This window comes from Bactrocera dorsalis, chromosome 5 (genome assembly GCF_023373825.1).
Source record: "Bactrocera dorsalis isolate Fly_Bdor chromosome 5, ASM2337382v1, whole genome shotgun sequence".
NCBI lineage: Eukaryota > Metazoa > Arthropoda > Insecta > Diptera > Tephritidae > Bactrocera > Bactrocera dorsalis.
Genome location: NC_064307.1, coordinates 47,856,643 through 47,928,731, shown reverse-complemented (window position 1 = coordinate 47,928,731; position 72,089 = coordinate 47,856,643).

Sequence of the window (72,089 nt, the reverse complement as noted above, 5' to 3'; positions counted from 1 at the left end):
AACATTATAAAGTTAGAGACCGAAGAAAATGTGCCTTTCTCTTACAATGGGCCACTTTGATGAAAAACTTCAACAAAAATTTTTGTATGAAACCATGATTGTAACTCAAAAAAGTAATGATGCAGTTCGATTCGTAGGACCCGAAATGGGGGGAAACCGTCGAATTTGGTCTTGTCTTTTTTTTTTTTGAAAAAAGCTACTCTCGCAACAAAGTTGCTAAGGAGAGTATTATAGTTTTGTTCACATAACGGTTGTTTGTAAGTCCTAAAACTAAAAGAGTCTGATATAGGGTTATATATACCAAAGTGATCAGGGTGACGAGTAGAGTTGAAATCCGGATGTCTGTCTGTCCGTCCGTCCGTCCGTGCAAGCTGTAACTTGAGTAAAAATTGAGATATCATGATGAAACTTGGTACACGTATTTCTTGGCTCCATAAGAAGGTTAAGTTCGAAGATGGGCAAAATCGGCCCATTGCCACGCCCACAAAATGGCGGAAACCGAAAACATATAAAGTGTCATAACTAAGCCATAAATAAAGATATTAAAGTGAAATTTGGCACAAAGGATCGCATTAGGGAGGAGCATATTTGGAAGTAATTTTTTTGGAAAAGTGGGCGTGGCCCCGCCCCCTACTAAGTTTTTTGTACATATCTCGGAAAATACTATAGCTATGTCAACCAAACTCTGTAGGGTCAATTCCTTCAGGCATTTTCATATACAGTTCAAAAATGGAAGAAATCGGATAATAACCACGCCCACCTCCCATACAAAGGTTATGTTGAAAATCACTAAAAGTGCGTTAACCGACTAACAAAAAACGTCAGAAACACTAAATTTTACGGAAGAAATGGCAGAAGGAAGCTGCACCCAGGCTTTTTTTTTTTTTTAATTAAAATTGGGCGTGGCGTCGTCTACTTGTGGACCAAAAACCATATCTCCGGAACTACTCCGCCAATTTTAATGAAATTCGGTATATAATATTTTCTTAACACCCTGATGACATGTACGAAATATGGGTGAAATCGGTTTACAACCACGCCTTCTTTCAATATAACACTATTTTGAATTCCATCTGATGCCTTCTCTGTATAATACATTAGGAACTAATGATGATTGCGGAATAAAACTTTACACAAATACGGTATTTGAGCTGAGGTATCCCTTGTGGAAAAATTGTCGTGATCAGACTATAACTTTTCAAGGTCCCTCATATCGAACACCAAGAACTCAGTGCCTAACCTAAACTTACCTAATTTTTTGAAAATATCGCTAAATCTCTCAGAATTTAATTCTAATTAATTTTACAGCAAAATAAAAAAAATATGTAAATGACGGATAATGAAATCACGATTATCACTTTATCATGCGACAGTATAAAATGTTCGGTGACACCCGAACTTTGCCCTTCCTTACTTGTTTTTATTTAACAATATGCAATTCATTGTTCAAATTTAAAAATAAATATTGAATAAGCACTTCAAATTAAACACAAATGAATAATTCAATTTCATTTACAACAAAAATAAACAATAATTCAACATAAAAAAATATATAAAGTAACAATAATTCAACAAAAAACACTCATAACCACTTGGAATTTGCTTTCATTAGAACAAACTTTTCAAAAGAAAAGTCTGTCAGTGAACCTCTCCTGGGCTATTTATTATCCCCGCAAATGAAAAAAGACGTTCAACAGGCGATGATGGCAGTGGGGTATTGAATTTCACAAATGCCTCCTTCAACAATGGATATTGATCCCAGGTACTATCAGTTATCGATTGGTCATTTAAATGACTGTAGTATTGGTTTGCTATCGCAGCTCTCACATCATTGCAATATCTGCTGACGGGGCCAAAGTAAAATATGGTTCAAATCTTTTCCTCAGCTTTTGATCCAACATCATCGCAACAGAGTTGAGATTTGGTATATCTTCAGATATACTTAATTTCATCAACTTATTACTCAGAGTCAAAAGACTGGGTAATAAACAACAATATTTAACATTAACCTCCTCCTGCAGGTCATCCAGAATACAAGCAAAGCTGAACCTAGACTTTTGAGAACTACTTCACAAGACTTCGGCCACTTGCACTTCTTCCACAAAGCATTGCATTTGCCAAATACCTTGAGAAAAAACAAAATATATTTTTGAATAAACCGGTTGTTCAAAACTATATTACCTCTGTATGTTGCAAATAAAGTGTCTGGTTTGATTGCAAAACTTTCGCTAAATCAGTTGTAGCGAGCAAACTTAATGTGTGACTTGCACAACGCTGGTGTTGGGGTAGCAGGCACTCATTGGAAAACGAAGGCAGATCTTCATCGCTGTCGGCGTTCTTTTCTTCGGGTTGAACTCCATGCTCCGTAAATGCCTTCACAAAGTTCGACCCAAGAATGATAGAATATAAGATTACGACACTAGTTTACCGTTAGTTTTTTTTCGGTTTAGCTCGTGACAATTCTTACAAAAACAAATACATTGTGCAACAATTTCGTGACGTAACAGTTTTGCGTTGAGAAGAACAAGCATAGAAATGCATACAAATTGTAAACAGAAAAGTAAACACTTTTGGAAATTCCCAAAATAATATTAATTCATTCGTCTTTGCAGGAAAAATTTCAGTGGAATGTTTAGAATATTGTTGCGAGAAAAGATATAAGTAGTTTTAGGCACATCCATAATAAATAGAGTTTTTTGGAGTTATTCGAGCTAAGGGTGGCTTGCACGATCACCCTAACCAACAAGAGTTTAAATACCGTCTTAGGCCGTATATACTAGGAAAAAATGAAGGCGTTAATCTAATGCAGCGAATGTGAAAATTGATGACACGCCAGACTTGGAAATCTCCCAGCCGCCTTTCACTGGTAATTTGAAAATACAATAAAAAAAAAAAAATAGTTATAATAACTGATTCTCTTATTATAGGAATAATATTCAAGGCTGTTACTTTTGATTCCGAAGGTGAAGAAATACCAGACGAAATGGCAGAGCTAGAAGGAGTAGAATACGATGGTCTAGAAAATTTGGCTGGATACATATGCCATAAGCTGCGAGACCAAGTAGACGACATTTCTGTAGATCGTGATGCAGATGCATCATATACTTGGGTCAGCCACCTGAGCGAAGGTGGATTAACTAAGCCGTCGGAAGAATTGATGGGAAAAATGGCTTCCTTACAACACATATTTCAAAATATTAATGGCGACGGCTTGTTTATTTCTAAAAAATACTTGCAAACACACATGGAGGAATCGTCAGAAATCGATTGTAGCAATAGAATCAAAAAGTTGTTCTTCCGAGCTAGAATGTTTTTTAAAATAAGAAAATTGAACAAGGAATTGGAAGAATCAATCCACAAAAAGAAACGCAAACTTAATAAAATAATAAAATAGTTTTAGTTTTATAGATTAAGTTAATTTATTTTCATATTTATATTAGAATTATTACTAATATAAATACCCGTTTATGTACAATAAAAGAAAGACTGAAATATCATAAACACAATTGATTTAATCATTCACTTTATTTGGAATTAGTTGTCGACAGGTTAAAAATATGTTACAAATATATCTTCAATATAATTTCACAATTCTTTTATCATAATTTCATACATCTGATACATCTGAACTTATAATATATGTATATATTTATATAACGGGTGATTTTTTTGAGGTTAGGATTTTCATGCATTAGTATTTGACAGATCACGTGGGATTTCAGACATGGTGTCAAAGAGAAAGATGCTCAGTATGCTTTGACATTTCATCATGAATAGACTTACTAACGAGCAACGCTTGCAAATCATTGAATTTTATTACCAAAATCAGTGTTCGGTTCGAAATGTGTTTATCGACAAATTTTGTTCAGCGATGAGGCTCATTTCTGGTTGAATGGCTACGTAAATAAGCAAAATTGCCGCATTTGGGGTGAAGAGCAACCAGAAGCCGTTCAAGAACTGCCCATGCATCCCGAAAAATGCACTGTTTGGTGTGGTTTGTACGCTGGTGGAATCATTGGACCGTATTTTTTCAAAGATGCTGTTGGACGCAACGTTACGGTGAATGGCGATCGCTATCGTTCGATGCTAACAAACTTTTTGTTGCCAAAAATGGAAGAACTGAACTTGGTTGACATGTGGTTTCAACAAGATGGCGCTACATGCCACACAGCTCGCGATTCTATGGCCATTTTGAGGGAAAACTTCGGACAACAATTCATCTCAAGAAATGGACCCGTAAGTTGGCCACCAAGATCATGCGATTTAACGCCTTTAGACTATTTTTTGTGGGGCTACGTCAAGTCTAAAGTCTACAGAAATAAGCCAGCAACTATTCCAGCTTTGGAAGACAACATTTCCGAAGAAATTCGGGCTATTCCGGCCGAAATGCTCGAAAAAGTTGCCCAAAATTGGACTTTCCGAATGGACCACCTAAGACGCAGCCGCGGTCAACATTTAAATGAAATTATCTTCAAAAAGTAAATGTCATGAACCAATCTAACGTTTCAAATAAAGAACCGATGAGATTTTGCAAATTTTATGCGTTTTTTTTTTAAAAAAAGTTATCAAGCTCTTAAAAAATCACCCTTTACAACACAAGAAACGTCTTCTCCATTTGAATCACAACTTATAGACAATTTTATTATCAATAGGCCGATATATTTCTTTAGAAATGATTTAAATCTTTTCACTCAACAATATTCAATCGCTTCACTAAAACTTTTCATTAAAATCGAAAGAATTAATAATATTTTGCGAATTTACAAAAGTGTTTACTTTTCTGTTTACAATTTGCAAGCCATTTGACAGTTTTTCACTCTTGTTCTTCTCAACACGGAACTATGACGTTTCGTAATGGCGATCGTCGTAATCTTGTATTCTATCATTCTTGGTTCGACCCATTGTCTGTGACAGTCATGACGACGTTGGACTTATTATGTCCAAAGGAGCTGTTAATTTCGGTGATGACCTTCGTTAGTTTTTCCGCCGAGTGCACACCAGGGAGCCTTTTACATGCCAAAGCAGCTGACTTTCGCTTCAGTTTTTTTGTCAACCAGTGACACGTATATCCAAAGAATCGGTTAGTGCACGACCATATGTCAGCCGTTGTATAAAAATAATTAATATTTTCCATCCCTGACTTTATTTTGTCAACCATTCTGACATACTCACCCTCCAATTTTTTCATCAGGGTTTTCTTAGTCATTGCTTTAAGACCAGGCACATATGAAGTGAATGCCTTCACAAATTTTGGCCTGTCGAGTAATGAGGCAGGTAAGCCCGCGTCGACAATCGCGTCTACCAAATTTTTGTCGAACACGTCCTGTAAAGTTCGATTTCCGGGACTACCCGTCTGTAATAACATCAATTATTTTTTATTATGTTATTAAAGAAACCAATATATAGTGAACACCCTATATAGTGAGCGCCTAGATATGTATAGTGAAAATCTTAATTTTTACATACAGTACTCTAAATTGTAAACAATCGAAAACAGGTCTTGCAATAATTAGTTCACTATATCCGGACACGACTGTATATGTAAGTGCAAATACCTTCAGAAATCGGTACACTCTTTGTGTATTTCGCGATGACGAACTCGTAAATGCTTTACGAAATTGGAGGTAACTTCTCTGGATCCCTTTATGACGCGACCACATTCAACACACTTCGCGGATAAGTTGACTTTATCCAGACCGAACGTCTGCAATGAAGACAAATATTTAGAAAAAATATCATAAAGCTATTTACTTTCTTACATAACATATTTAACTTTGTTAATGCTTCCAAATATTGCTACATTCTCCATCTACCTATCTACATACAGTGGCGGAAAAATTTATAAAAAATCAGCGTAATTTTTCAGAAAATTCAAACTTGCACATTATTATATTTAAATTGAATGGAAAAAACATTTTGAGGTAAAGTCTCAATTTGAGACTAGTTACTATTCACTAAACAGTCTCTAGCGTTAGTCTCAAAATATTGACTAAAATTTGAGACCTGATAGTTAGCAGGTCACAAATTAAAAAGAACTCTTGCTGCCATTTTGAATATACTGAATAGAGATCATCATATAAATTAATCGATTGTCGTTTTTTTATATTTTGTAAGCAACTTAAACAAGGAAAGGGTAAAAATAAATCAATTTTACATAAATTTCATAAATATTATGAAACAAAGTCAATATATATTTCTATTTTTATTGATAATTGTGTTTTTTGACGATGTTATAGAAAATTTAATATTTGTTGTCGACATACATATTTATTTTCATTCAAGTGTAAAAACATCTCTGAATAATGAAATGTAATTTTGTGACTGTCACTTACAGAATAGCAAAATCGTCTCAAGTCTCAAAAATTGTCTCTAACTTAAAATCTCTAATTTATAGACTTGATACTGTATCACAGTACAGAATCGCACGGATAATATCGCCGACAGGCGACATGTAAGAAATATAAAAATGTCATTTATTTGTGTTATTTCTTTTAGATATTGGTTTCACAATTGTAAGTAATTGAAGGTACTTGAAAAGAATTGAAAAATAGATTCAAGTACATTTTTCAATTCTTTTCAAGTACTTTCAATTCTTTTCAAATACTTTCAAGTATTTGTTAAAATTTCAAGTATTTTTCAATTACTTGTACTTGTACTTGTACTTGACAATTTTGGGAATGCCAGTACCAGTACCAGTACAATTCCTTTAAAATGTACTTGTTACAAGTCGTACTGGTACTTGATATTACCCAGGTCTGCCCTAGACCAACATCCGATAAATGGAAGCAAAAAATTTTGTTTAGCAATGAATGGCCGTACATAGTACAGTACGGTACATAATTCAAATTCTGATCAGTCCCCATCTCAACCTCCATCCCGCTCCAATCTTCGTGCAGAAGTATACCCCCGCAACACCCTAAAGTGACGTCGCCAATCAACGCCACAATGTGACAACCGGTCTGCATGTTCTACCGCTGCAAAAAACACTATATGCTTGTGGAGGCCTAGCCCTTATGCTTCACAACACTGACCATATTGCGTATTATCGATGGCTACGTTGATCACTAGACTCTTGAATGCTAGGGTATAACGATGTCGAGCTCGAAATATTTAATATATACAACAGTTACATGTTTTCATACAGGATATCACATCAACATGGGTGCCCTACTTCGTGGTGAAAATCATTTGGTATCAGGCGACTATAAGGTTTTACAAAGGCTCATGGGTTTCAAAAAACCGATTTTTTTATTGTCTTGTTAAATTCTAGTTCCCCACAGGCCATGTGGTAGTTTAGTTTCCTTTGTCGGAAATCCAGGTACCAGCGCTTATGTTTATCTTTTCCTTGTAGATTGTCTGCTTCAATTTTTTCTATTTGATTTCTACAACTCTCGTTTTTTCTTTTTACATCCCGCTTGATAGATGGGACATTTCCAACTTTCTATTCGACGAGCCGTAACCTTTTTTCCGTTGGCTTTGCATGCCGCACAAGATGGGTTTTGTCGCTTCCGAAGTGACTCTTTTCACCATATTTGGCATAACATTTGCTTCTGTCATCCTCGCTGGTATCAGCACATGAAATACTTCCTACGATTCAGCTTCTCCCTTGTTCTTCTGTATTCAAAATTGATCTTGCATACATTAATCAATTTTCCTGCGTCCAATGCCGGAATAATACCGGTTCTGTGTACCCGCGTATGTCTGTCTTTTAATCGAACTTTCTCTGAGCGGCTGAGCTCATTAATTTGTAATTGAATTACATTTACTATATCTTCTTTCGTGGTATTTCGTCGGATCTCTATCGATACCTCTTGTGTTAAGGCTCTTATCTGTGCTGGTCACCTACGAATTCCATATATCCTCTTCATATGATAGAGAATGGCAAAGATTCGATTTATTGAGTAGTAAACGATTTAGGTGATTGGAAAGAACCACAGAGCGATTACTGCAGCAATTACTTACTACTCATTCGTTTAGCATCGGTAGTCTGCCGTCGCAACCTCTTCTTATTATGAACTCTGTTGTCTTCTTCTTTTTTTAATATCCCCTTTATCGAAGTCATCATGCCATCAATAATAAACAACTGAGTTGCATTCTGAATTAAATTTGTTTCATAAACAAACTTCCATATTCTTCGATTTAGCTTAAGGGCTCTTTATTTGCTAATATTGTTTTCAACAACTTAACCCAATCTCCAACAGGTAGACGAAATATCGAATCCAAATAACTTTGCTATTCGCCGCAAAGAACTTTATGCAAATTTTTGCTCAAACAAATACACAACAACAAAAATATGCATTTATGCATGAATATTATTGTTGTAAAACAAAATAACGGTAAAATTATGTATGCGCTCATAGTAGGTATAACATAACACAATAGCAATAAACTCCAAACTAAATTTTGCAAACAAGCAACGGAGGAAGCCGAAACAAAGAGACGATAATAAAATAGAAATATAAAGACGAACATTCAATCAAAAAATTTGAATGAATTTTAAAACCAAAATCCTAAAAATATCTTGTGGGTATTACGAACGTTATTTATATCAAATCCAAGACTATAAGAATGAACGAAGTTACTATGTAGCTGAATTAGTTCAAAAGATCTAGAACGAAACTCCTAGTCTTGTTGTTATAATTTCTCATATAATCAGATTAGTGGAGGCAGCTGGGTAAGTAGAGTGGCTGTATGACCACGCACTTAGGCCTTTAGGAGGCCCTTTGCGATCCCACCGAGACTATTATTCCCGCACTCTATTGTCTTGTCTCTGAACCATACCTTTCTTCTGATGAAGTTCATCAGTAGATTTAGTTTAATTTTTGCAACCACTGAAACGTCGTCCAGAACCCTCGATTGATAGTTGCGTTTCTTTTTCTGTACAGAACTTTGAATTCGCATGGAAGATGTTTCAGTCTCCTTTTCTTTTACCTTCTTAAAGCTTCTACAACAGTCATTGTATGGGAGACTTAATCTGCTGACATGCCTGCCAATTAAACAATGACCTGTTAGCACCAATACTAAAGTTCTTATATCATTTTTTTTTGGAATTTTAATATTTGGGATACGCTGCCCCTGCATCTTTAATAATTTTTCAATTATTTCCTCGAAAATATTGTCTGTTCTGGAACAAAGGAATCGATGACCAAGCACGACTTGAAAAATAACAAATGAAAAATATATTCTAGACAAAATTTATCGATATAAGTTGGCATGTAATCGCGTTTATTGCAGTTTTATGGTAAGTTATCAGAAATACATACAAAAGAATTTTCATTGGGAGAAGTTTCCCATTATATGTCTACCCTGGACGAAATTGTATACTATTAATATTTTACCTGTTCGGTAGGTAATATTAGAAGGCTTGATAACTACCTGTTCGTTAATGTTTCTGAAAGCCCTTTACCATAACAATATATCACGCCGTAAAGGGCACCGTAAACACAACATGCTACCTGATCTTTTAACTATATAGGGATCGCTTTGCTGAACGAAGAAACACTTACAGTTTCGAGCTTTAGTAAAGTTGTTCTCGAGCAGCTAGCAGCTAAATATCTAAAAACTATGGAGTGGAGTTCTTGTCTACAATATCAGTTATACATACATCGAATGGAACTGAGGCGTCGGCGGCGTCGTGAAGATATATTACATGCGACGAAAGCTGCTATAACCAATAAGCTGATATTACACCAACACGAGAAAGATAAAGACCTTGAAGATATATTACAAGTGACAAAAGCGGATCAGCTGATATTTCACCTATCAGAGCAAGACGAAGCCGCTGAAGTAGAAGATATTAAACAGAAGTACCATTCTGGACCCGAAGATATATTGCCAGAGACAAAAGCTCCTGTAACGGATCAGCTAACATTTTACCCACTGGAGCCAAAGAAGTCTATTCAATGTGAAATCACGGAGCTAGTGGATACTTTTGACTTCAATTTCCTCGACAATATCCAAATTAATGAGTTCAATACGAATTTCAATAATGTGTTTAAGTCCGACGCTCGGTCGGCATTACAGGAGTTCAATGATTATTACATTAACTTTTGAGCAATTTCGATTATTTTATGTGAATATTTTAGAATTATACTTGTATGTACACGTACCGTGTATTAAGAAGTGTTGTTGTGTATTTATTGTTCTAATAAAAAATAAAATTATTAATTTATAGTTCTTTCTGAAACAGTCTCTCAAGTGCTCCTCTGGTTCTTCGCACTCTCGCTTATTTAGTTTTTTGTTTCAAATAATCTCTCTGAATTTGGTTTTAGTCATAAGATTTTTCTAGACGACACTGGTGATAGGAAATCTGAGAATATTCCTTTGATTTTATGTACCGATATCTCCAAAACTATATAATTTTGTTGGAGAAGAACACGCAGTGTTTGCTTATCAGAAGATTCTGAGTTACTTAATTGAATTGTGGGATGATAACCCATCTGCTTAATAAAGTATATGTTCTGGCAATTTAATCTTAATTGACACACAAACACATAGCTGGGAAGAGTCCAAGAGTCAAGAGGGGCACTTTTGCAACCCGCAGCTCTGTGACCCTCATTGCTTCACGGGCGACAAACGTCCCATTTGGCCCAGCAGTTTGCTACCTTATTGTCAAAACCCATACAGCGGAAGAAGCTAGCTCAGATTATCAGGACGCACCTGGAAGGAAAGCTACAGCATATAAGAAGAAAGTTCAAATAAAGGTTTGTAAAGATTATTTACTTCAGCCAAATCAAAATCTCACCGAAAAAGCTGCCTATTACTTTCGTGTTACAGAATTTTTCCTGTATTGGTTAGCGTTTGTTCCGGGTCGATCATGAAAGAAATTAATTGATGATCGCTTCCAGTAAAATTCTTTTGGGCTTTCCATCTTGATATTGAGCCTGCCATGCATTTTGATGATAGGGTAATGTCTGGTATGATCTCCTCGCATCCCGGTCTTCTAAACGTGATTACATTTCCCGTATTGCGTTTTCCTGTTCGTCCGTGTTTGGAATACCCCACTGTACAGCTTTGAATTTAGGTCTCCGATGATAATTATTTGACCTTCTGTAGACGTGGCTGCGTTCTCAATATTTTCGAGTTTTTTTTGTTTTGGTATTATTACATGCTTTCACTTGGCATCAAGTACCCTTATAGCACCGGTCGAGCTGCTATCTTCTTGACAGGTACCTTTTAATTTTATTTTATAATGCTCGCTTATGATGATTACCTCGTAGCCGTTCTCTCCTTGCATCTATGCACATTGGCCTGTAGAATTTTCATATGTTTTGGTAGTTTCTGTACATTTTGTGGAGCCTGGTTCGACCTTTTCGTGTTTAGCCTCTTCGCAAAGGCAGCACAGGGAGAATTTATGCACTCTTTCAATTTGTGACCTGATTGACTGCATTTTATGCAAGGATTTGTCCTTGTCTTTGAGTTAGTGTAACGATTCTTTTACAGCCCCTGCTACTTCCTCTTTTGTTGTAAGTGAGTCGAAGTTCATAATCTCTACAATAGCCTTTGATTTAAGATCGGCCACAGTCGCAGATTCTTAAAGGGTGATCTTGAGTGCCTCGCCGAAGGGCTCTGGTACTTGGTTTTTTGGATCTTAACTTCTGCTTTTTAAGATTTACCTTGCGATGGATATTCTTAATTTCCTCGATGTAGCTCTTACCATCTGCTGCTCGTTTGGCCCTCTTATTTGCTCTCAGCCTTGCAGCTTCTTTGTTGTCTCTCTTTTGCGCTTTTTTATTCTTTCTCCACCGTTTCTTTGTTTGCGTGGGCCTTGCTCTTTTGGGCAAAACTGCCATTCACCATCTTTTTCGTTTCGTGGCCGGACTGTTTCCCGAAGCTCAACGGGGCTTGTCGCGCGCCGCTTCGGGGTGATTGACTCAGGGGTCGTGATGCGTCTGTTTATATGCCCCGTTTTCATTTTCTAGGATGAGCCAGTTTCTACGGTAACTCTTGATTACGTCCAAGAGCTCGCGTAGCTGTGCCGTTCCGTCTTTAACATCAATGTTGACGTTCTTCTGTTTAACGTTGAGGATTTTTCGCCGACGTCTGTGCACATTGTTTTTAACGAAGTCCTACTCTCCTGTAGCTCTTGGTCGGTGACTGCGGCCATCTACTATCCGCCCGCTATGATACCGCTAGTAGCTTGAGCTCAGTCGTTTAGGAGATATGAAGTTATTAGAGGGCCTGGACGCGCAACCTTTTTCAAATTTTTGGCCTACAGGTCCCAAGATTAAATTTCAATTGATGAAACAAGTTTATGGCGATGATTGCCTATCCCGTAGCAGAGTGCACGAGTGTTTTCAATGTTTTCAAACTGGTCGTGAGGACATAGTTGATCAAAAATCACATTTTAATCATTAACCACTCCCTGTATTCATCTGATATGGCACTGTGCGACTTCTTCCTTTTCGGAAAAATACGTTTGCCCATGAAAGGAAAGCGTAATGCAGACGTAAAGGTCATTGAAAAGGCTTGCACAGGCACTCGTTCGACATGTTTTTGGACCGTGCAAAAAGATGTATTGAAGCAGAAAGAGACTATTTTGAATAAATTAGATTGGTTTTTCCGCAAAAACCATTTGTTGTTTTTTTTTAAGTCCTGTTTACTTTGGAAAACACCTTGTACATACATAACACCTAGTATATGTATCTATCTCTGATGCGTACAACCGCTTTACACCGGTTTTTGATCCATTGTCTCTTGGGCAAGGTAAAGTGATCCATTGAACAGTTCCCTCATAGAATTTATATTCAAATTTGTGTAAAAAATGGAATTAAGTGCTCAAAAACACTTTAAACATTGGCAGTGATGACGATGAGTGCACTCTGAGTCAAAAACATCTTTACCATACAAGGCTCGCCATCGTCGCTCCATCACATTAACAGTCGATGGAAATTTTGAGAAAGTAAAGAAAATGGTTTAGGAGAATCGTCGAATCACTATTATTTGGGCATGAAGCCATAACGCAGCCGCAAACTAAGATACAAAACTTAAATTTGGTACAGGTAATTGTAGTAACAAGGGGCACGCACCCTAAATTGTTTAATTTAGATATCTCCCAAGTTAGTTAAGCCACAATATTCACGTTGATATAAGAGGGCTTTATAGAAGCCGCTATCGAAATTGGCCGATGGGCGTGGCACCGCTCTCAATTAGAAATAATTAAACCGGTAAATTTTCTGTTGGTTTAATGCCTTTATTTGAGTTACCACGGCTTAATTTAAGGCAGCAATTCAATGGACTACGAACATCAAAGCAGTTATGTAGCAATGTGCGTATGTACTCACATATTTGCATTTATTCGGCATACTCAGACAAGATCACATGTCTTTCTCGTATTTTAAATGCAAGAATAGCAAACTAATTACTTTCATTGCACTCGCCAGCAGTTTTCGCTACAAATCAGCTTAGGTGGCCGAGGCACGTACACACCTCAACATATATGTACATCGTCTAGATATATCTGTGTGTGCAAGTGCGTGTGCCACATACCTCTGAGTGCACACTTGCATATAAAAACTGCTAGTTTCCGCAGCGCTCACATGCAAATCCTGTGCCTTTCCGCCTCTTTAACTCTTATCTCAGCTGCATATTTTCTGGTGTGCTTTGCATTTTCATTTCCGTTCGCCACTTTGATGCATTTTAAGCAGCTATCGTGTGCCCAGTTACTCAGCATTTTCCTTTTATTTGCACCTACATGCCATATATTCACGTATTATAAAGGATTTCTTTGGTAATCTTGCTGCTGACTCCTGAAAGTATGCATTACAATTGCCGCTCATTGCCAGGTAAACACATTTTTCAAAGCTTTATATCAACTTATACGAGTACAAGGTTTGTACCAAAAATATCGAGAATTTGAATTTTCGTAGGCTGTGTGTGTTTCGAGTTTCTGTTGTTTTACTGTGTTATGTTGGTACTCATATCCCTTACTTTTGCTGACAAGACCAGCTCATAGGATACCGGTCTTAAGCTATGACTGAAGAGATAAAAACTACATCGAAAGCGAAACTAAACAGCATCACAAAAAATTAATTTGTTTAGTTATTTGAGGACTGGAGAAAACGTTTGCAGAAATACAACATATCCGGTGGAGAATACTTTGTAGGGACAAAATGAATGAATAAAAACTTTTTACAAAATTTGCGATACTCTTTGAACAAACCTCGTATGTATCTACGTATAATATATTTCTGCATACACAAATTCAAACCTGCATTAGTTGCATACACTTTTGGTAAAACTACTTAAAAAACGCATACGTTGACGACCCAAATTTATTTGCTCTCACTCGAATTTAAATTTTTCCGGAGTTAGATTTGAAAGGAATCTGGTTTTAAGAGGAATTATAGTAGCTTATACTAGAGCATTTGCAAATTTGCATGCGCGTTCGAAGGGTTTAATGGTATATCTGAGTATAAATATATTATGTCTTCATCGATGTAATCGAGGTCGTTAGTGTGCGAACTTAAAACAACAACTTTTTTGCCAAAAGTTTCTTATAAAATCCACGAAGTCGATAAAATGGCTAGTATGGCCTTTCTTTTGTCGTAGACTGTCGGCTCGAAGAAATATTTGGCGAAAGTATAAGCGTTCTTGACCGTGTATTCTACATATGAAATCAATATGCCAAATGAAAATACCGAGGGAAATCAAAATCATCTCTTCTACTGACTATTTCAAATGGGAAAAAGTTCAAGTTTTTTCTTAAGAAAGAAACCCTGGAAACAATTCAAATATGTAATTTGGATATTCCTAAAATTTTAATCCATTTTTCTCAATTAACCGATTCAGAGTCTTTTATATTTCTCTTCTATATTCTTAAGGGGCCATAAATATAAAATAACTATACACATAACTATAATAAAGGGTGATCCATTTCGAGGTTTCCTATTTTTTTAAAGAACAAACAAGAAATTGTATAATAGAGAATGTTTATTATTATTCGAAAGAACATTCTTTGGCATTTATTTTTTGAAGATTATCGCTTTCAAACGCTGCCCGCGACAACGTCTCAGTTGGCTCTTCCTTTGAGTCCAATTCGCGATGACTCGTTCGACAATTCTCACAAACCACATCAATTCGCTGCTTTTTCTGGATGAAATTGCAGCCCTTGAATCTCTTCAGGTTGCTCTTCATCCCAAATGCGGAAATGTTGCTTGAGCCAGAAATGGCTCTCAGCGCTTTACAAAATTTGGCTCGAAAACAATAAATCTTCTTGGAACTTTTCGAAAGTCCATAGAGCGAAGCTGTGTCACTAGAGAAGGTCGGGTGACTTTAGTTCTTACACAAGCTGAATTTTGTAGGCTTTCAATTTAAGATCTCAACGTAAAATGGTCCAAGTCGTTCATACGTTAACCCGAGTCGCTACGAACGGCACACCGAACCGAACCTCCGTGGCCTTCGTGTACATTCTCAGCGAGGACTGCTATACTTTCTTCACTGGACTATTAATTATTGAAAGTTGCCACTATTTGGATCACCCGTTCGAAATGACACAATAATGTTAGGTTAGTAGCCACATAGACTTTCGGGTATATTGAATTTATAACAACAACGATCAACAGTGATCAAAACCGCTGACAAAGTTAAGTATCTGGTACTGAAAATCTTTTCGAGGAGGGCATTAAAAGCACCCAATAAGACAACAGACTTTTCGAATCGCCACTCTTCTGCTCTCCTCGCTTAAGATCTGCTCTCTGGCTAAAATATTTAGGTTATTTACAATTGTGCAAAACGCAAAAATTTTTGGAACTCACTTCATTTTATATATTTTTTTATTTTATTACAAAATACTTTTAAAATAAATATAAAAATGTTGTTCGTGGTGTGATTCGCAACCTTTTACCGATGAAATTTTGATTACAGTTCTAGATATATTAAGCCTAGAAGTCTCAAATCAAAGTGTGGTTTCTAACAAAAAGTTTTCTATGTTTAACTAAACATGTTTCTTACAGAAAAGAAAATTATTAAGTTAAAGGTAAGCAGACTACTCAACTCTTTTTTCGAAATCACAAATTTACACTTTACATTCTTGCATATTTTTGAAAGTGAAAAATTATTCATATCAAAGTTTCTGATACACGAGCATTCATTTATATTCAAAATCAATAACAACAATATAGTTTACGGTACATTTAAACCGGCAATGTTTTTCTAACCCACATCTCTCATCATATCGTCTTCACCAGTAATTTACCGTCTGAAAATTGAAATCAACGGAATCGCCAAAGTCCATGTTTTTATCCATACTTTCCTCAATCTCCATATCGCAAGTAGCATTTGTTCTGCCGCATAAATAATTTTGTTGCTGCAATAGTTTATCTCTAAACGACAGCTGCCTACTGAAAGCCTCGATGTCTTCCTGGTCGCATTCCCACAGTTTCTTGGAGCAATTAACGATCAGCTCTTGCGTGATGTCGATTTTCATCTTGTTAAGTGTGATAACCTTACGCCGGCGACGACAAAGCTCTGCACGGTATACGAAAATATTATAAGGTAAATATGATTTTTCGGAGTCCATTGTTGATATTTTGCTCGCAGTTAAAAAAACGTTGATGAAATAAATTTTTCTTACGCACGATTAATAACGAATGTACGTTGCGTCCTTTTGTATGGTTTGAGGCAGGTAGATTATTTTGGTACCAGCTCATGGTGGTTAAGTTCAAGGTCGAATAACGGTTCGCTACCTGGGAAAGGTAGCTTAATTCTAAGGCTTAACATGGGTCTGCTACTTGTGCAAGTTTAAAATCTAAATAAATTTGGAAATACCATATCTAATGCACTATTCTTAAGAACAAAAGAATGTGCTCGGGAAAGGATTTGTTTGAAGATTGATCCCCGAACTTTCACAATACATTGCATTTTATTGTTTAATTTCTTTCTTTCTTTCAAAGGTTCATATAATAATTATGTTCTCTTTCTTTTTGCTTTATTGTATTGAAATCTATTACCGATAATAATTTACCTCGTTAATGCTCACCTTTTTAGACTTTTACCATGAGCAGCGCTGCGAATTTCGACGAGTTCACAACAACTTGCCACTTGTCTACATATGATATCAACATTATCTCTTAAAAGATAATAATTTTCTCCAGAAGTTTCTTTTGAGCATCTCTCTTGATGTTGTATCTGATTTCATCATCTACGAGCATTTCTATAGCAGAGTGGGAGGCACCTGAGTGAAACGTATACAATTTTTGCACTGGCCATGTTAAATTGTTTGTATAAGTCGGACTGTATTTTGTCCCAGATTACACGAAGCGTGTTTTAGTGGAATTAGTCTCTTCTGTCTACCAAGAGTTGTATCTGTCTGTGGGGATACTTAATTTAAGAGCTTACAGCACTCAGGTCTTCGCTTGGGTGAAAATCGAGTGAAGCGTTTTTCTGTTTTTTATTATCACCACGGTGCCTTTTTAACTTTCTCTATTTGATTTTTTATAACAAAAAAACCCATAAATTCTAAGAAAAATATCGGGCAAAAATTTACGAGTGGCCACAGTACTAAAAACGGAAATCTAAATAAAATGTACATATATAGACTTTATTCAGGAATTGCCAAGAGTTTCTAAAATGTTTACACCGAAACTTCGAGAGTCATCAATACACCATAGCTTTACGAGAAATAACACACATAATTTAATAATTGTTTGGAAACTTTTTACTTCCTCACAAAAAACCGACCGCACTCGGCACCCGTTAAGTAACGAACCACGAATATTTGTACAGTCATCGTTAGTTACTACCTGTTATAAGATGTATGTAAAGGCTGAGTGACGACGAAGTTAAGTCAGTCATTTTACGAAATTTAAACTTGGCACTTTGAAACTAAAAAATAAATAAATTTCACCATGAAGACACCTGCAAAAGACTCTACACTCACATATAAAATGTTACGCTATAAGGAGGAACTTCGACGTCATCAACCTATCGCCAAAAGAATTCTCGATACAAAACTTGACCTCACCGTTGGGTTAATTGGAGAATGCTGCAATAATATTCAATACTGTGACTGGAACGATTTGGATGCCTTCATAAGGCAAGCGAAGTTTAGGAAATTTCTATACAACGCCAGGCAAAGCTTGTGGCCCACAGAACAGGACGGCGATGATGAGAAAGAATTAGAAACCGAGGAAAACAGAAAACTAAACAAAATAGTTTTGGAATGTCTTCAAAACGGCGTTAAGAAAATGGATTTTTTATAAATATATGTACTCCTAATATTGTATAAATTGTTATTTTAATAAATGTTTCATAAAGTCCGAACTTTATTTTTCAAACCATTTACCGTCAGAGTCAAAAACTTCAACTCTGATTTAATTTTAAAGGAGACTCCTAATGTCACTGCCAAAGCAGTGATTTTTGAGAATTGAAAATATGTACTTTGTATATTGTAGGAATACACAATTTTTGAAAAAGAAAATAAAAATTTCACTACACGCAATCTTCGACGGGGCAAAAAAGTCATAATGAGTCGTAATATTTACGGCCTTTTCTATATATGAAACAAACAAGTTCTCTCTATGGGATACTGTCAGAATATAACCTACGAATGAAAAAAAAATAAAAATTTATTTTAAAACGTTGAACCAAAATAATTGATGGTGATCGGATCATTTGTCTTCGAGTAATCTGCTGCTACAAATTCGAAAAATTATTTCGATCAAAACTCTGATGGAACTGAGCGTCCACACTTTAGACGCCTGTAACTCAAAACCTATTTGCAATTTCAGTTAAAGTCTTGGTAAAGTATAGATTATCGAAATGTTCAAAGAGACCCCACATTATGACCGATACATCCACGTTTGGTTCACCTAACAGTTGTTTGAATTTTCTAGAACTAGTCTAGGTACACATAGCGTTATGTTTATATCAGTGGCGGATTCAGAGGGGGAAATTTCAATGCCAAATCACCAGGCATGGATGGTATTCCAAAGAAGGCCTTCAAGATTCCCATTAAGCGCTACCATTTACTGAATTTTTTACGGGTCATATTATTAAAAAATACATCTTCTTCCCGTCTACTTTACACGTCTTTTTTTATAGTAGGGGGAAGCATCGAAAGTCGGAGTGCGGAACTTTAATCCGCTAAACCGAACCTACTCCCAACTCAAGACTCTCCCACGGGACCACCGATTAAGTATTACTTCGTGGGAGGGACAGGACATTTAAGTCTCCTCTATCGTGCGGACTGACGGACGCCTAATTTGTTCAAAAAGTCTCAGTTTTGTCATTATGAACGCTGACGCTTCGCTGACAGCTTTCCATTTATCAGTCGACTGACACATGAGTGTCGTTAAATTATCGACTGTAAGACTAGTCTTTCCCTTGTATTTGAAAATCTAGGGCAATAAAACAATACATGTTCAGAGTCTTCTATCTGCTCTGTACACGTCGGACAGTTCGAACTGTTGTAATTGTGGAATCTGTAAAAGTAGCTTCTAAAGCACCCATGCCCACTAAGTATTTGGGTCAGATTTAAATCCAGGTTCCTATGTCGTCTGTCTATTCACGAGTGGATGTCCGGTATAAGTCGGTGGGTCCAACGCCCTTTGGATGAGGAATTCCACCGCTCCTGCCAAATTTTAACGCTCTTGTTCCTCTTCCCGGTCTTTGCCGATACTGTTTTAGGCACCGATAGATGATATAAACGCTCGAGTTCATCACCCTGGATGTCAATGGGCGGCATGCAGGTTAATACTTCAGCAGCGTCGGTTGATGTAGTCCGGAAAGCACTTATTACTCGAATTGCAGAAAGCTTATACACTGCAATTATTTGTTTAGCATACGCTTTTATATTCATTGCCTGTATCCATACTGGTGCTGTGTATAGTATTACGGAACTCATTGCTTTCGCTATTAAGAATCGCCGGCTGGAACACACACAGCCTCTATTGGTCATCATTCTCGATAGTGCGTTGTAAATTTTGTTTGCTTTACTGGAGGAATACTCCTGGTGTTCTTTGATTTTTAATTTAGAATCTAATATTACCTCCAAATACTTCAGCTGTGGCTGCGAAGTAATTTCGTACTCCCCTATGGTGAGCTCTATTTGTTCTTCTACCTTCTTGGTGCTTATGAGTAAAACTTCAGTTTTTTTGCTCTGCCAGCTCCAGACTCACAGAAGAGAACCAGTGCCGTAGATCATTTGCGCACTCATTGCATTTTCTTGTTAGGTCGACTAATTGTTTTGCCACTGCTACCACCATAAGATCGTCCGCATATGCTATTAGTTTCACGTCTTTTGGTTCCTGCCTTCTTAGCACCCCGTCATACATTAGGTTCCATAACAGCGGGCCTAACACTAACCCTTGGGGTACTCCACTCGAGATAGAGTAGCTCTTGGCTCCTTCGTTCGTATCATAAATCAACCTTCTGTTTCTAAAATAACTCATTATAATATATATGAGATATTCTGAGGCGCGAATTTTTTCCAGGGCTTTAATTATGTGTGCCACATTTCGCAGTATCGACGACTTCTCGTAGTGCGTCAATAGTGGATCTCTTTTTTATAAATCCGTGTTGTCTCTCTGATAGTCCGCAGACTTTCTGGATTACTAACTCCAAACGGTTTCGTATTATACTTTCGTACACTTTACCCATTGTGTCGACAAATGTCGGTACGATGAAGGTTCTTCGGGTGGTTTCTTTGGTTTTGGGAGCAGAACCAAACGTTGTACTTTCCACGAGTCGGGGAATACCTCTTTCTTTAAACAAGCGTTGTATATTTTAGCGAAAACTCGGGGTTTTAAGCTTATGGCTTCCTTCAGAGCTCTGTTTGGTATGCCATCCAATCCAGCCGCTTTGGTGTTTTTGATTTTCCTTGCTATTGCCAATTGTTCGTCTTCCGTGACTAACGGGGGTGACTCTACAGCTTCGTTTCGTCGCTTGGCATATGAAATCCGGTCGTGTTTCGGGAATGGTGTTTCGACGACCTTTCCCATAAAAGAGGCATCTTTAGGTTGCTGCTGCTTGTTTTTAAATGTGGACATACATATGTACATATTTTGTATGCAGTACCCCAAGGGTCAAAGTTTGCTTCCTCACACAGCTTCTCAAAACATGATTTTTTGCTTCGTGTAATTGCCGACTTCAGGAGCTTCTTGTGGCTTTTAAATCCCTCCCTAAGGCAATTTTCGTTCGTTTCGCCCCAGTTACGCTGTAGACGCCGTCTAGCTGAGTGAAAAGCTTTCTCAGCATGGAAATTTCATCATTCCACCAATATACAGGCCGCCGCTTGTGGTGATGTGACGTTCTACGCATTGTTGCATCGCATGCTGCCACCAGTTCTTTTCGAACTGCTGATACCAAGTGGGCGGCGCTGTCACCAGATGCCTTTGATGCACTCCAGACTAGGTCAAACAGGTCTGGGTCGAACTCTTGTTGTTTCCATCTTCGCTTTCGGGAGGGGTTTCTGCTAAGGAGCTCCTGCTCTCGGGAGTACAAAATTTGTGCTATAATCGCCATATGATCACTGTATGTGTCTGTATTTGATACTGTCCACTTTATATGCCTGCTGAGTGAATCATTTGCGAACATAATGTCAATTATGAATCCTTTGTTTCCTTTTTGGTACGTGTTTCGCGTTCCACTGTTTATTATTGTTAGGTTCGTTTGACTTAGGATTCTTGGACTAGGCGCCCGCGATTGTTTGTATATCTGCTGCCCCATGCGTTAAAATCTCCCGCTATTACAATTGGAGTTTTGCATCTGGTTTCTAAAGAGAGCCATAAGAGGAAGTCTTCAAATTCTGTAATAGCTGCGCTGGGACGAGCATAGCAACTTACAAAATATATCCCTTGTATATTCGCCCATGTGAAACAGTTATGTGCTTCGCTGGAGCTGGTCTTGAAAGGTTGTCCTTTGCAAGACCATATTGCGGCCTTGCCGGTTTTGTCTGCAATTCATGTGCTTTCCGGACGCTGGGAATATTGTTCACTTAGTATGGCGACATCAACGTTCTCTTCTGTGATTGTCTGGTCTAGTAAATCCTGTGCTGCTGCGCAATGATTTAAGTTTAACTGTATTATCCTTATTTTCTTAGAGTCTTCATCACCTCCTGGTACTTGGGGCAAGTCAGGCTCAAAACTGAGTGTTCCCCTTTGCAGAGCATGCAGTTGGGAATGTTGGTGCATGCCTTTGCTAAATGTCCCGCGCTTCCACAACGTCGGGCAATGGCATCAATGGCATGTGTTCGAAGGTAAACGGCTATCTATCCGACCTTCCTCTTTTTCTCACTGCACGAAATTTAACATTTTCCCCCCACCGAATCCACAGCGACAATATTTACGAACTGAACGAAGGAGCATAGACTTAAGCTTAAAAGATTTTAGTTGTAACTTTTGAACACCTACATAGTGAGGCGCTTATGCTCTTAGCTCGAGCAAACTCAGTTGAATGGCTTAGTTTAGGGTGTGAACGATAGATTGTTGAGGAAATGTGAAAGGTTCCGAGTCAAAAAGCTTAAATGGTAGACACCTAAGCTAATTTTGAAGAGGAGGACTGCCAGGCGTTTAAGACGAAAGTTTCAACGTGTTAGAGGGTCCAGTTCTGATAGTTTGCCTCAGATTAGGTGTGATCTTAGTTTTGAGATGAAAGAATAGAAAAACATGCTTTTAACAGTCAAAGAGGATGAATGGAAGAGATTTGTGGGGCAAAATAGAGACGACGCCTAGGGCCGTGTTTGAAAGATCTGTAGGGTTTCGTAGAAGTGACGATATAACCTCTCTTCGCGTTGTTGACACGGTGTTATCAACATGGAGTGAGTGTGAAAGGGTTCTTTTGGCGAGTTCTTTCCCGGGTTGGAAGCACACGCACCTTAAACACAAGAGGCACTTGTCCTTCCATTAGACGATGGAGAGTTGGGGTACGACTTCGGCGTGATTAGATCTAGACGGTTCCCTGGCCTTGATGGTTTGAACGGAGAGATATGCAAAAGCTTGTGGATGTTCATTCCAGAATACCTGGAGGCCATTTATGAAACGGGTTGGTCCCCTTCTGAAGTCACCTGACAAGATCAGGAGTGATCCTCGTTCTTATCGGGGTATCAGTCTCCTTTCAGTACTGGGGAAAGGGTTATGGTGGTACGACCTCAGAACTTTTAACAGTCAAAATTCTACTGCCAGTTTATTTATAAATTTTACTTAAGCCAGGTCTTAGCGAGAATATTTGTCAAGAGGCATTTTTATCATGTTACATCAATTGTATTCCATTAAATGTTTACGTTGCACTATTTATGTATGCATGTAGAAGGGCACAATAGACCTAAGGTCGCGCTACATTCCCCCCTTAATAACCTAATCTAATAATGATTTTCGTTTTCCTAACAAACCTTATGTCGAATATGACGGTCAGTACATGAATTGTATATATATGTATATATATATACTTGAATTCCGATCTCCTAATTGCGGTTTGTACCTTAAGCTATTTCTTTGGCTTCGCAAGTTGCAAGAGCATAAAAGGTTCGGTTGCGCGTAAACTTACCCCTTCCTTACTTCTTATATTTACATTTCTTAAATAAAACTTTAACTTTTACATAAACATATATGTTGAATCGATCGCGTCTAAGCATTTTATTTTTAGTTTAATCTGTACAATATATAATCGAGTTAATTACATGCAACAATAAAATTAGAGAACCATCACAAACAATTAAAACTATGCTTATTCTAGAAAGTGATATATGAATTGAATTCCTCCATGGCTTAATACGATTCCAAGTCGCAATTTTTCTTAGAATCCTGGCTTTTATCCAAATTTATGGATGTATTCGCATGACAGTCTTCAACCATGTTTATGAGCTGATTGAAATTCACTGCGAAATCCTCCGTTTCGTTCAGGAAATCCAAATTCATATCAAATTCCTCGTCAAGTTTCATAGGATCGGACTTGTTAGTTAGCAGGCAATTCTCATTCACCTCAGCTCTGTTTGTAATGTTGTCCTCCGAAACAACAGTGAAGTAGTCCACCAATACACTGCCATCTTTCGTCTTTTCGTTTATTCTTAAGTCAACATTCTGAACTTTAGCACATTTTGGCACTTTATTCTCTACCATCTGGTGATTCAATACAGGAACGTTAGTAAAGTTATCGCTTGACACTTGGTTAACTTTGAAATCGATACTCGCAGAGCTCTTACTTTTCAGCATTTCATTCTCTGGGAAACTCTTATTAACCAAGAAGTTATACGTATCGGATTTGAAATTAACATACGAAGCGCCATTACTTTTGGAGGCTTCGTTCGTTTCACCGTTCATAACAGGGACAGCATTTATATTATTGTAATTCAATTCGACGACTTTGGGATGGGCTTTCGTAGCGCCATTACTTTTGGAGGCTTCGTTCGCTATGAAGTGTTCCAACACGGGTTCACTATCTATAACAGGGATAGCATTTAAATTACCATAATTCAATTCGACGACTTTGGGATGGGCTTTCGTAGCGCCTTTACTTTCCGGCACTTCGTTCGCTATGAACTGATCTAATACGGATTCGGTATTTGTAAAAGGAACGGCACTTAAATTACTAGAATTGTTTTGGACGAAATTGAAATTGGCATTCGTAGTGGGGATGACATTAAAATTATTATAATTAATTTTTGCACCAGTGAGAATGGAGTACAATATCCCTTTGACATTCGTCCCTCCGTTTACTGGGTAATTTCTATCCACCTTGGCTTCGTTATTGATAAGAGGGACGACAGTAAAGTTATTATAGTTCTGTCTAACAACTTTGAATTCGGCATTTAGAGGGGCATATGGTTTCGGCATTTCGTGTGTTTTAAAATTTCTTTTCACCACAGGTTCATCAGGGACAGGGACGTGTGCCACATTTTTAGTGGATTTTCTTCTCTTCAAATTTGTGATTTTGTATTTTCGTTTAGTTGGATAATAGCGGTTATTGAAAATACTATCTTTTGATGGCAATGAATGACTGTCAGTTCCCATTAAGCAATTTGCAAGTTCAGCATCATTTTTATTTGGCTTATTTTCTTTGTCAATTGAATTTATTTTCCGGCGTTTAATATTACTTTCTTTTGCATTTTTGTTTGACTTCGTTTCTTTGTCAATTGAGTTTATTTTCCGGCGTTTAATATTACTTTCCTTCGCATTGTCCGAGTGTATTCTTTTGCGTTTAATGATGTGATCATCACCAAAATTTACCTGCGTGATATATTGCTTAAAAGAATTTTCGAAATCAAGTTTATTTTTTGGATAAAAGGTGCTGCCCATTTTGGTGTCGGCCAAATCTCTGTTTTCATCTAGAAAGTTCAGCTCTTTTTCACGCAAAGCTTCGTTCGCAAGGCTATTTAAATTTCAAGCTGGTTTATACTCGTAGGCATCTACTTGCCTTTTCACACAATTCTTCGGGTTGCACGAACTTCACTTTAACCAGTGTTTGGCACCCAACGAGTAGAAGTTGTGTAGTTCAGTTAATTATTGCCGCGAACATCACTCACATGTAGTCTTTCTTGTGTTTTGGTCAGAGGTATCATATTTCATCATCATTTCATGCACCGCCGTTTATAGTAAATTTCGTTATGATGATTCAACTTGTAATTTTATCATATAGATCTTCAAATTGGATGTCAAAGCCATTGAGTGGTTCTGCTGCTATTGCCTTATTTTACTTATCTATCTTTAATTTAGCGAACACTAAAACTTCTTGCAAAAAAAAGTTTCCTGGTTATACTCTTTGATCCGCCGACAGGTATGCAATACGGGCGGACTTCGAGTGGACGATACAGAAAACAAAGTGCCCGAGCACTAAAAAGTTACAGTAAATAATCTCGAATCCCTCTCTCTCTTTCACTATTTATGCTTTTGTGCAATATATAAATATTTCGCGCCCTCTCTGTCTATAGTACGCTTTTCGATTTCAGTGGTACAGATTTATAGGCGCACACATTCCATGAGCCTTAAATAATTATCAAATTACAATACTATATTTGATACACGCGATGAACTAATACAGAATGTTTTGAGGTTAGACAAAATCATTTCCAGTTCTATCCCAATAAAGCTTAATACCGTCTTTGCTCACATTGAAATAGCTTTTGCACAAGCAGAAAGGTCCGTCTACTTTGAAAGAAGTCTATTGATGTGGAATCTACGATCAGACGGACGTTAGATCTCAAAAAGTAACTTTTAACGTTTAGATATAAATAAAATGCGACCCTGAAACTGACGAACATATTACGACATATAACGAAGAAATTAACAATTCAGAGATTGAACGAACAGAACAGAGTATCAACGGACAGTGAGTCGATTGCCGTCAATCAGTCCAGTCGCTCCTGTTATTTACTTTTTATATAACATATTCCAGTTGAATTATTTCATTGAAAATAACTATACAATTTGAGATTTTGTTCGCATCTCCAATCCAAATTCAATCCAATAATCTAATTTAGAAAGTAATCAAGAATTTTGTTTAGAAATTAATTTGTGCGATGATACCAAAGGGACCCATTTAGTCGGGGTTTGGTAATATGTTTATAAGAATGAAAAATTTCTCACCAAATGACGTCTATCTATTTGAGTCCCCACCAGAGGTAAGATAAAATTGTATGGTTCGTCATCATTTGGCCTTACAAACCAAACAATTTATAGGAGTTCTTCTTAGTTCCCCTGGCTCTAATTGTTATGGTCTCTGGCGTTTCCAGATAGATTTAGGTCTTCTGCGATTCCTGCTGCTCTACAGGTTTCAATTTACCGTTTATATTGAGATCTCTATAGGTTGCTTCTTCAAAGTATGCCCAATCCAAACCTATTAACGCCTGCTCCTTGGTTTTTGGAGTTTGTGACCAAATCGTTCAAAGTTCTGTGTTTGGCCACCAGAACCGTAAAATTTTCGGAGTGATTTGTTGTGAAACATGTGGACCATGTTTGAAAGGGTGTTAAAAATTCAGTTAAGCTGTTTAATTTTAGTGTGTAATAAAATTATATATGAGCGCCAGATTTTATTAAGTTGTGGAAAGGAAAAGCGGAGACCAAGGTTTGAAGAGGAGTTGACATTCTTGATAATTGCGATTTATGCAACGTAATTGTCATGTCTAAAGAAGGTAAGCTACCGCCGAATTAATCAATTGATATTCGTACTAATATGAAATGACTTCACCAGAGGACTTTTGAACGACGAGTTAGTTGACAAAATCCTCATAGGGAAAATTACTTTTAAGGAAAATGATTGGAATTTGTACTACTTTAAGTACACAGTTTGCACTGTTGGTAGTTAGGGAATAATGTGCTTCCTCAGAGAAACCGTACAATGCGCACCGAAGACCCTATTGTTGCTTTGGAGCAGGGTTTCGAAGAAAACCCGAATGAGTGCAGCCCCAATCGAGCGAATTGCGTTACTATCGGTGTCACAGCAAACTGGGAATAGAAATATATTTTTTTGAGAATAATAAAATTCAGACGTTCAAAAGAAACGGTTTGGCTTTTACTCACTTATTTGGCGCAGTCGAGAAACGCAGTTTTATTAAATCCGAAGACTAGTAGTTAAAAAAACAACGCTCAGGATTATTCCGAAGAATATCCTCTTAAATTTATAAGAAATGAGTGAAAGTGAGTGAAAATAATTGGCATTCAATATTTAATTTCTAAACAAATGCCAAAAACTAACACAAAATTTACACAACATACTAAATCCATACTTAAAATAGGAGAAACGGTTGAAGAGTTCGTGGAAGATTAAAACCTTCTCAAGGCTATGACTTGCCATCGTTTGTGAAGGAAGTAGACACCATGCTGGAACTATGTAGGAGTACGCCAAATAAGAAGCCATTTATTATACAATGATGCATCCTAAACTAAAGCTGAAATGTATTTATTTATGTAGGTTGATTTATTTTATTTTTTTTAAATCAATAGTTTGAACATTTTATGTCAATAATACTTTGTTTAATTTTTATGCTTTAGTTCAATTAGCGGTTGCTGCCGCTGTCTTAACTACATGCACTCAACTCTCAAACTCACCTGCCCACTATCCGTCTGTGGATTTCCTATCTTTTGCAAGGCAAAGTCGCTTTCGTCTAACTTACCTAAAAAACAAAATTAATAGTGTTAGTGAGGGAAGCCCTAGAATAAGAACAATCAAGTGGAACTTTCTCAGAAATCTAGTTAAACATACGTACAGCACGCTTTAGGGGGCATAGCCTGCAAATTTATGTAGTTTTATCATTTTGCAGTAAAATGGGGAAATATATCTGAGGCAACGATAAGGAATATTGCAATTAATTTTTTATAAGAAAAAACAGTCAATAACTCTATTAATAACACCGCAAACAAATGAAAAGCAGAAGACGACCGTCGATTTTCAAGTGAGTTAAGGTGTAATAGCAATGGACGAGATTCAAAAGACTCTACATACTTTAAGGAGGATAGACAATAGATCTCCGGATGAATGCAGCATTTTCCAAGATAGAGTGAACAAAAGATGTAAACAATAATTTTAAAGTATAGGGGTCGGAAAAAATTGGAAGCATTTAGATGGGCAAAAAGAACGAAAACGATTTAGAAGTGGTATAATTGACGTGATTATTGAAAGAAAATCTGTCAAAGATTACCCCAAGATTTTCGATTTCGGTTACACATTTTCGGACGCAATTTGAAATATTGTAACTAGAAGGTAAGATGCTACGGCCCCTCTCATACGAGATATGAGGTCATTTACCCAAACTACCCAAATTTTTAAATAGTTGGATAGTAAAATAAAAGAACTGGAGAGTATGATGGCTGGCCAAAGGCATATAAACCAAACAATGCCCGACTTAGTTAGTAGCATTGTAGCGCTATATGCCAAAGCTGAGAAAGGCGGAATCCTACACAAAAGGATTATGGTAGGGAAAGCGTCCCAGTTTTCTCCAAAGGGTAAGAATGTAAACGCCCCGAAAAGGCTACGTGACTCAATAGGCTTTTTACCACCTACTAAAAAGCCGAAAAATATAAATAAAGCGGAGCAACTCACCTACAGCGAGGCAGCGGAATTGATTGAAGCCAATACAACGGTTAGACCCAGCGCATGCGAAACTTGGGTGAACGTTGTTAAGCAGCGAAGACCGCTCGAAAAAAATAAGATCGAGGCCAGACGGTATTATACTTACGAAAAAGGATGGTGCATCATACGCAGATATTCTCCGGAAAATAAAGGTGAAATCGGGTTAGAAGAACTGGACTCAAGTGTCGCGTATATAAGGCAAACGTTGAAAGGAGACTTGTTGTTAGAGCTGAAAAACCAAGCGGATAAGAGAGCCGAAGCGTTCCAAAGTACCTTAGAAGGACATTACGATTATATGCAAGGATTTGGATGAAGTAACAACCCCGGAGAGATTTGCGAGGCACTGAAAAGAGAATGCGGATTAGAAAACCTAGGGAAAATAAATACTAAGAGCATGCAAAAAACCCGAAGCGATACTCAAATAGCTCTCTCTTAAACATGCTCCCCTATTCCCCGTTGCTTTAGGTGTTTCCATCTGGGGCATATGGCGCACAAATGTTGCAACCCCGCGGACAGGTCGTCCCTGTGTACACTTGTGGAGCCGGTGGACATGTAGCGAAGTCATGCACAAACGATCCTAGCTACATGCTTTGCAGAGGAGCACACTCAGCCTTGAGTACTACTTGCCCCAATTGTTTGGAGATGGCGTAATTTTTAGGAAAATGAAGATATTGCAATTAAATCTAAATCATTGCACTGCAGCACAAGATCTGCTAAAACAGACAGTATTTGAAAAAAAACATTAAAGTCGCTCTATTAAGCGAGCAATACTCCCAGCGTTCGGAAAGCACTTGAACCACAGACATATCCGGCAAGGCTGCAATATGGTCACGTAAAGGACAACCATTTATATCTCGCTCCAGATATCACAATTGTTTCACATGGGCAAATATACGTGGCATATATACTGTTAGCTGCTGTGCTCCTCCCAGCGCCTCAATTATTTTGAAGAATTCCTCCTGGAACTTGCTCTAGAAACCAGAGGCAAAGCACTAATTATAATCGCAGGATTTCAATGCTTGGTCGATCGCTTGGGGTAGTTGGCGCACAAACCATCGTGGGCGTCTACTACTTGAATTCTTCGACCAAACGAATCTTATGATCCTGAATAGCAGAACGCAAAATACTTTTCAAAAAGGTAATGAAAACTCAGTAATCAATCTCATGTTCGCCAATGACGCCCTTAGTAGGCACATTAACGAGACGGTGCCGGACATATGTATTTACAAATAGTGACCGCAGCAGGAGCACATGCCAACAACGAACTTGGAAACAAAAAGATTTTGATGCTGAATTTTTGAATTTTATTTCTTATGTTAAGCCTTTAACCGAAGTCGAAGAGTCACCTCTGTTAGTTAGTGAAGAAGAAATATTGGCCATAGCCAAAAAAATTAAAAGCAGCAAAGGGCCTGGATTAGATGGCATCCCAAACAGAGCCCTAAAAGAAGCCATGACTCTGAGACCAAAATTTTTCGTAAGAATGTACAATGCGTGCAAAAAGAAAGGATATTTCCCGACCCATGGAAAGTCCAGCGATTGGTTCTACTTCCTAAATCACAAAAGCCTCCAGAGGAACCATGATCATATCGACTCTGTGCATGCTTGACACTATTGCCAAGGTATATGAAAGCATAGAAAGAAACCGTTTAGAGTTAGCAATCCAGAAAGCCGTATTATCAGAAAGACAAAACGGCTTTATGAAAAAGAGGTCCGCCATTGACGCACTATACGACGTCGTTGATACTGCAAAATGCGCAGTAAGTGGCAAGTTATTTTGTCAAAAGTTATTTTGAAAAAAGACGACTATTATTCGATACAGATGAAGGCACTAAGAGCTACTCATTTTCGAGTGGAATACCTCAAGGCTCGGTACTAGGCCCCCTTCTATGGAACATAATGTATGATGGAGTGCTAAGGAGACACCAACCGAACGCCATGAAATTAGTTGCATATGCAGACGACTTTATTGCGGTAGCAGCTGCTAAACACCTCGACGACCTACGGTGCAAATGCAATGAGTGCATAAACGGTCTGCGCCAATGGTTCTCCTTAATGTGTTTAGAACTGGCTGAGCAAAAGACAGAAGTCTTGCTCATAAGTACCAGAAAAATGGATGAAAGTATATCTCTCAATCCTGAATACCTTATCAAAAATGATGGCAAATAAAGGCTACGTGCGTTCCAACCGGCGGTTTTACTCACGCAGGTAATGGGAACGGTTATGTTATATGCGGCTTCAATATGGATCCAGGCCCAAGGCATTAAGTCATATGCCAGAAAAATAAAAACAGTGCACAGGCTGTCGGCACTAAGAGTTATCAGTGCTTTTCGAACAATTTCAAGAGATGCTGCTGAAGTATGAGCCAGTATGATGCCCATTGACATCCAGGGTGACGAATACGAACGAGTTTACAAATTTTCAGAGCCATCTGTAGGAGCCAAAAAATAAGAGGAAGTGAAAAGCTTAACGATACAAAGGACGATGGACCTACAAACTAATACTGGACATTCATTCCTGGATCGAAAGACGACCCAAATACTAAGTGGACATGGGTGCTTTAGAAGCTACCTGTACAGATTCCAACACGACATAAGTCCGAGCATGTATTCTTTTATTGCCCTCGCTTTTTAAGTACAAGGGAAAATTTAAATATTTAAAACTTAAAACTACACTCGGTGATAGTTTTACGGTGGAAAATTTGACGACACTTATGTGTCAGTCCTCTGATAACTGGAATGCTGTCAGCGAAGCGGCCGCGTCAATCATGACAAAACTTAGATAAGTATATAGAGCAGAGCAGTCTTCGGGCCATAGAGGAGACTTAAATGTCTTATCACTGCCACGAAGTAATACCTAATCAGGTGGTTCCGTGGGAGAGTCTGGAGTTGAGAGTAGGTTAGGTTTAGCAGATTAAAGTTCCGTACTTCGGGTTTTTATGCTTTCCGCCATATGCAATGCTCATCCAATAATAATAAAAATGCATGGGGACAGAGGAGGTAACATTAAACACACAGACACACATGTATTGAATTGTACACTTAAAAACAACCCCATATCAAGCAGCAGAAACAATATGCTGCAATATATACAAACATAATAAAAAAAAGATTATTATTAAAAGAAAATTATTAGAGGTGCAAAACTGAATCGAGCAGGTACAATATTTTATAAGAATGTACAGCTGCTGGCGTATGCCGATGATATTGATATCATCGGTCTCAACACCCGCGCCGTTAGTCCTGCTTTCTCCAGACTGAACAAGGAAGCAACACAAATGGGTCTGGCAGTGAATGAGGGCAGGACGAAATATCTCCTGTCATCAAACAAACAATCGTCGCACTCGCGACTTGGCTCTCACGTCACTGTTGACAGTCATAACTTTGACGTTGTAAATAATTCCGTCTATTTAGGAACCAGTATTAACACCACCAACAATGTAAGCCTGGAAATCCAACGCAGGATTACTCTTGCCAACAGGTGCTACTTCGGACTAAGTAGGCAATTGAAAAGTAAAGTCCTCTCTCGACGAACAAAAACCAAACTCTATAAGTCGCTCATAATTCCCGTCCTGCTATATGGTGCAGAGGCTTGGACGATGACAACAACCGATGAGTCGACGTTGCGAGTTTTCGAGAGAAAAGTTCTGCGAAAGATTTATGGTCCTTTGCGCGTTGGCCAATTCGAATATCGCATTCGATAGAACGATGAGCTGTACGAGATATACGGCGACATTGACATAGTTCAGCGACTTAAGAGATAGAGGCTACGCAGGCTAGGTCATATTGTCCGAATGGACGGAAACACTCCAGCTCTGAAAGTATTCGACGCTGTACCCGCGGGGGGAAGCAGATCAATTGGCGCCACGTAGCGAAGAGAAGAAACGACTGGCGCGCTGTTGTTGACTCGGCTATAATCGCGTAAGCGGTATCTACGCCAGTAAAGAAGAAGAAGAAGATATACAAACATATACACATACACATATAGTTAGTTATTTAAGATAGTTTCCTAAAATAGTATATAAGCAATGAAAATTTCAAAATAAAATTAGAATGAAATATTTCTCACTCGATATAAGACGTTTCATTTCCCCCCACCAGTGAAGGAATGATAAATGTTTGTTGAGTTTAAACATTTGGTTCTATCGAGCCTAAAAAAAGAGCTCAGCCAAATTTAGAAAAACCCTGATGTTATAAAAAATACAGGCAAATAAAATGAAGTAAGCGCAGTTATTAATATAAATACAGGCAAAATTAAATTGTAAGACGGGTGTACTACTGTGCCCAAAAAATAAGGTGACATTTGAATTTAAACTGCGGGCGTCGAAGGATTTGGAGAATTATTTTTTTTTTAGGTTGGTAGTACTGTCAGTCACATTTATGTCAAATTTCAGGTAAAAATATTCATTAATGTTTGATATACGTGTCGTTTTGTGAGCTGCTAAAAGTGAGATTTCGTTTTTTGCGATGTAGAAATTTGTTGAGCAAAGAATTTGCATTAAATTTTGTTTACGGAATCAATTTTCTGCTGCGGATACGTTGAGGATGGTGCAGAAAGCTTTTGGTGATGAGGCTATGTCTAAAAAAAATGTTTACAAGTGGTATAGTAAGTTCCAAGCCGGCCGTGAACGTGTCGAAGACGAAGAGCGTCCAGGGCGACCATCAACCTCAACCGGCGAAACTCACGTTCAACAAATCAAAGATTTGGTATTGAAAACCCGTCGATTAACAATTAGAGACCTTGCTGATGAAGTTGGCATATCGAAAGGCTCAGCCAATACCATTTGAAGGATGTTTTGGGCCTCAAGCGCGTCAAATTCCGACTGGTACCGAAAACATTGAATTTTTTGGAAAAAAGGCGTCGCGTTGAAGTGTGTGAAACGATGCTTTCCGACTACCAGGGTGTCATGAAATGCATTATAACTGGCAATGAGACTTGGATCTATGCTTACGACCCCGAAACAACCGATCAATCGTGCGAATATCGTGCCAAAAGAGAGCCGAGACCAAAAAATCGCGCCAAAGTCGCTCAAAAATCAAGGTCATGTTGACTGTTTTCTTCCATTATCGTGTTGTTGTGCATTATGAATTCCGTCCAACCGGTCAAAAAGTCAACAAGGAATATTATTTGAACGTTTGCGTCGTTTGCGTAACGCTATCTGCCTAAAAAGACCATACTGCCCTCGTAATTCGTGATCATTTCGCCAAAAGCTCAACCCATATCGTTCCGCAACCACCGTATTCACCTGATCTGGCGCCGTGTGACTTCTGGCTGTTCACCAAGCTCAAAAGACCGCTCCGTGGACACCGTTTTTATACGATAGAGGAGATTCAAGCCACAGCGAAGACGGAACTGAAGGCCATCCCAGAAAGTGACTACAGCCAGTGTTTCGAAGATTGGAAAATCCGTTGGCATAAGTGCATTGCATCGGGAGGGGATTACTTTGAAGGGGATGAAATTGATTTGGAAGAATAAATAAAGAATTTTCAAAATAAATAAAATGTCACATTTTTTGGGCACAGTAGTATATTCCCGCATTAAAACCGATCGCATAAGTCGTTTTAGCAGAGACTAAGCGCAGTGATCTAACTGCTATTCATCGGCTGTAAGTCGAGGCACAGCAAGATCAACTAAGCGACCAAATCAAATACCTCCAACGATTTCTTTGGAGAAAAACAAGCAGTTAATCAATAAATAGGAGAAGTATTGGGAAAAATTCTCGAAATGGGTATAAACAGAAAAAAACATCGTGATGCCCAGGCAGATTTAGCCGAAAAAGTTTCCTAAAATAGTATATAAGCAATGAAAATATCAAAATAAAATTAGAATGAAATATTTCTTAGCTCAAGTAAGTCTTTATTTTTCCCCCACCAGCGATGGAAACTTAGAGATTTTTATTTGAGTTTAACAGTTTGATATTACAATCCAAACACACTACTTCTTTCTACCAGCTTTAATGATGGGGGTAATGAATATCAATTTCCAGACTGAAATAAAGTTACCAAATGACGGAGAAGCTTGAGAGGACAAACATCAATATCAGTGTGCCAAAGTTTATAGAGGAAAAATTATTAAATTATTAGCAGAAAAAGTAGAAGTACTTCCAAGATCTTCATGTACCTAATTTGATTTGAAGAATCCAGCAAAAACAACAAATTGAAAATTTCACCACGAGTGAATGCCGACTTATCACCCCAGCGAAAAGCGGAAGGAATGCCTTTAGGTTTTACAAAGTTCCCAAAAGTCTTAGGGTTCGACTTAATGTTGTCAATAAACCTTTTAATTGTATAGAGTAATTTATCCAAATTAATAAACAGTTTTTTGTAAGGACGAAATTGTTCTAAGGAGACAAAGAGAAATTTCTGCAATACTTTTTTTTTTATTTTTCAATCATTTGAGGTCCATACATGGTTGAATGTTTTTACGGCGATGTTAAAATGACAAAATTCTTGAATGAACTTCTTAAAATTGGGAAAATTATTAGCAGTATCTAATCTAGAAATTAAATGACCCCATTTATTCTCATGGAGCTGATCGTTGAGTTTGTAAAATCCCACAATGCAAAATTAAAACCTAATCTGTTAATAGATTTGACAGGAGTGAAAATATAAGTATCAATCTCAAACGTTAAAGGAGAATGATGAATGGTAGCTGGAGTAATGGAAGAAAAACCATCAAGAAACATAAAGCTTAAAATAGAGCTGAGAAGGACTAAGTCAAGAAATCGATCAAAGCTATTTGAATAAGAGTTAATTTGAATTAGATTGAGACTAAGCGGGCTATCAATGAGATATAACTCGTGAGAAGACTTTAGAGGACTGTTAAGAGGAATGTAGAAACCAACAATGGATAGAGAGTGATTGATTCAAATACAGAACTCCAAAATAGATAATCATTATGAAGACATATTAAATGAGAACGAAATCTGCGAAGAACTGCTAGAAGGGCACCACCCTATCTAAGACAGACACTCATGATTTGCATGCTAGACATAAATTGTGTCATACGAGTACACCGTGTAAGATTTAAATTAATAGTGTCAATACCCACATTTGAAGGCAGTTGCATTTGTATCTACAGTGTTGCCTTTCACTACATTTGCATAGCTTCCTTGCATATTATTATTTTTTAAAAGTAATAGAATATTTGAACTTTCATCTTTCCTAAGGGTGCATTTAGAAGTGGGACGTAAATCACCGCATGCTACACAAACACTACGTAGAGTGCAATATGATTTGGTATGCCCATATTCTTGGGAGTTAGTATATTGTACCGGACCGTTTCTTTTATGTGGTTCTTCAACAGTTAATCTTCGATGAAGCAAATATTTTAGATTATATATTGGATGTATTCCATATTTTTTAAGTTGATTAGAATTCGGCAACAATTCAATTTTAAACACTGGCTGTGGTACTTTGTTTTGTTTAAAATATATTTACAACAATTTAAATACCAAAACCGCACTTTTCCAATGCTTTTTTTTACTTCACTAGAGTCTACGGCGAACTCTATACCCTTAATTACAACAACCAGGCCCTTTGAACTTCTCAGTTGATAAGAATAATAGTTCTTGTTTTTCTTAGACAGAAATTTAACAATTTCCATAAACTTTTTTCGGAGTAGGATTGAATTTTTTTTTTCAATTATATTGCATTTTTTCAAAGGCACTATATGAAAATTATTAGTACTTACAACATTTAATTTAGCAACAAGAGCATTTCAGCTCCGCTCTCGCAAGTAGATTGGAGGGGTTTTGGAATCCACGACTGTGGTGGTACCCTTTGCATCGTCGTTGGGCTCTTTGCTCAGTAAGGCAAATCTGTTGTCATTAAGGATTTCTGGCTTTTTACTCGATTTCTTTTTTATATTAATGTAGCGAAAAATACCAGTCTGAACAGATGGTGACTTTTTGCTTGGTTCATTCTCACTTTGAGTATTGAATTGTATTTTCATTTATTTTAACTGTATTGAGGACTATGTATACAAATTCTTATATATTAACAAATTATACAAATGATTTAAAATTTCTTAGTTTAAATATTTATTTATTTAATTCATAATGTCATATTTTTAACCTATTCTAATGCCCTTATGTGTGAAAAAGATACTATTGTACATAGCCTTAGTCCGAAATAGAGACACAAATACCATCATGATAGCTATGCACTGTCTCATAAGTGATAGCATCAACAAGAGAATGGTCCATGTTTGAAAATGCCCAATCAATTTGCGCCCCGCAGGTGTAGTTGAATATTCTACACTAAGCAGGGAACTAAAGTTTTTATCTTGAAGAAGATTTCTTATTGTAGACCATGTAGACTTTAAACAAATGTTAAAATCTCCAACCATTAAGACATTTTGATTGCACAACTCTGTAGTAAGAATTTCCTGAAGTTCTGCAATAAAAAGCCTGAGGGAAAAGCTGAGTTTCTGTAAAGAACCAGAATATTATTGATGAAACATTTAAACAAAACTGCTTCTAAAACTTTGTGGCCTGAATAAATTTTCTTTATAATCTTCGGTTCTATAGAGCTGGCAACACTATGCTTTGCATAAATCATAAGGCCCCATTTATTTCGGTTGCTTGCCTCAGCTTGTTTATAAGAGTAAATCCTGGTATCTCAAAATGTTCAACAGGAATGCTCCAGGTTTCTACGAAGCATAAAATATCTGAAGATTGTCTGTTGCTATCTCGTTTTATATCGTTAATGTGAGCGTGGAGACTCTGAGCATTATGAAATAAAATTTGAAGTGCTGATGATCGAGAAATCATAAAATTGAAACTTGTAATCAGGGCTTTAGATGTGCTCAATTCCATCATTTCCCTAAATACTGGATCCGATTCAAAAAATTTATTAGGAGGACTAAAATTTCCGACAATAAAGAGACCTACTGCCGTCGTAGCTCGACTGCAAGCAACCTATATCGAAGCTCTAGGTATTCTGGGTCGAGTATGAACGACAACTTTATTATACATATGTAGCACCCTGACTTTTGTGAATAGTTATCCCCTCAGCTGGAACAACTGGAAACTGATGTCTTTCAATTTTAATTTGCTCATTTATTTTATATTGAAAAGATCTAATAACTTTTTCAATTGGGGTCCAAGAACTTTCTAGAGGATGAGGCTTTTTTGATCGTGTATTAAACCAACAGAAGGTTCCAAGAATTTAATCCAAAGAATTACTGTGTTTATATTCACTGTAATAATGTATTTTGCAGTGGTTTTTATTGTCAACTCAGAAGGAAGTCCCTGTGTTTCAGAAGTTTTGAAAAGTTGAACTCTTTCCAAAATATTCCCTTGTTGATCACCTATACCCATTCCTCTTACAGCGTCTTTGGCAGTTGAAGAAATAGCTTCAGTTGTAATTCGACTGAACTTAAGGGCATTGAAATTATTTGTCTCTTCGTTTGACCAAAATAAATGGATCGCATTATCGGGGACTTCTTCAGAATTAACTACCCGAGTTTGAATTAATGATATATCATGATTTGTCATAGTGCCAGATGCCATACGGTTTAACGCAATAGCAAAAGCTTGATCGTCCCTTTGTCTCATTATTTCTGTTAATTCAAAATATTTGAACAAGTCCCAAAAAGGAAAACCAACTAAAGTGCTGTAAGCAGCATTAGGGTTAGAAGAAAATATCCACCTATCTCCAACAGGTGAGAGTTGCATCAAATCTCCAAACACTATAATCGGTATGCCACCGAATGGGTTCTTTGTTTTAAAAATTTGTTTAAGCCTAGCATCAACACAGCTAAACATTCGAGCGCCCACTATTGATGTTTCATCAATTATGATTAGTTTTAAATCAGCAAGTTTGGGATAGAAAGTAGTTTAATAAGCCTAATATTGCAATCAGATTCAGTACCATTATCTGTTGTATGTTCGCCATGCAAATCCAGCAAATTAATATTAGGGCTTATTTCTGGAAGTGCTAACACCCGAAACTCATTTTCCACAACAGGTAGTTCATTTTTTGCACAGCTTCTTCTAAGTCTGTCTCATTATAAAGACTTTCTAAGACACTTTCCAGTTCTCTTTGATCAAAAGCATCACATTTTTTTTCGATTTCCCTCAATTAAAATACGGTGAGTTATACAAGTTAGCTCATTATCATTTTCAATAAGATCTTGCTGTTCATTCCGCCGTGGATAGAAAAGCATTACCATTTCGCGGAAATACTCAACTTTGGTCACATCAGGACTAAACCTTCTGTACCGAATTATAATTGGTTTGGTACGTTTTTTTAACAAAACCGCTACCGTCTCTAAGTGCAATGGGTACGTTATTATCTTCCCTCTCTTCTTCTTCATGATCACTGTCTTGCGCTATTCTATTGGATTTCACAAATTTAAACATAGATGCAAAATCTGCTAAGTAAACAGTTTCTAACTGATCGGGACGCTGCACATAACGGTCTAAAATACCAGCTGCAAATATTTCAGTAGAATCTGAAGGAAGGTTCTGAAGTTCCGCCCTCGGTTTTACCATTCGAACACGTTCCTCCGGTCCTGAGGTATTTATAAATATTTCTCCATTACTAGCTTCCGAAAGGTGAAGCCCAATGCAGCAATAAACAGCAAATATTTTCGTGCCTGATATAAATTTATGACCTATATGTTGAAGTTTTTGCTTTATTGTATAATTTCCGGCATTTACTTCTGATATAGCTTCATTTAAGAGCCTAGAAATTCCTCTGTTCGATTTGTTAATATAATTAATTATATAGGAACAGCAAGCATATGCATCCAGTATATATTGGATATCCATATTAGCTCTATGGAGTTCCGAAATAAGATGATTATAAGCATTTATAAAACGATCTTGCATTTTTCTTTTCAGAAAAATTTTAGGTTTTGATAAGCTTGATCTCAGAGCAAGCAAATAGTCATCAAAAGACATGTTTATTCTATTATCGTTCAAGAAATATTCAAAATAATCTAAATTCTAAAACAAAAATAATGAAATGAATTGTAAAATATTGAATTGTTATAAATTAAATTAAGAAAATCTATTATAAAATACTTACCTTAATAATGCATTCATAATACCAATCTACTACTTACCTTAATACTTACCATAATCTGTTACAATATTGAACGAAAAGTTGAAAATGATTTTACTTATCCCTTTTTAATACATATTTATTTTACCACTAGTTTAAGCCGTTAGTTTTAAGATTTAGGCTTAGCAATTAGATTAAGTGAAACAAAGAATTCAATTGTAATTGAACCGTGGAAACGATCGAACGCGTCTTCATTTTTTATCGCAATTAATTCTTGACATGCAATTGGGCTTTTCTATTTTATTCGCGCATTCCCTAAGTTATATTTTCGCTCCTCAAAAACGCTTGAGAATTTTCAGCATGTACGTTTCTGCCCAACGTATATTGTTCCAAATGACAATTCTTCCGAATTATTATCTTGAACTGTGTCAATTGGCCTTTGCCCTTCCCCTGGCGCTATAACTAAACGGTTATATTCCATGTTTTCTATAGGAATATTGTCCAAAAGAGTCTCTTGACCACCTGGGTTCAGTTCTGCAGGTACGTGTGCTATTATTATGGGAAGTCTGTCCCTCATAAAGAGATTGAACCAATCTATCATCTTCAGCAGATGCAACAAAGGGAACTTCTTCTTGGTTATTAAAGCCTGAAATCCAATTCTCATTTATGTGTATATTATGCTCACGATACAGAGGATTATTCACTATCGCAAAGCTTCCATAACCTTCGCAGGCCGTATGGTATCAGTCATACAATCATGATTGTATATGTAACGGGTGATTTTTTTGAGGTTAGGATTTTCATGCATTAGTATTTGACAGATCACGTGGGATTTCAGACATGGTGTCAAAGAGAAAGATGCTCAGTATGCTTTGACATTTCATCATGAATAGACTTACTAACGAGCAACGCTTGCAAATCATTGAATTTTATTACCAAAATCAGTGTTCGGTTCGAAATGTGTTTTATCGACAAATTTTGTTCAGCGATGAGGCTCATTTCTGGTTGAATGGCTACGTAAATAAGCAAAATTGCCGCATTTGGGGTGAAGAGCAACCAGAAGCCGTTCAAGAACTGCCCATGCATCCCGAAAAATGCACTGTTTGGTGTGGTTTGTACGCTGGTGGAATCATTGGACCGTATTTTTTCAAAGATGCTGTTGGACGCAACGTTACGGTGAATGGCGATCGCTATCGTTCGATGCTAACAAACTTTTTGTTGCCAAAAATGGAAGAACTGAACTTGGTTGACATGTGGTTTCAACAAGATGGCGCTACATGCCACACAGCTCGCGATTCTATGGCCATTTTGAGGGAAAACTTCGGACAACAATTCATCTTAAGAAATGGACCCGTAAGTTGTCATGCGATTTAACGCCTTTAGACTATTTTTTGTGGGGCTACGTCAAGTCTAAAGTCTACAGAAATAAGCCAGCAACTATTCCAGCTTTGGAAGACAACATTTCCGAAGAAATTCGGGCTATTCCGACCGAAATGCTCGAAAAAGTTGCCCAAAATTGGACTTTCCGAATGGACCACCTAAGACGCAGCCGCGGTCAGCATTTAAATGAAATTATCTTCAAAAAGTAAATGTCATGAACCAATCTAACGTTTCAAATAAAGAACCGATGAGATTTTGCAAATTTTATGCGTTTTTTTTTTAAAAAAAAGTTATCAAGCTCTTAAAAAATCACCCTTTATAATACGTCTTCTTAAGTGAATTTGTATCACATGAGTTTGATCAAAAGTCCTCTGTAGAGATGTCACAACATTATTAACAGAAATAGGTATATTGACAACGGCACCTTTAATCGAACTTTGGCCTTGATATCCCAAAGGACGAATGGTCATAAAAGGCAATCGAGGCATTATTAGCCTTTCTGCAATAGGGATTAAATTTTTTAAACAATCTGGTATATCCGGAAAGTCTAGGCCATTTAACAAACATATTTTTGGTATGTTATTTTTGGCAATCCCATTTTTGCAAGTTAAGCAAAAATTGTAGTTTCCATCTTCAGAAGGAAACTTTTGCTTTAAAAAGAAAGCATATGTAGCATCTGGGTGAACTTGAGTTATAGTTCCGAAATTTAACTTGCGTACTTGATGTGGAAACCATAATCCCCCACAGCAAACCATATTTCGGTGGGACCTTTCTTTATATTTTCAAAATAAATGCTTCGAAAATCTCTTGAAATGCCACCATTTGCAAAAATATCAGAAACATTCACCCCTATCATGCATTTCGATTACGTTCCCGCTCTACGCTCTGCCGGAGTCGAAATTAGGTATCATGCGTTGCAATTGGATTGAAAGAAGAAGAGGAAGAGCTATAACTCTTTCGAAATCAGCTGTTTGCCTTGAAATATGTGAAACTGGAACATAACAAAGCAAAAATACATAAATTACTGCTGTTCAAAGAAAATAAAGTATTGTTATTATTTTTATTAAACGTAATTATGGAATCTTTATCTGCGGCGATATTACTGGTTGAGGAGGAGAGCAGCGCATCTCAGAATGCTGGGGTGAGAATTGAAAGAAGAAGATTACGAGATATGTGCGATCCCTTCCAGATGAATGACGGACTGTAAGTAATTTCACGTGAAAGTAGACAATTTTCTTACAATTTGTTTACTTATTTAGATTCAAAAAAAACTTTCGTCTGAATAAGGACGCATTCAAGTATGTCCTTGATGCGTTTGCGGAAGAAACGACGGCAAGTACTTTGTCCTCGTTATCTCCGCTTAACATTGTAGTATCCGCTTTAAGATTTTTTGCGGAAGGCAGTTACCAGCATGGAGTTGGCGCAGACCACAATGTTGGAATGGCACAGTCAACCGTGTCAAAGTGGCTGTCAAATTTTCTCGAAATAATGCAGCGAAAGCTATGCCCACAGTGGATAAAATTTGAGCAAAATGAAATAGAAAAGCTGGAAGCAAAACAAGTTTTTTTAACGAAAGCTGGTTTCCCAGGTGTTATCATGTGTGTTGATGGTGCGCACATAAAGCTAATCAAGCCATCCGATGTACCTTTCCTTTATTACAATAGAAAAGGATTTTATAGCATCAATGCTATGGTGGTGAGGATTGTATTTCATGAAATCAATTCCATAATTGAAAATTTATTTTTTTAGGTGTGCGATCATAAATTACGAATAAGAAGCATGGACACTAGGTATCCTGGGTGCAATCACGACGCTCATGTATGGGGATTGAGCAAGCTGAGGTGCTATATGGAACGACGATATCGTGAAGGTGAAAGGAACACATGGCTGTTAGGTATTTGGGTATATATGTATGTTTCTTAGACAATTTAAAATAGTTATTTGCTTTTTTTCAAGGCGATGCTGGATACCCATTACAACCTTGGCTAACGACTCCATATCGTTCCGTAAGTCAAGGCAGCAACAAAGTAATTATAACATTAAGCACTCAAAAACTAGAAATAAAGGGTGATTTTTTAAGAGCTTGATAACTTTTTTAAAAAAAAAAACGCATAAAATTTGCAAAATCTCATCGGTTCTTTATTTGAAACGTTAGATTGGTTCATGACATTTACTTTTTGAAGATAATTTCATTTAAATGTTGACCGCGGCTGCGTCTTAGGTGGTCCATTCGGAAAGTCCAATTTTGGGCAACTTTTTCGAGCATTTCGGCCGGAATAGCCCGAATTTCTTCGGAAATGTTGTCTTCCAAAGCTGGAATAGTTGCTGGCTTATTTCTGTAGACTTTAGACTTGACGTAGCCCCACAAAAAATAGTCTAAAGGCGTTAAATCGCATGATCTTGGTGGCCAACTTACGGGTCCATTTCTTGAGATGAATTGTTGTCCGAAGTTTTCCCTCAAAATGGCCATAGAATCGCGAGCTGTGTGGCATGTAGCGCCATCTTGTTGAAACCACATGTCAACCAAGTTCAGTTCTTCCATTTTTGGCAACAAAAAGTTTGTTAGCATCGAACGATAGCGATCGCCATTCACCGTAACGTTGCGTCCAACAGCATCTTTGAAAAAATACGGTCCAATGATTCCACCAGCGTACAAACCACACCAAACAGTGCATTTTTCGGGATGCATGGGCAGTTCTTGAACGGCTTCTGGTTGCTCTTCACCCCAAATGCGGCAATTTTGCTTATTTACGTAGCCATTCAACCAGAAATGAGCCTCATCGCTGAACAAAATTTGTCGATAAAACACATTTCGAACCGAACACTGATTTTGGTAATAAAATTCAATGATTTGCAAGCGTTGCTCGTTAGTAAGTCTATTCATGATGAAATGTCAAAGCATACTGAGCATCTTTCTCTTTGACACCATGTCTGAAATCCCACGTGATCTGTCAAATACTAATGCATGAAAATCCTAACCTCAAAAAAATCACCCGTTATTATAGAGCGAACGATCGGTGTTTTAAAGAACCGCTTTCGATGTTTGTTGGGAGCTCGAGAGCTGCATTACTCGCCTCAAAAAGCGTGTCAAATTATAAATTTTGCTTGTGCACTACACAATATTTGCATTTTCTACAAAGTAGAGGATTTGAACCCGATAGAATTTGATAATGAAAGCCGTCAAGAGGAAGAGGAAGAGGAACAAACCAATGACCCTGAATTTACTTCAACAGCAAATCGTATTCGTGACAACATACTTTCTTCTTTTTAAAGTGTATAAGATTTTATTTCAATATTTCATGTTTTTTTTTAATTCAAAATTTATCTATCTTAATTTAAGAATAAAATTCAGTGCATATCACATTTTGTTACATAAAAATACAGTTCATTTTCAAGTTGCTTAAAGATAATAAAAAAAAAAATCAGTCTTTATAGTTGGGATCTAATTTTAGCATTTGCATTTTTATATCCAACTTTTCTTTTAGCAGTTGTTCTTTTACTCTGTTGTGTCGTTGCTGCTCTTCAAGCTGTTTTACTGCAGTGTCTGCCAACACTTCTAGAGAGCGGTTCATTCGTCGTAAATATGTCACTGTTTCCTTCATTTTGCCATCTATAGCTTCATAATGAAGTTTTGTTTCGGCATAAAACTCTTTCTGAAGATCTTGTTGCTCCCTTAGTAACGATGCAGCGCTCTCCTTTTCTGGTCGTATCTCTCTGTTATGGCTGCTAGTTCTGCTGGTGGACGGCACATCGTCTGAATGTGTCGAAATGTCCATTTCGGAGGTTCGGGCTGCGTCTTGTGTGCTATCGCCATAGTCGAACGTATTCCTTGTACCACTTGTACTTCTTTCCATCCCCTTTAAGCGCACAATTTTCTCCTCCAGTGGACTTATCCTTTGTAAACGGCATTGCCCTCCCCCTGTGCTCATCATTTCCCTCTTATTGCTCGTTAATTTGCGTTTAATATAGCACTTCCTGTCAATCCAAACCTGTAACAAAACGTAAGATTTTACAAATTCGTTTTCAATTCAATTAATACCTTGCCTTCTCCATGCATTTGAGTTTTTCGATGGTGGACCAAGTGCATTTAAATTTGATGCTACCTCTTTCCAAAAAGCCTGCACATCTTCTTTCGGGCGCTGGTGGAAACCGTTGGCAATATCTGGCTTACTCTCCATCATTTCTGCCAATTTTCCATATTGGTCTGGAGTTGTTGTTTTTGACCTGAAAACATATCAAAAAACATCATTAGAGCGCAAAAAATGGAAATATCTTGTGTTTTACAACTTTTAAATACAAGTTTTACTTACATTTTTAAAAAATTAAAAAAAATCACGCAAAAAAAGCCGCAAAATAAAAACACAAAAAGTTCTCCGCCAAAAAAATTGCAACTTAGCAAAACGGAGCTACGATCGAAATGCATGATAGGCAGAATTGTAAATTTCGAAGTTGAACTGAACGGGAACGGAACGCATGATACCAAAGTTGCCAAACGGAGAAAATTTCAATCCGAGTCGAAATGCGTGATAGGGGTGATTATTTTCTCTGTTTAATATATTTCGTTGGGACTTCCTTTCGTTTTGAATTTGCCTATTTGACAAGTTTTCTCTATGAATACGGACCTGATTTTGTTGTTGACGTCTCTGATTTGAATTTTGTTCCCTTGCACCCCTCCTGATAAGCTGTCGTCGTTGTGTTTCTCTATAACGTTACTCTCTCCTTGTTTCAGGATTTCTTCCTGAACGTTCTCTTTGTATTTGATCACGTATGCGCTCTAAATGTCTATAGTTAGGATTTCTTCTAAGTTCTCGGTGTACTACGGTATTATGAGACTGCTCATTTGACCGAATAATAGGGTTTTGGCGTCGAGTTCTATGTTGCCTTGAATTTCTACTTTGCTCAGCAGACGGAAGATCTGGGTTCTCCCGCCGGGACCTATGTTCTTGGGTGTTCCTACTTTGCTCTTTAGAGCGAAATTGAGGATTTTGTCGTCGGGTTCTATGCTGATTGGTATCTATGATTTGTTCAGCTGACCTTATTTCGGGATCTTCCCGCCGAGACCTATGCTGAACAGTATTTATATTTTGCTCAGCAGACCGAAGATCTGGGTTCTCCCGCCGGGACCTATGTTCTTGGGTGTTCCTACTTTGCTCTTTAGAGCGAAATTGAGGATTTTGTTGCCGGGTTCTATGCTGATTGGTATCTACGATTTGTTCAGCTGACCTTATTTCGGGATCTTCCCGCCGAGACCTATGCCGAACAGTATTTATACTTTGCTCAGCAGACCGAACCTCTTGATTTTGTCGCCTTGTCCTATGTTGAACTGTATTGGTACTTTTTTCTGGATCTAATCTGCGATTAGAATGGCTTTGAGTATTATGTGATTGCTCACTAACTCTATATAATGAGTTAGCCCGAAGAACCTGCATACGTCTTCTATTTTCAAGTCGACTTTGTACAACAGATATTTTATTTAATCTAGGTATAATTTCTTAAAATTAAATCTTTGCGTAAATACTTTCTGATTTTTCTTCCGAATAACTCCTGTGTTCTCTTTTTAGGGTAACTTGCTGGTCTTCTTTCAGTCTTCTTTTCAAGTGCATGTTGATATAGATTCGTTGAATATTTTATTTTATTGATATGATTGATGATGCTAACACTACTATGGTAACTTTTCACTTAATTAATTAAAACTTCAGCTAAAAATGTAGACTTCAGTACTCAAGTTATTTAGTGTAAATGAAAGTATAACAAGAAAGGAAGGGCAAAGTTCGGGTGTCACCGAACATTTTATACTCTCGCATGATAAAGTGATAATCGAGATTTCATTATCCGCCATTTACATATTTTTTTTTATTTTGCTGTAAAATTAATTAGAATTAAATTCTGAGAGATTTACCGATATTTTCGGTAAAAAGTTAGGTTAGGTTAGGCACTGAGTTCTTCGTGTTCGATATCAGAGACCGATCACGACAATTTTTCCACAAGGGATCCCTCTGCTCAAATACCGTATTTGTGTAAAGTTTTATTCCGCTATCATCATTGGTTCCTAATGTATGTATTATACAGAGAAGGCATCAGATGGAATTCAAAATAGCGTTATATTGGAAGAAGGCGTGGTTGTGAACCGATTTCACCCATATTTCGTACATGTCATTTGGGTGTTAAGAAAATATTATATACCGAATTTCATGGAAATCGGTTGAGTAGTTCCTGAGATATGATTTTTGGTCCATAAGTGGGCGACTCCACGCCCATTTTCAATGTTTAAAAAAAGCCTGGATGCAGCTTCCTTTTGCCATTTCTTCCGTAAAATTTAGTGTTTCTGACGTTTTTTGTTAGTCGGTTAACGCACTTTTAGTGATTTTCAACATAACCTTTGTATGGGAGGTGGGCGTGGTTATTATCCGATTTCTTCCATTTTTAAACTGTATATGGAAATGCCTGAAGGAAACGACTCTATAGAGTTTGGTTGACATAGCTATAGTACTCTCCGAGATATGTACAAAAAACTTAGTAGGAGGCGGGACCACGCCCACTTTTCCAAAAAAATTTCGTCCAAATATGCCCCTTTCTAATGCGATCCTTTGTACCAAATTTCACTTTAATATCATTATTTATGGCTTAGTTATGACACTTTATAGGTTTTCGGTTTTCGGCATTTTGTGGGCTTGGCAGTGGGCCGATTTTGCCCATCTACGAACTTAACCTTCTTATGTACCAAGTTTCATCATGATATCCCAATTTTTACTCAAGTTACAGCTTGCACGGACGGACGGACGGACAGACAGTCATCCGGATTTCAACTCTACTCGTCACCCTGATCACTTTGGTATATATAACCCTATATCTGACTCTTTTAGTTTTAGGACTTACAAACAACCGTTATGTGAACAAAACTATAATACTCTCCTTAGCAACTTTGTTGCCAGAGTATAAAAATCAGAATACGCGTAGCGATTTCCAATACTCGGCCGTACAGCTTGAAAACTTCCGTATGCTCTCATTGTTGCGCTCTAAGTGCTCATATAAAACAATTTTGGTCACAACGTCCTTCTCTTAGTCGAGCGTGGGCGCAAATCAGCGATATGTTGAAGAACTTCCTCTCTCCCACCACGAACGCTGTTAAAGGTACTAAATTGAGATAGGATAAGATATCGATTAATAAAACAAAACAAAAAAAAATAAAAGAATTAAAGATTCATGATTTTCAGGATGCAGTTTTCGCGTTGGAATTAGCTCCTCAAAATGTGGGAACACAACCACTTTATCTATTATATTTTTATCCTCCGTTCATTGAGAATTGTTCACGCAGCGCACATAAATGTTTATTTTCTTCCGAGGTTTTTGCCAAAAATGCTCCTGTTTGATGCAAGATCCACAATTTATGGACTTTTATTCTCATATTATAGAAATTGAAAACGAAAATTTAAATAGTCAATTGTCTTCGATAATTCATTTAAGAATGTCTATTTATAGCATTTTCCCCGTTTCGCTTATTGCGTGGTGTATTTTTCTTTTCGAAGTTATATCACAAATTAGTTAGTACTCAAAAAGATTACTTATTACTAAAATTATCTGTTTATAGAGTGTTTCATGGTTCCTAGTTTACTTCGTAAGTAAATCCGCAGAAATATAAATTTTATTATTATCACAATAGCTTCATACTGCAATTTAAGCAATATAATCGTAAAATATTCACTTGGATGTACATTTTATTCCCAAACTTCTTTCAAACAACTTTAGTATGACTTACTTCTCTTTGAACATCTTCTTACATCACATCATCAGAGTCCATTGTATTGCCATTACCATATTTTATCATGTTTATAAATTGGGTGAATTTCAGTGAGCTGAGAGAGTACACATCATGTCTGACTGGAACTATGTACTATCGGCTCTGAGCTTTATCCTTGACTAGTGGTTGCGGCATTTTTCTTGCTGAGTATGATGAGTCGCTCGGTCCGTTAAAACCATTAAAGGGGAACGGAAGGTCTAGAGTCAGTGGAAATCGCCTGAAAGTAGAAAACAATTAATGACTTTATTTAATCCCCCCAATACAGTCACGCCCCTTAAGTTATGCAAATGAAATATTTACTTTTGTAGTCAATTTAGACTGTTTGAATGATATTATGGACGGATGGTTTATAAATCTATGTAATTCCAATGAAGTCAACAGTGGCAACCGCGACAAGATAACATCTGTAATTCCAACAAAATTTAAACAGGATTTTAATGGATTCAACATGAACTTCGATTTGATTGTACAATTATTCCCTCTAAACTTCACTGATACATGGTAATGCAAGAAACGTTGTTAGTGCAGATTTCACGTACCAAAATCAATCGAGGATGAGGCATTTGCATCCGTTCCGAGGAGAAATGGAGCACTACTCGCAAGTAGAAGTAGCTTATCCATGAAATAGAGGTAAGGAGAACTGCACAGTCGTAGCTCGGATCGTTCACCACTATTTGTAGACTTGACCTCACTGTTTGCCTCCAGTACTGGTGTCGGGGGTAGGCGCCTTAGCCGCAGGAGCTGTAATAGCTCTGGTCGGTGTACCCAATGAACCCCTATTTTTTTGAAGGGCATCCACCTGCTCGCGAAGGTAAACATTCTCTGTGATCACTGTCATCAACAGTGATTCGTACTTTGAGGCAAGCTCCATGAATCTTCGAGCTGTTGTTCCCCAAACACCATAGCGCTAAATTCAGTTGTTATAGATGTAAGCGCTGCAACGTGGCTGATAGAACTTCCCCCAACAATACCACCCTTATTTCCGAGAGCAGAGTTCCCCTTGGTATACACCTCTGTTTTTTTCTTTCATCGACGTATTCATTCACGGCGTTAGAATTCGATTTTTCCATCTTGGTGGCATCATCCATTGCGACGTTGTCCTTCACGGCAACATCATTCACCGTTACGTTGATAAGAGCGGCACTCTTACGCTGCGCTCTTCTCCTGCTTCCGCTCTCACTTTCTCTATCTCCGGATTTCACCGGTAGCGAGCCCAAGCGGGCCTTCCTTCCCGGGGGGCTTTAAGAGTTGCCCCACATCGTCCTCATCCGATGATGACTCTACAGGGATCACCATAGGCCATGAGTCCCTAGTCTCTCCAAGGGACTTCGCTCACTTATCCGGTCCGGTACCCAGACACGAGTTCGTGGACCTGTTCACCGAAAACGTTTGCATCGAAAAATCTACCTGCTTAAACAAGGCAGTGTATTGCGGCTAGTAACCTTAACCACGCACACTTCGGGGAAATACACGACCCGCAAAATAAAACTGTATTTACTGAGAAAATAGTCACGAAGTGTATAATCCCACCCTATACTTGCGTCTATATATTCCCTTATAATAGCCTTCAGCTCCTGCATCAGAAGGTTGTTCGGGAGGAATAGCCGAAGCCGCAGTTGTTGTTGTTGTTTCAACGGTTATAGACTCATTGCATGCAGGACATATATTGGATATGTCGGAGCTCTTCGTCCACCATGAGTGGTGATTTGACTCCAAGAACACCATTCACTGGAAGGGAGTCGATGAAGGTATTGATAGCTCCACTGTAATGGCGGTCAGTACCTCTCGGAAGTTAGTTGCGTCTGTTCGATGTCGTCGAGGTAGTTCAGGGAAGACCTCTTGATGTTCCTGTTCCTAGGAGGCAATTAACTGGGAGCATAAGCGTCTCACTATGTAGATGTTCGATGGGAGACATCAAGAGGTATCCTGTCGTGGTCCGGAGTGCAGTGTTCTAGTAGATCTGAAGTCCCCTCATCTGCGCACCACTGCATCCAGGCGATCATATTGGGGCTGCGTAATTAAGACTACAATATTAAGCTCGAGTCTATACACCTTCGTCCAGTTCATAAATATGGACGGTGTGGATTTGGTGGGGGAAATTGTTAGGTTCTGTGCAGAGAGGAAACGAGAAAAATCGGAGAGATAGCTGTTTTCTTTTGAACACATGTCATCGACGCCATTGCCCGACATAAATATCGTGCAATAGTCTGCGTATGAGGTTATGCAAACCACCTCTGGTGGCTGCGGGAGTTTCGAGATCTAGAAGTTAAACAATAACGGGGAGAGTACACCACCCTGCAGAACCCCCTGTTTAATTCTTATCAGTTTAGATGTTTCATCTCGAAACAGTACGGATGATTGACGACCGTTCAGGTAGTTTATGGTCCACCTCTTCAGTCCTGGAGGAAACGCAATTTTCTTAATGCCCTTGCGTTGTGTGGTTGACTGTGTCAAAAGTTTTTAACATCAGTAGTGGGACCACTCTTTCGACTTTCCACACATCGGGTATTTGCAGAGAGGTCAACGGCAGGTTGAGTGGAGCCTAGATGCTTTAACATAAGCATGTTGTCAGGGCCAATGGATTTAGATGATTTTGATTTATTGATGGCATTCTGAACCTCCTCATCGGTGAAAGTAAGTGACGCGCAGTCGTTTGGCATTTTGCGAAGCCGTCGGTTAACACATCGCTTGGGTTTGTCTACCGAACGGGTCCAGAGAGGCATGGCCATTGAATTTAACTTCAATTCCATCATCATACCTCTTCGGGTTAGATAAAGCCTTTACAGTTGACCAAAGCTCACTCACACCGGTGGAGAGGTTGCAGGACTTCAGCTACTCTATTCATTTCGTCCGCTTATGTTGGTTTACCAATCGCCGAATGTCCAAATTGAAATCCCTTATTCGGGGATCCCCGGGATCGGCATGGCGTAAGGTGTCGCGGTCGTTGGCTAAAACGGCGACTTCGGCTGGGAAATTGAGGCGGATTTCCGCTATTCTTTCAGCCGTGATGAAGCCAGCGGTATCTGCTGCGATCACCTTGCGGAATCGACGTTCGCCAATGGGTACGTCCGTAGCAATGGATAGTGCGTTGAAGGTGCTCTCAGTAAGTTCTGTGAAGCCGACCCACTCAGTTTTATCAAAGTTAAAAAAAGTGCTGTTGTCCACAGAAACTCTCGCGGAGGCTTCGTCATTCATTGTGTTAAACGAAAGAGAGTCACCTTGTCGTAAACCTCATTTGGTATCGATCCTGTTGGAGCTTTTGGTGTTGCTCAACAACAGTTTATACATCAGTAATAATTTTGCGCAAATCAGCGATATGTTGAAGACCTTCACTTTGAAGCGGGTTGTGGCTAGTCGTTCATCCACCGGGGTGAGTGACAGTAATCGGCGACGGAGTTTCTCTCCCACCACAAATCCCATCGCATTTTGGGGACGGTGGTGATGTCGACCTTTGCTCTAACGATGACATCAACTAGCTGGGCAGCGGCACCTTCCCAATTAAGGGAACGAGCATTCCAGGGGCCCTAATCTGTATCTCAATTCGAAAATGTATTCTATTCGTAATTCGGATGTATCTTATAATCATGCGAAAGTTGTACCACCCTGTGCCATAATAAATACGTACAATTTTCGTTTTTGCTTTTTACAACTCAAAAGCTATCGAATATTTTATCCGAAAATTGGCTTGAAAATCCGAAAATCGAGTTACAGAATATAAAAAATCCGAATTCCCACTCTTGCCCCTCTTGGAAGTCCAAGCGGCTGCCTATTTGGTAGCGTGTGAGTGGCATGCGAGTGTAGCTTTTCATTTGTGAATTGATTGGTTTATCAAATTCTGCGCGTTGCAAAATTAGCAAAAAATGCCATGCTCGCTACACTTGCTTACTTAAAGCCACGCAATCGGAAGCATTCCGTAACTTTTTTTACGGCCCTCAAACACCGACAACACCCACACACACACTAAAATGCGGTCAACTTCAAGCATGCCAATAAGTCTCATAATTCCACCTCTTTACACACGCATTTACGTTGATTACGTCGATTTTATGACGTAAGGCGACGTTGTGTTGCAAGTCCCTGAGCAATCGCTCGGCAGACAGATTGTACTGTGCTGTGCTTGCAAAAGTCTCGCATATTTTGTATTATATAATATTATGTTCGGGCAAATTGTTGTAGGAGGTGTTTGTTGTATGCGTAGCATTTGCTTCGGCTTTGACGGCCTTTGACGTGCTACGTGAGCTCTTGACATTTATGCATGCTCTTCGGTAGGCGGCTCATGTCGGCGCTACTGCCCGCCGGGGATTAATATATGCCAATACACCGAACGCATATTTCGCAAGCTTTCGCACATATACACATACATACATACGAACTATCGCCCTCAAGTGTGTTCGCGTACTTCTTTGTTGTATGTATTTATATGTTCGTGGCATGTGTTCGTTCTGTTGCATATTAAAAAGCATATTTTCGTGCAATTGTCTGACTGCTGACAGCTGCCAACGTGCGAAGTCAGAAGTGGAGTGACGTCGCATAAAAAACACATTTATGTTTCTTAATAAGTTTTTGGCATGTTTTAGGAATTGGCGGGCGCACATCTCTTCGGCCTCTTCGCTCATTGGTACATATGTACTTCGGCATAAACAGCTGACAGGCAGTCATAAAATCAAGGAAAATCAACGGAAGATATGAAATCAATAACTTTGGCGGCACCCAGTGCGAAGAGGGTGTAATACAACAAATACATATATAGTAAAAATTATATTATTTTTATATGTTTCGGCAGTTATTGATTGTGCACTTGGTCTATGTACATGGGTCGAAAAGTCTTCGGCGTAAAAATGAGATAATGCACTTTTGAATCAATTTGTGGCTATGTGTTTTGAGCTAAATTTCACAATCATTATATTGTAAATAATAATGCATTTGTTGAATCGGTAGATGAAATTCCACAATTGATCGAAAAACAATATTGACAGCGTTTTACTTTAATTTTGTCGCAAAAGATAGAAATTTGGTAAGAAAATTTCCTGAGATGAACACACATCCTGGACTATTAGCCATCGAGTCCAGGATGTGTGTTCAACTCAGCAAAATGTGCACACATTATCAAAGTTCTGGATGAAATTCGCGCTCGTCAACACCTCATAAACGTTAGCTATAATGAGCAACTTAAACAAAAACAAGCAGAAGGCTCGGCGTGACCAGGACTCCAAGAGATACGTCGAGTGAAGTACCATAAAGATCAGTTTTAGGCCCCTATTATGGAGCCTGTTGTATGACTGAGTACTAAGAAGACAATAACCAGCAGACGTGAAACTTATAAATAGTATAAGCAGAGACCAAATGATTGAATAAATTTCGGAAAATATGCAATGAGTGCATAAATGGTACAAAACACAAGTATTGCTTATAAGCATCGGAAAAGTTGAAGAACGAATATTGCTCACCATAGGAAATACTAAATTCGCAACTTAAATTTAAAAAGCATCTGCCATATACTTCCGGTTAAGCACAAAAAATCTATAACTCTTTATCGAGAATAATGGCAAAGAGAGCATACGTGCGGTCTTGCCAGCAATTTCTTCTGCCAAAAGTAATGAGCTCTATGACGTTGCGTGTTTGTTGCACTAGCACCAAATCTCATGCTATTAACAAATAGGTGAATGATGTGGTGCTCGAAAATCGTCAAGCAAGCATTAGAGAGATGGCAAATGAGTTCGATATCTCTCACGAAACCGTTTGAATGATTTTAGTGGATATGTTGAGCAAGAAAAGCGTTCTTGCTCGACTCGCCCCGCAAAAGCTGAACTTTTTTTCAAAAAGAGTACCGTAAATAGGTCTCTTTGGACATGCTTGATCGTGCGTATTACGATCCCACATTTATGGAGACCATTTTAAGTGCCGATGAGACATGGGTTTATGAATTTGGCTTTCAAACGAGAAAAAAATTATCGAAATAGAGAGGAAAACGACCCGAAACCAAAAAAAAACACCCCAAACTCGCTTTAAAATCAAGTAGATGCTCATTGTTTTTTCGAAATCGTCGCAAAAGTATTTTTCATATGTTGGGGATTACTTTGAAGACAACAAAATAAATATTGATAAATAATTAAAAATTTTGCGTTTTATTTACAATATCCGGATACCTTTTTGTCACAATGTGTATAACTAAACACTGACCGCCATATTCGATCATGTTGTGATAGATGGAAGACACTTCTCTGGTGTTTTAGACGTGCGTTCGCTCCGAGGTCCATCGACCTCTGTGTATCAAAAAATGCACGCCAACAAACACAAGGAAGGTTCGACGTCGAAGACGTCATGATTCTCACATATAAGATATGAGTGATTTGAAAATCATTAATATATTAATATTAATATTCAATACAAGAATAATTTGCTAAAAATGCTATCAATTTGTACGAATGCACTAATCGAACATATATTTTCTGAGGGTGACAAAGGCTACCCTCCTTAACCGTGGCTCTTACCCGTTTAGGGAACCAGTAACTTCCGTCAGAAAAAGGAAGCTCAACACATATGATGCTAAAAGCCGAATTATTATTGAGAAAATAATAGGTTTATTAAAATCGGTATTTCGTTATCTTTGTAGGGAACGAGGACTAAATTACGCACATATAAAGCAGCGCGTATTGTTAATTTATGCTGCGCATTGCATAATATTCGTTTGCATTTTAATTAAAATAAAAACATACATTAGTTAATCCTGTATACAATCGAAAATGCATATTCCAACGAAGATGAGAATGATATAGATGTTTTTTAGATTTTTTAATATAAGTTCATAATATGTATTAATATTAAAATTATTTAAATGAACAAAAAAATTTAAACGAATTATTAGAAATTAAAAAAAAATTATCTTTTTGAATTTCATGGAGTTTGTTTCAGACTGTTCTTGTGCATGTTCGCTCTGTTGCACAGTGGTCGCTTTTGTATGGAATCACCGGCCAAAAATACTTCCACTGCTTATATAAAAGTGACAATTTTGCCAAATTTTTTTAAAATCTCCCTCTCTCGTGTCCCTTTCGCAACCCCCGATGGGAACAAATTGTAAATAATTATATTAAATTAAAAAAGTTGTTAAGCGAAAAAAGCAATTTTCTGAATATTATTCAACTAAATCAAAAACTGATTTTAATTAAATTGATTTACTTTTACATAATAGTTTCTTTGACTGGTGAAGAAAGGATCTGAGCTCAAAAGCAATTAGTTTCTCAAGTCCTGATTTGTAGCGATCCGTTAGATCTTTTGTGTATGATGGAGTTGATATGTATATCTTAGCGTCCTTATTGCTATACTCAGCAGATTCTTCTGATCATCTGAAATGTGTGGTGATGTTCCAAAACTTTTTATACCATTTAATCTCTCTACTGATGTATTAAGGGAAAGTGTAGCGCTGACCTCCTCTTCGAGGGAAATCTACTTGGTTGAAGGGCCCATCTCCTGTTCCACAATTTGCTTTATATTATTAACTAATTTTCTTTTAACAGCAAATTTAAAATCAGTTCAAACTTATAAATGAATATTATATTAACCGATAATATAAACGCGGGAGATTTCTTTATGATAGATATATGAAGTGTCCTTCCAAAAAGCGTTTCTTTCCGCGGGTTATCTTTGAGAAAATCCTTTAGCTATGTCTGGGTTCAACTTCATTATATCCACTAGTACTTCAAATTGATTTTTTTTTGGTGTGTTTTTGCTTCTTGTCTCTAAATCACACATTTGAAACATAATATAATGCGTCCTCAGCTATTTTTTTACATAAATATAGGGTGATTTTTTAAGAGCTTGATAACTTTTTTTAAAAAAAAAACGCATAAAATTTGCAAAATCTCATCGGTTCTTTATTTGAAACGTTAGATTGGTTCATGACATTTACTTTTTGAAGATAATTTCATTTAAATGTTGACCGCGGCTGCGTCTTAGGTGGTCCATTCGGAAAGTCCAATTTTGGGCAACTTTTTCGAGCATTTCGGCCGGAATAGCCCGAATTTCTTCGGAAATGTTGTCTTCCAAAGCTGGAATAGTTGCTGGCTTATTTCTGTAGACTTTAGACTTGACGTAGCCCCACAAAAAATAGTCTAAAGGCGTTAAATCGCATGATCTTGGTGGCCAACTTACGGGTCCATTTCTTGAGATGAATTGTTGTCCGAAGTTTTCCCTCAAAATGGCCATAGAATCGCGAGCTGTGTGGCATGTAGCGCCATCTTGTTGAAACCACATGTCAACCAAGTTCAGTTCTTCCATTTTTGGCAACAAAAAGTTTGTTAGCATCGAACGATAGCGATCGCCATTCACCGTAACGTTGCGTCCAACAGCATCTTTGAAAAAATACGGTCCAATGATTCCACCAGCGTACAAACCACACCAAACAGTGCATTTTTCGGGATGCATGGGCAGTTCTTGAACGGCTTCTGGTTGCTCTTCACCCCAAATGCGGCAATTTTGCTTATTTACGTAGCCATTCAACCAGAAATGAGCCTCATCGCTGAACAAAATTTGTCGATAAACACATTTCGAACCGAACACTGATTTTGGTAATAAAATTCAATGATTTGCAAGCGTTGCTCGTTAGTAAGTCTATTCATGATGAAATGTCAAAGCATACTGAGCATCTTTCTCTTTGACACCATGTCTGAAATCCCACGTGATCTGTCAAATACTAATGCATGAAAATCCTAACCTCAAAAAAATCACCCGTTACATACAAGTGCTCCATTTTTGTCAATTTCCGCAGTTCACTCGTCAACGGATAGATTTCAAAGAATAATTTCGATTTTGCGGTTTCAACGATTTCGAAATTAACACCTCCTCCTAGTCACGGAATGTATTTTATTGAGTCGGCAAGTAAGTTCAACTGTTTCAATGATTTCAACATAATAATTTTCGATCGAAACGGATTCAATAATTTGACCCATTGCAATTTCTACATCAACTTCATTCAATTAAATATTTTTAAATATGTATAAACTATTTTCAAAAAGGTTTTGCTTTGATTTCCTTTCTAAAAATAAACCATTTCTAGCCTTATAATTCTGATACTCATATTGTAAAGTCACAAAATGTTATATTTTTATACCTAAAAATTTTCAGATAAGTGGCAACCTTTTTGAAAAAATTTCTTCGACTGGCACATTTCTTAAACCTGTTTGGCTTAATAATTGTGTTGCAATATTTAAATGGATAAAGATTATGAAAGAAATAAAAAAGTTTTAGACAGGATCTTTTATATAAGTAGAGCTACTTTTTCAATATTATCACGCGTGGGTCGTGTCAAGCTGCCATCATATTTTTGTTTAGTATTTGGCATTTCAACATGAAAAGACTTACGCCTGAATAACGTTTACAAATCCTCGCAACATCATCGCCCATCTTGAGACCCAGTATTCATTCCTGGATAGTATTCGGTCGAATAGACCACGTCCTGTGGTGTGTTCTGTAGGCGAGGGAATCATCGGCCATATTTCTTCAAAAATGATGCCGTTGACCGTCTCCGCGACATGATAATTGACCATTTGATGCTTGAAATTGAAGCTCGTGATGTCGGCGACGTTTGATTTAAACAAACCATCTGAAACGTAACCGCGTTCAAAAACTGAAAGAAATAATCTTCAAAAAATAAATACCAAAGAATGCTCTTTCGTGTAATAATAAGCATTCCCCATTAAATTCGAAGTTTTTGTGTTTTTTCTTTAACAATGTAGGAAACCTTGAAATGAATTACCTTTTATGTCTTGCTATATAAATAAAGGGTGATTTTTTAAGAGCTTGATAACTTTTTTTAAAAAAAAAAACGCATAAAATTTGCAAAATCTCATCGGTTCTTTATTTGAAACGTTAGATTGGTTCATGACATTTACTTTTTGAAGATAATTTCATTTAAATGTTGACCGCGGCTGCGTCTTAGGTGGTCCATTCGGAAAGTCCAATTTTGGGCAACTTTTTCGAGCATTTCGGCCGGAATAGCCCGAATTTCTTCGGAAATGTTGTCTTCCAAAGCTGGAATAGTTGCTGGCTTATTTCTGTAGACTTTAGACTTGACGTAGCCCCACAAAAAATAGTCTAAAGGCGTTAAATCGCATGATCTTGGTGGCCAACTTACGGGTCCATTTCTTGAGATGAATTGTTGTCCGAAGTTTTCCCTCAAAATGGCCATAGAATCGCGAGCTGTGTGGCATGTAGCGCCATCTTGTTGAAACCACATGTCAACCAAGTTCAGTTCTTCCATTTTTGGCAACAAAAAGTTTGTTAGCATCGAACGATAGCGATCGCCATTCACCGTAACGTTGCGTCCAACAGCATCTTTGAAAAAATACGGTCCAATGATTCCACCAGCGTACAAACCACACCAAACAGTGCATTTTTCGGGATGCATGGGCAGTTCTTGAACGGCTTCTGGTTGCTCTTCACCCCAAATGCGGCAATTTTGCTTATTTACGTAGCCATTCAACCAGAAATGAGCCTCATCGCTGAACAAAATTTGTCGATAAAACACATTTCGAACCGAACACTGATTTTGGTAAAAAAATTCAATGATTTGCAAGCGTTGCTCGTTAGTAAGTCTATTCATGATGAAATGTCAAAGCATACTGAGCATCTTTCTCTTTGACACCATGTCTGAAATCCCACGTGATCTGTCAAATACTAATGCATGAAAATCCTAACCTCAAAAAAATCACCCGTTACATACATTTATTTGTCGTGTTATTTATCTTTTTGTCTTCTCCGAACCAGATGGAATTCGCAAATCATAATCATTACCAGGAAGAGTAAAATGTCATGCTGAGCAGCAGGAAACATCCAATACCCCAATAAACTCAAGGTCGATTAATAAGGTGCTTTTCTCAGTTATAAATAAAATTTCAAGTAATTAACGTTCGAATAGTATATATAATATAATAATAGCTTTTCTTTTGTTTTCTGGATGTACAGGGTAGGCCATTTAAAGTTGACCCATTTGTTTCTAAAAAAAAAGAACAAAAGAAAACAATGTTTTTTGTTCATTTCAAAAATAATTTATTTTGGTCCAAGGGGATTTGTTTCAGCTAATATTTAAAAATTAGATCGCGTAAATGGGCACCTTTAGCTTTGACAGCTAAATGCACTCTTTTTTCGACATTTTCCATGACTTTGGCCAATGTTTCGGATGATATGGCGGCTGTTTCACGTCGAATGTTGGCTTTCAGTTGAGCTAAGGTCTTTGGCTTATTAGCGTATACCTTGGATTTCAAATAACCCCACAAATAAAAGTCTGGTGGCGTCAAATCTGGTGATCTCGGTGGCCATGATGAGTTTTCGCCAAAAGTCAAGTTCGTTTTCAGCCATTTCGATGGCCCATTTGCCAAAATTAAGGCGTCGCGGATAATCAGCTGGGTTTAGTTTTTGTGCCATTTGAATTTTATATGGAAACATCTTCAAATCTTTATGAATTATGCGTCGGAGAGTGGTGCGAGAGATGTCTAATTCCTGAGAGCGGCGATAACTCGATGTCGATGGAGTCTCCTCAATACTGGCTCGTACAGCTTCGATATTTTCATCAGAACGTCTTGTGCGTTGTCTGGATGCATGACTGGCATTACTGAGATTACCGGTGTTCACAAATTTTGCGTATAAAGACTTAATTGTGTTCTTAACTGGAGCACTTTTCACTTTATTTTTTTTGCGAAACGCACGTTGAGTTAACACAATTGAAAAGTTATTTTGAATATAAAGCTGAACAATTTCAGCGCGTTCTTTTGGAGTGTACTGTTCCATGGTATAAATTGTCTTCGAATGACGCTTCTAACGCGGTATGACATTAGCCGATTTGTCAGCGCTGTTAAAAGTTACAGCGTTGCCAGATGGGTCAACTTTAAATGGCCTACCCTGTATGATACTTTTCATAATGTCAAAGAGCTATCCTAGAGGGATCAGTTCAAAATCTGATAATTTCTTATAATCTATCTTATCGAAAGGTTAATAATATCAAACACTTAACCCTGAATGGTGAACTCGGTTTTAAGCATCTAAGATTAGGAATAATAACAAAAGTTCCAAGAGTTAATAGCGGAAGAAAAAGTTTAAAGTACAAAAAAATCTCGGCAATCGCCACCAAAGGCTGAGTACTCATATTTTTCTAGACAATGGTATTATTTTGCATATTACGGGGTTATGAGAAGATTCTACATAAAATTATAAGCGAACACTTCACTCCTTTTTAGAACTCTGACTCAGTAAAGTAAACTAATCAAACAGTCATAAAAAATGTATATTTGTATTTATGTTGTTTTTATTGCAACGACGCTGGTTTGTCTTTTGAGTGGGTGGACATTTATATCTATCTAACCATTTAGTTGTATGCAAATTTATTTTTGATGGCAGAAGAGCGCACTCAACCACTTAGATCTTCAGATGTCACATGAGCATAAATTCTTTTATTTCTAATTCACATTCGTCTCGGTTATCTGATTTTTCGTCTGATGCTCGGCCACTTCCTTCCGTTGGTACATCCTTTTGCCGATTCACTCACTTGTCTCAGATGCGTTTCGGTCTAGGCATTCCTTCAGCAATCCCATATTTTCTCTTCGACTTCCTTTTGTTCTTAATACCTTTCATTCTGTCACTTACAAGTTTGCATGCGAAATTACGATGTGTTCTACTTTATGTTTTATTAACCGGTTGGGAATTACACATCAGTGCATAGATTTTACATGGAAATATGTTTTATTGAAAGGAAAGCTGTGAATAATTTAATCAGTGGTAAAATATGACAATAAATGCTTTCGAATTTGTGAATGCAAAAACATCTTACACTTATACTTTTGATACTCGGTACTCGACAGTGCTTCGCGTTTAGGTTATCCAACCAATATAAGAAATATTTTAATGAAAATAAGTAGACATACTTCTTTAACAAATTATAATTTTGTATTAACACTACATTAGATTCCACAGACGATTTCAAGAGTAACTGTGGTATTCCTCAGATGGCTAAAAGCAGCGATGCTCATGTCGTAGTTACCTCAGTATGCCTCCCAGCAAGAAATTACTGTGACACTCGTAATAGCATCATTTACAACAAAAACAGCATTGAAAAATAATACCCGAAAAGACAGATTTGTCAAGGATTTGTACTTGTTAGAAATTTTAGTTACATTTAATATTTTTGTGTATATTTAGATGGCAGAAATTTAGTTTTATCTTTTATTCTTGAAGTGAACCCAAAGCGTCTTTAATTTCTGGGCAAGATACGCAGTCTAAGCTCAGTGTTCAAATAAAGAATAGGTAATTTCAACTGAAGACACTTGAAGTAAATATAGTCGCCCAAAAAAAGTAAATTTATCTCGTTAATATATTTTATAAAATCAAAAAAATTCTAAAATCGAACAATTTCCTTAACTAGTATAATAATGCCATTTTTTTAAATTACGTTACGTTATACTATCACCGCCATTCAGAAGGCTGCAGAAGTGTCCCCTCCATAATTTTAGTATGCTCTGGGCATCGGACACTAGATAACCCGCACGTATTGTGGTCGAACGTAACGGTGCGAGGTAGGCAGCCTGTTTTCTCTCCGCTGCGACACGGCACTCCTCGTCGTACCAGCTGTTCTTTTCCCGTTTACTGAAATCCAATGGTTTCGGTTGCAGCTATACGTAAGGAGCTTGAAATACCGCCCCACAGTTCTCTTTGATGAGTGCTCTCAGAGAGTAAGCGTGCATTTCGAGTAGAAAATCGTTCGGCTGCCTCTTGTGATTACAGCTTCTTAACGTCGAACCTTTCTTGTGCTTGTTGACATGCGGTTTTTACTGCACAGAGACGGGTGCGAATCTTGGCTGTAGTCCGAGTCGATGTTAGGACCTCGGAGCGTACACACGTCTAAAACAATGGAGATGTGTCTTCCGTCTATCACAACATGATCGATCTGGTTAGTAGTTTTTCGATCCCTTATTATTTGCGATTTGTATTTTCAAATTACATTATATCATAATCTCTTGTCACTGAGTAATCACTTAAACTAATTTTTGCAGAAGGCTGTAATTTGAAAATTATTTCGTATATCGATCTAGAATTTAAGTATCTTAATTTAGAAAGTTTGACCTATTGAAAAAAACGACTTTTTAAAGTTCCACACTAAGTGTAACCTTTCACGACACTCTAGAGAAGTGTAACGTTCTAAATAACATCTTAAGTAGATTAAAACGGGTTTCAGTACCGTCTTGGAAGACCAAGTTTGTCAAACGTATATTACAGTGAATGTTAAGCACTTTGTTAATCAAGTAAAAAAGTATTCTTATACTATATATGCATAGATACTCAGATAAATCAATATGTATATATGTGTGTAGATATATGCTTATGTTTATATTTACATATAAATATTTTTTACCACTTGTTTCATGTGAGTTTTTCCATGTCATTTAACGCATTTTATGTAATGCAGCACTTTTATTCCCTCACCCGCAAACACTCACATACAAGCGCAGTTACATGTCACAAAACATACATTTAGGCGCACTAACTGCCCATTTCAATGTATGCAAGTGCGTGCATAAAAGCCCTAAGAAACGGTATAAATGTGGCACGCATACGCATGTATTCGGCGGATGTGCTTCCTCCAAAATCCCAGTGTGTATTAGTGGATGTCAATCTCTCTTCCCTTTGATGTTGCTTTTATTTCTTTTTGTGAGATTTTGCGTTGAGATTTTTTCCGCTTTACCGCTGAGCTACACTTAAGCGATTTAAGTGGTCAATAAAAGCGCAGAGCCTGAAAGAATAAAATCCAATAAATTATTTACGCACACACCCGCAAGCTTAACGCCAATGCCTTTGACAGCACGCAACAACAAAGCTATAAACCGGAGAACACTTCCCTATATGAGCGGGTAATGGTAACTTGTAGTCGAAATTTACAGTTCCTTTTACAGTTATTGTTACACGCTTCCTAATTGGCAGGTTGCAACACACTTTTCACTCGCTTTCAGTTGAAGAAACGATTGCGAATAAAATGGTTTGCACCTTTTTTATTAAACTTGGCCACATCTTTGCAAGATTTTGATTTGCTTTACCGCAATAAAAGCAGCATGCACTTAAGGTTCAATCAACGTGATGTAACAGTACCATTAGCGGGTATATTGCCGCCAGATGCCGCACTCAATGAGCCAACATGCAAATAATGTCGAAAATATATTCGTATTACTTGACAATATTCGCAATTGCCCAATCACATTCAATGAGCTGCATTGCGACTGGGGCCAGATGGCGGTATTTGCTTCAATTTGTAACGGTTATTGAGTGATACTTATGATTTACGCTTGAGTAATATTATTTTTAAACTCTCGCAACATGTTACTACAGTAAAATAGTTTTGTTCACCTATCAGTTGTTTGTATCACCTGAAACTAATCGCATTAGATATGGGTATGGATATGGATCAGGATGACGAGACGCATTCTGATAGAAGAGATCGCAGATTCCCTCCCTTTGTGATTTAATGTATATATCCTTTAAATTGCTGAAGCTTAATCAGCCATACTTGCTGAAAAGAAGCTTTAGCTCTTCTCTTATATGTACACTGTGAATATGAATAGAATTAGATCATAACCACGCCCACTTTCCATATAAATGTTAAGTTGCAAACACTAAAAGTGCGATAACTCACTGAATAAATGCGTCACAGACATAAAATTTCACAATCGAGATGGTAGGAAAGGTCCGTATGGGTTTGGGTGCAATAATTGGATAAGAAGCGTTGTACTGCCCACCATTAGATAAAATCCTGCACGTTTATGTCAGTAACTACTTAAAAATGTTCAGCCAAATTTAATGCGTAAGCTAACCTAACCATCCCTAAAAGACGCTGTGAAAGTAGGCGGTAAAAAACACGCTTCCTCACCAAAAGAAACTTTTAAATTTCAGATAATTCTTTTATTTACTTTACAGTATACAAATCAATAAAACTTCGAACAAATAGTACCCTCAAGGTATTTCAACTAAGGTCCAAAAATTTTCGAAATCCGACTGTAGCTTTTGAGAGAGCCAGACATCAAATATGTGAACCGCAGTACATATGGTTAATTTGCTATCGTCTAGTTTTGAAATATGGACAGAATATTTTTGTGTTGATAGCATTTCTCGTGTCAAAAATGGTTAACACATGGTTCAATACTTAACCCATATATATAATATGTAGGATAAGCTTAGGCCATAATAATATATAGAAAATGTAGATGACTCACTAAGTCCGGTTTGCTGGAAACGAATGATCCACTGAGGTGCAGAAATAAAAGACTGGACCAACTTCACTTCATAATGGATCAATTTCACTTTATTACAGAACTGGTGTTTTATCAAAATTTACAATATCAATAGTTTATTAAAGAACTGGTGCTTTTAATACGAATTTACAAGAGATCAATACTTAATTACTTTTTCTCGGTCGCCGTCCGCTATTCAAGTGAAGTCCGTTATTGTTTTTATTCCGTTCGAGTCCCTTTTTCGTGCAGTCAGTGTTGTCGTGTGTCAAACACGTCCAGTTTGCACGGTCGCATTTCTTCGTCCTACATAATATATAACCCATATATCTAATATATATTTTCTTTCAAGTTCCGGTTGACATTATTGCGCATACCATATATCGGTCAACATGTAAGAAATCTTAATGAAATTCAGAAATAATATATTCCTAATAACAGAGGATCCTCTTGATTAAAATGCATTAAATAAGAACAATACTTCCCGTAGTTTATCATAAAGTTTTGCCAGCATCGAAAGTTGATTTCCCGGCTTTGCTCGCTGCAGTTTCTTACTTGTTAATATTGGGTGCTATGAAGAATTATAAAAAATGCATTAGAGCTGCTAAATTTTTAAATTTGCAATACAATGTTTTTTGAGCTGTTAGGGTCGGCAGTTCTCGGACTCCTGGTACAGCTAATTCCAATATAAATAATACTTTTTGATGTTTGTGATTCCAAAGTGATCCAGCAAAAATGAGTAAATACTTCAAATTAACCTAAACATCAAGAGAACATCATCAGACTAGCCTGTGCTTGTTTGATTTATGGTTTATGACAGACTGTATTTTAAAATAAATTTTCAAAATCAATGTTTTTGGCAAAGTTCTAGGGAAAGGTATGAAGTGATTTATTTATTAAGATGCCTTACACTAATAATCTTATACATATGTACATACATATGTACATAAATAAAAATGAATCGCCAAAATGTATGTACGCTCATAACTTTCATACGACTGAACCAAATTTGATAATTCTTTTTTTAAAATGTTCGTTGAGGCTCAAGGATGGTTTTTACGGCAAGAAAAATTCGAATAATTGCCAGAAGACCCTTTAAAAACAGCCCTTTTCTTTTTTTCCATAGAAACGAATGAATATTTATTTATTAGTAACGCTAAGGGAACGACTGACCCAAACTTGATGAAATTTTCAGAGAATGTTCTGTGTGGATCGGGAAAGGTTTAGAAGTAAAAAAAACGTATGCTTTTCGTGAGGAAAAGTCGGAAAATTGGATAATTCCAAAAAGTTAAATTTTTCCATACAAATTTTTTTTCAATCTTTTTGTTTTGTTTTTCAATTATTTGAATCATTCAAATATGTCGTTTGCTTCAAAAATTTTTGAAAATTATTCAGTGAAAATTGTATGTGTGTTGCAAACAAAGTGATCAATTACAGATTGAAATTTGTTACGATGCCATGAAGAGGTCGCGTTAATATCGGTCGGCTTTCTTTTTGGCATCAACATACATTAGCAGCCCAAGGCACTTGATAGAGTACTCCCAGGATGCGATGACATACATGTGGTATTATGGATCGCTATCAATCAGCAAGCGATCGTTACGATGTCGCAGCAAGATTTGTCAAGCAACAGCTTCGATGGTCTTTATCTTGAAGCAACGTATATATGATGCTGTTATGTAGATGCTAGATGTACTCTGTTGAGACACAAGAGAGGGAGAGAGCCAAAAAATGTTGTTTATTAAGCTGCGTTACATTGAAAAAAAAAGAAATGATAAATTTTGCATTCTCTTCATTTCAAAACACATAATTTCACGCAGGACAACGGCTGGGGGGTCAGCTAGTTTTTTACGAAGTCAACCAACAGAACGAAAATGAAAATAATTTTCAATACGAGAAAAAGTTATGACAGTCTATATGTTTTTGCTTAATGGCGTTTTGTGAGCGTGGCAGTGGTCCGATTACGCTTATCTACAAGCTCGTCTTCCGACAGACATGCGGATTACAACTCGCCTCATCAACCTAACCATTTATGTATACCTATGTAACCCTATATCGATCTCAACTGGTGTTAGGTGATAGAAAATTATATTCGTGTTAAAGGTGGGGAATCAGCCAACGAAATCAAAATCAACAAAAATCAAGTTATCTAACTGGAGCTAAAGTCTTCGGATTTGGTTGCCTGCTACCACAGTTTATACTAATTATCGTATTATATTAGAGCACGATTGGTAGCGCATGATTTTATCTTTGCAAAATTCTATATTGAAGGGGTTTTCCGACATCTCCAGAGTCACTATAATTGAGACAAATTGTTGGAACCTTGAATTTTATGAATATATTTTCCTTCAAGGAAAACAAAAAAACAAGCGAAAGCCATTAAATGCATCCAAGCCTTCTAAATGTAAAGCGTTAGCGAAGGCGCCTATGAAGGAGAGTTTAGAGAAAGTGAGTGCGATGAAAGTTTTTGTTGTTTGTACAGCAAACAAGCCAACAAGGTGACACCGTTAGTATTGTGTGTTCAACGCAATATCATGGAGCAGTCGTAAATTGAAAGTGTCGCGGATATGAAATAGGGAAACAAATTTTATGCGTCTAATAGTATGCTGCGAATATAACATAGTGAGGGGGAAGAGGGGAGCTTCTTGAAAGTATATAGTTTACTGCGCTTGACTTGGAAAATAATAAAAATTTATGGGTTTTGACAACTGTAGATAGGGTGTATATACTTGTTTATTTGCATATCGACAGCTTGAGTGACAGTCGAACTGTAAATGTAAGTGTATTTTTTTACTTATTCTAAGTGCACTTACTGTACCTCTCTTTAGATCTTGTTAGATAAGACGGAGTTGCGTAGTGTGCGATAGAATCAATAAAGTAAATAATTTTCAAATTTTGGTTTAAAGAACTTAAATATAGTTTTATAGAAAACATAGTCTACTTTCCTTTTTTTTTTTTGAAGACAAAAAACTTTTAAAATAGCACCGGGAGGAAAAACATCACCTATGGAGCCTTAACTGCAGAACGATCATTAACAGTATCGATCAATAACTATTGTTAAGTCCCTCAGACCGTCACTAAGAACTGTATCACCAATGAAAGGAACGCATAGTGAAGCAAAGCAGAATCCACTTTAAAAGGTGAAAGAAAAGACAGCGGAGAGCACAGAGGGCAAGAGCACAGGAGGCGCTATATGAAGACAGGGATTGTCTGGCTAGCTAAGATGATACCCAACCTAGGCCGATGGCCAGGCGTAAAGCAAACCACGAAGATCGGTGAAGAAATCCGGCACGTACAACTTAACACATTTTCTCACTAGGAGTGCTCTCTCCCCACTTCTCTGGATCATGGTTGGTAATGCACTTCTAGAATAACTTGCCGGGCCTACGCAGACGACTTAGCTCTCATGGGTGAAGAGAAATTTCTAAAACTTGAAAAGCTTCAAACTCTGCTCAGAATCATCACTTCTAATGCTGGTGGCCTTATTTAGTTAGAAATCCTTGCTATAACTTCTTAGGAGAGATGTAATTCCATGAGCGATGACATTTAGTTGCTTATTCTTGTGTCACAATGTATAACACAAACTGACATTTTTGAAAATACTCCAAGCGTAAAGAATCTACTAAGATATGCTTAAAAATTTTGCTAAAATCTAAACATCTTAAATTTAAGTGCCTGAAAAAATCCTATATGTTCTAAAAGCACACACATCTAAACACATACACACATACATATGTAAACCTTTATGCACAACCCGAAGTTATTAGGAGCTCAACACGATATTAAGCGTTTGAAGAGGGTCAGTGAAACCCTTTCAACTTTATTTAATTATATCATCTCCATATATTTATTTAAATTTAAGTAAAAGCTCTTATTTCTTTGTTTGCGCACCACTTTGAACACAACACAAAGGATACGAAAATATTTTCGTTTCCTCTGAACAACAACAAAGGGATATAAAGGTGCAGTGACGTAAGTAAGAGATAAAATGGACACAAGAACACATTTGTATTGTAAACTTACAACAACAATATACAAATGTAAAAAACTACAACAAAAGTAAACAGTAAAGTAAAGCCAGTTACGCACAACAAATGGACGAGCGTGCAACAAATCGTTGCAAAGTGAAAGGAGTCGTAAGATAAGAAGCTGAAGCCGATGTTGCCGCGCGGCACCAGATGAAAAATGAATGAGATCCAAGCAAAGTGGGCAGCAAATGCAAACCATGCGTAACTTAACAAAGAAATGTATACATATATACAGTTATTTATCGGTGAAAACAAAGTATTAACAATAACAACAAAAAAGCTCAAAGGAAATGCGCAGGTTTTCGCAGGAGGACAGAGAAGTCGCGAGAGCAACACGTGCCCCATGCTGACACATACTTCTACACACGAATATAAATACTTGTGTGAGTGTGTTTGTGCGCACACGAATCCCACGCCGACCCTACTCAATCGAATTGTGGCTACAATAAACTCGAAAGGCCGGCGAGCAGAAGTATGTCAAATATCTGATTTTTTTTTGCTTTCCTTGTCTTCACAAATGCGAGACGCAATTCGGAGCGGAAGCACGCGGAGAGGGGAAGTTTGCTTGCATTATTTTAATGTTTAACCATTTCGTGAAATTTCGTCGTATTTTTTCTCTTTTCAGCTTTTGTTGTGGGTGAAAATATCACTCATACGCCGTGGCACTCGCTCGCTGCAGATCACATTTTCTGGGCACTGTGCGTTGCTTACTGGTGCTGTTGTTGTTGCAGAGCATATTTTCTTTTGACATTCACCGTTCAGTGTTGGCTGGCCACATGGCGTATAACGGTTATTCAGCGTCGCGTTATGTCCGTGGCATTGTGTTCATTTCGTGACAGGTTATATGCATTTATTTGCTTGGTTCAAGCGCTCGCCCGTCCACCCGCGCACGACACGAACTTATTTGCACCGCATTCACACCGAGTTCATTTCACGTGACTTGATTTTCGATATGGAGTTGTCAGTTATTGTCCTTTTCACATTCTAGCAAGACTTAAACGAGAACACACAGCATCACGTGGACTGCAAGTGCGGCACAATGGTGCAGACATCTGAAAATGTTCTCAAATTAATTTTATTAAAACATAAAGTGAAGTCAGTACATATCAGCGAATATCTGTAGCATATTTGGCGGTGATTGGCAGAAAAATTGCTTAAAACGTTTTCGTAGTAACAATCGCCTTTGCAAATGCAACTAAGGCTTGAATCTGAGGGTATCCACCTTGTACCCTGATAATTAGAAGTGATCCGTTTGGTTAGATATTACTCAGCAATGCGGTTATTGAAGTTGACTTCAGGGTACAATTAAATCACTTCCAATAAGCAGATTTATATCGAATTCTTTAAAGGTAAAAATATTGGGATGAATAGTTTGACAATTGAATTATTACGGATGAATGCACATTGATATGAGCAGCCCTTATCGTCATTGCTTATTTGTGTACAAAATCTATCCGAAAGTGAACGCCCGCGATTATTAATATATAGTAAATGAAAATTCACGGATAATTTTGTTTGCAATTTACCTGAATTAGTGTCGGATCGCTGATGAATTTAATACTGTTGCGAAATGATGCGATCAAAGTGGCGCGGAGTAAGATTTCATAACGGAAGTGATGATAAATTTACCGTAGAGTGATCGTTGAGTGTATAATGATGACATGCGCAAAATGAGCAGGGACGGTCTTAGACTAGTTCATGTGGACTGTTGGCGCAACGAATGTGTTTCCACTTAGCGCGGATCGGATCGGATTTTCTTATCGAAAGATAATCGAATGAAGTGGCTAGAAGTGAAGCTTGAGGCCTTTTTTTAATTTGATGTGTGGTGTATGATTGAGTGTGGTAATGTCTTCGTATGTGGTGAGTTCCTTTCAGTGCTCCCAGGTATGATGGGTAATATTATGGACTGTCAATAATCTTTCGGTTGGTATTGTGTATTTGTATATGAGATGGAGAGGCTTAGCTTATTGAACCAGTCATTAAAAATTTGCGAGAAATCTGCCATCCCACAGAGCAATTCTAAAAGAGTTTGTGCCCTTGGATCAATGAGAGTTTGAGTTGTTTTTGGATCTGAAAGCTCTAAACACCAAATAATTACACCGATTAACAGCGTTGCTCTCAGATTATACTTGCCTTATATATGTATATTGTTTTTATATCTCGAAGTAAGAATAAGAACCAAAAAGTTCTGCAGTTGCTTTTATGTATGAAAAGGGGAAAAATACAACTCAATAAAAATATACACAAACTTTAAATATAAATAATTTATTTGAGCATATGGATCGATTCGAGGAATCATTCTTACAAGGGAGATTTAAATATAAACTCTAAATATTTAAAAAAGAATATAAAAAGATTTATTTCTCCTGTCCCTGTTTAGTAAAAGTTTCTCTTATTCATCTCCAAATATAGTCCCCAATACTGTATACTGGTCTGAGTAATGTCTCTCAAATATCATTATATCTCGATGGAAGTGTTCTCTTTGTTCTTCCTAATAAGCTTCCATAATACGAGTATTTTGAATTTATCTAAATGAGAATGTTACACTGCATGTTTTGAGACATCCTCCATCCGATGATGGGGAAATTTGTAATTATGTCAGTGATAAATTCATCTT